The sequence below is a fragment of the Rattus rattus genome, chromosome 1 (assembly GCF_011064425.1).
Source record: "Rattus rattus isolate New Zealand chromosome 1, Rrattus_CSIRO_v1, whole genome shotgun sequence".
NCBI lineage: Eukaryota > Metazoa > Chordata > Mammalia > Rodentia > Muridae > Rattus > Rattus rattus.
This window is the reverse complement of record NC_046154.1, coordinates 126,800,385-126,872,473: the sequence shown is the minus strand read 5'-3', so window position 1 is coordinate 126,872,473 and position 72,089 is coordinate 126,800,385.

Genomic DNA, 72,089 nt, shown 5'->3' with positions numbered 1-72,089 from the left:
TGGAATTTTGATGGGGATTGCATAGACTCTGTAGATTGCTTTCGGCAAGACGGCCATTTTTACTATCCTGTCAATTTTTGATCATGGGAGATATTCCCATCTCCTGAGGCATTTTCTTAATTACAGATTGAACACAGATATACCAGACGACTGTAAACGCTTCCATCCCTGAGCTGGTGGTCCTGGATTCTACATGAAAACAGGCTGAGCAAACTGGGGAAGCAAGCCATAGCAATGACTCTCCATGGCCTCTGTATCTGCTCCAGATTTTAGTATTCTGACCCCTTTGAGTTACTGTCCTGATTTCTCTTAGTAATAGGGATGAATAAGCTAAAAGACTCTTTTCTCCAATTATTACCTCATGGTGTTTCATCCCAGCAGTAGTAACCCTAACTGTGAGAGTTGGCAATCAAGATTAGCCATCACAAAAGAGTTAATGATGCATCTATATATTATACAATTTGCTATATAACAAAGATGAATTGCTCACTATTCGGCTCCTCCAAGCTTCTTCTCTATGAGATTATGATCATGTGGGATATGCAGAAAGAGTATCAGAAGAAACATCAGTTAGGCTGTTTTTACAATAATCATGAAAGCATAATCTATATGGGGTAATTTGAAAAGGAATGGTTCTCACATAGTCCTAGATTTGAATGCTTGCTCACCTAGGAGTGGCACTATTATAGGCATGGCCTTGTTTGAGGAAGTATTTCACTTAGAGTAGGATTTGTGCTTTTAAATGTTTAAGCCAGGTACACTGTCCCCTTCTTGCTGCCTGCTGATTCAGATGTAGAATTTTCTCTCTATCTGTCTCTGTCTTAGGGTTTTACTGCTGTGAACAGACACCAAGACCAAAACGACACCTATAAAGAACAACATTTAATAGGGCTTGGTTTACAGGTTCAGAGGTTCAGCCAATTATCATAATGGTAAGAACACGGCAGTGTCCAGGCAGACGTAATGCTAAAGCAGCTGAGATTTCTCCATCTTTATCCAAAAACTGGCCTCCAGGCAGTTAGGAAAAGGGTATTAAAGACCAGACCATAGTGACGCATCTACTCCAACAAGGCCACACCTCCAAATAGTGCCAGTCTCTGGGCTAAGCATATTTGATCTATCACATTCTACTCCCTGTCTCCTATAGACTTGTTCAAACACATTAAGACCATGGGGCTATTCCTAGCCATAGCATAATGTAAAATACATTTAGTCCAATTTTCAAAGACCCCATAGTCTATGGAAGTCTCAAAAATTTTAAGAGTCCAAAGTTTAAATTCTCTTCTGATATTCATCCAATAACATAATTGTAATCCCCAAAGAAAGACAGGAAACCATCTGGGCAAACTCCAAACTCTGCATGACCATGTCTTATGTCAAAGCAGTATTCAGATTTCCATTGCTTTTTCATCTTTGTTGGCTGTTGAAGTTTTTTCTCCTGAGATGGTTCTACTCCCTATTAGCAGCTTTCCTCAGCAGGTAGCACGTGGCTCTGGCATCTCTGACATCTTGGGATATAAAAGGCAACTTCAGTTTTACAGCTTCTTGTTCCAATATCTGAGATCCATACAGGATCTTCTGAACTCCTCTAGAGGGCTTGGGTCACATTTTCTACTCTGCCCTCTGTCACTTCTAGACTCTGGTTGACTCTACTCCACCGCTACTACCATTCTTGGTTATCACCCTATGGTACTGGTATCTCCAATACACTGGGGTCTTGGCTTCACCAGTATCTTCTCACAGGCTCTCTTCATGTTCTTAAGCCTCAACTTCTTTGTATGACTGTTTCAATCCTGGGCCTTACCTGCAACTGAGGCTACACCTGCATCGAGTGTCTTCCAAGGCCTCTCACAATGACAAGTCTCAGCTTCCCTCCATGACCCCTTCTTTCCTTCAAAACCAGTACCAACTGAATGATTGTTATATATTGCTAAGTCCAGCAGAAGCACAAGATAAAACCCGGGCTCTCCAGAACAAAGCTTCCTTGTGCTCTCAGAAAACACTTCCCAGAAGATTTCACCTCAGTGATGCTAGTCTCTTCTTAATCACCACTTATTTCTTAGCTCCAGATAACAACCAGTATTAATTTTCCCAATAGCCCCTTTCATTCTTAACTCTGACGCCAAAGCCACATGGCTGAAGCTGTCATGTTCTGATGCTTCCTGGAGCTGAAAAATGGCTCCAACTTATTCTAGTACCAGCTTTCTTTTATCCAACTCTTACTGCCTAATCTTGGCTGTCCTGGAACTTGCTGTGTAAATTGATCTTCAACTCAGGGATCTGCATTGCTCTGTCTCCTGAATATTGGGATTAAAGGCATATATTACAACTCCTGGATTTAAACATTTTTCTACATGAAACTTGCCTCATCCAAGGCTGGCCTTGGATTTAGAGATCTGCTTGGCTTTATCTCTTGGGATTAAGATATGTACCACCATATCTGGGCCTAAGCTTTTCATGGACACTGTTCCTCAAAATCCAGATCAAAAGCTTGTGTCTTCCAGGCTCAGAATTTGTACCATAAATATGCCCTCCGTTTCTGGATTGTAGTTCATTCCAGATCGAAAAATCGAAACTATTCCTCATTCTGCTACAAACAAACAAGAAGCTTAGCTGGATGGGATCTAGTCCTGAGATCACTAAAATTTTAATTCAATTTAATATCCTTGAACACAGGACTCAGTTTCATTTCACTTTCTGGTGCCCTTTTTTTTACTTGAACCATATTTTTTTATATCTTTCCTTATTAAGTTTAGTATGCTTGTTTAAAACATTCTTCATGAGACTTAACCAGAGAACAAAACCTCTGCTGGGATTTTTTGAGACTTCCTTTGTCAATTCAATTAATTAATATAAATCTCTTTACCTTAGTCTCAGGTAGACTCTTCAGACAAGGGCAAAAAGAAGGCACATTTTTCACCAAATAGGACAAATACAGTCTCTGCACCACATATGTAAATTCTTCTCCACTGAAACCACATTAGCCAGGCCTCATTTTATTCACAGCAACAAAGTCTTCTGTATTCCTACTAGAATAGCTCATTAAGCCCCATTTAAAGCATTTCACTGCTTTCAAAGCCAAAGTCTCCAAATCCTGATTCTTCTAAACAAAAGTCAGGCCTATCACAGTAATTCCCCACTCCTGGTGCTAACTTCTGTTTTAGAGTTTTACTGCTGTGAACAGATACCATAACCAAAGCAACTCTTATGAAGAACATTTTATTGGGACTGGTTTATAGGATCAGAGGTTCAGTCCTTTATCATCAAGGCAGGAACATGGAAGTATCTAAGCAGATGGGGAACTGGAGAAGCTGAGAATTCTACATATTCATCCAAAGGCAGACAGGAGAAGATTGCCTTCCAGGCAGTTAGGACAAATGTATTAAAGTCCAAGGCCATAGTTACAAACCAACTCCAACAAAGCCACACATGATAATAATGCCAACCATATTCAAACATCACAGTCTCCCTATATGGATGTCAAGTATTTCATACTGTAGTCTTATTTGCTTTGTCCTCTGATGCTCATTTTAAGGGCCCTTAAAAGTAAACTCCGTTCAGCAATTACTGTAGAGCACTGTTGGCTAAATTTTTCCTATGGTGAAAATCTCAGCAATTTTCCATGAACACAGAGCTCATGCTGGCCCAATTCTAGCAGATTTTCAATTAATTATCCTGTTACTGCCCTAAGGCCTATTTCTGATTCCAGTTTGCTGACTCCAAGATTGAATTTTTCTTCCTAGTTTTCTTTTGGGTTAAACATTAGTACTTTTCCCCCTATGGTAGCTGAATTCTACACAGAGATTATTATTCTCATTTTTTCATCTGTTTTCAGTGTCACTCCCCCACTTGCTTTAAATGACCTATAAAAATGTTTAAATAATAATTTCTATAGATATACTTCACTGTTTTCAAACACTCCCGACAGCTTTCATATTAAGTGTATTGCCTTTCTATATGGTTTAAGTTCAAAGAAAGAGTTAGGATTTTGGCCCAGAAATCCCAGTAATTGTCCTAGAAATGTTGAATATTTATTCATATTTATCATACTATTGGTACTATTATTCCTAATGCAGATGAATTAGCACATTTTATTGAAATTGGATAGTGACCTTTTACTAGCCTTTCTTTTCCTTGCCATGACTTTTTAACATTATTTAAGTTCACAAATACAGGAGTACCCTAAATTACTTCAAGGTATGAATTTCTGAAGCATGAAGTTTAACACAGTCTTGTAATTTTGGTAGAATTAATTGGAAATAGAAAAATCTAAGCAAGAAGGTGAGATGATAGAGAAGAGGAATGAGAAAAAGGGAGGCATAACCAAAGCTTGTGATCAATGAAATAGCTGTAGGGAAACTACTTATTTTATAAGCATAATACAATATTATAGTTTTTAAAAAAAGTTTACTGGAGATACCTCCCATAAATGGATAACTCCTTTCAGATGACATAGGTCATTACCCATAGATCAATGAGTTACCCAGTTATCATCAGAGAGGATTCACCCAGCAGAAGATGGGAGTGGGTACAGAGACCATAGCCAGACATTAAGCAGAAAGAAAAAGAGACTCTTCATTGGGACTCTCCCCTAGACGCTCAGGGAACACCTACAATAACGAGAGGAGGATTATAGGAATCAGAGAGGACTGAGGAGGAGATCATGACCCATTGACTCAAGTAAGCAGAGTGCATATTGACTTACAGAGACTGAAGCAGCAACTCCAGGGCATATATGTAAATCTGCACCAGGTGCTCTGCATTTGTTATAGCTGATAGCTTGGTGTTTTGTGGTACTCCTAATAGTAGCAATGGGCATATCTCTGACTGCGCTTGGGAATCGTTTCCTCCTAGTTGGCTGGATTTTTCAGGCTGGATATGTGGGCTGTAACAGTATCTTATTCTATCTTGTTTTATTGTGCTTGGTTGTTATTTCCTGGAAGTCTGCTCCTTTCTGAAAGGAAACAAAGGACGTATAGGATGTATAGGAGAGGGAAAGTGGGGAGCAATTGGGAGGAGTGAATGTAGGGAAAACTGTTGTTTGAATGTATTGTATGGGAGAAGAATCTGTTTACAAGAAGAAAGAAAGAAAGAAAGACAGAAAGACAGAAAGAAAGAAAGAAAGAAAGAAAGAAAGAAAGAAAGAAAGAAAGAAAGAAAGAAAGAAAAAAGGAAGGAAGAAAGGAGGGAGGGAAGGAAGGAAGGAAGGAAGGAAAATTCCAGTCCTAGAGGTGGGATACATTCCTGTAAGTTGTTGGCCAAAGAGATCCGAACATTTCCTCCAAACAGTCCAGGTCATTGCCTTTTGCTTTTGATTTTCCAGAACTTGATAGTAATACCTTACAAATATTTTGATACCAAATCCAAAACAGCTGACAGTACTTAACTTAGAACTACTGGTATTTTTGTTTGTTTTCTAAGCTTCTCACCAGATTTCCTTAGAGCTCATCATTAAAACAGGTAAGGAGTATTTTTGGATTTACAAAATGTACTTGATATTCACAGAACATTACTGCACTAGGAGTAATTTAAAAAAACAGTACAGCAAGCCTGAATTTTCTCATATATGTAGTTAGGTACACTGCCCTTCCATTCCAATTAGTAGAATATATTTAATATACACTGTGGCATCAAATGTTAGAATTTATATCTAGAAAAGCCTTAGTTACTTCCAAGCATATTTCATATTTGTTCTAATATTGAAGTTCCTCCCATATATCGCATGAACTTAATGCTAGAAAACCATAATTATTCAAATAGAAGAGAGCTGACGAGTCTATTTTTAACCACTTTAGAATGTAAGTTATATATATATGAATGTGTTTTACACTTAGATCTATCTAGTTTGGGAAATTGCATACACTTTATAGATGACCTACTTCATGATTTTATTTTGTAAACTTTGAAAACTTGAAATTAGGGAAGTAATGGCTATTTTACTGAACAAGCTATGACTTACTATTCTTTTATGAAAAAGACATTTCATTAAAATTACCCCTCAAACAACATGAAATAGTATCCTGCATTCCAAAATACTGCCTTGCAGGCTGTTTGACAGGCTTTCACATGTATTGCCTCAGTTCATACTTTTCTTGACATTTATAGAATTCACATTTGTTCCATTTTCCAGAAAATGGGAATCTTCAGGCTGAAAACTGTGATTTTAGTAACAATCCCATCTGGCTAAGGAACACTTTTACCCTAACTAAACATTGGTAAAATTCAGCTCATGGATTTTTAGTAGCACTCGTGGCTCTCATCATCAACCAAATCCACCCTCTAAGAACATACACACACACACATTCACACACACACACACACACACACACACACACACACACACACACACACACACACACACACACACACACACATTTTCTCTTGGAACTCAGCCTGTTCAAAATTTCCTTTGTTTTTCAGTGTAGGCTCGACCATACTACAACTAAATATCCTATATCTAATATGGCATGCAAAATATTTTCTGATATTTTATAGTTTCTTTTTCTCTACTTTTTACCAGTGGATTCCACTAAATAGGTTTTGGTCAAATTTTATTAAATTTTTGTGGGAAAGCCAACTGCCCGACATCTCACTTCTGGTTTCTTTTATTATATAAGCCCTTTCATATACATTTTTGTATTTTTTGTTGCTAATGATGCTTTGATGGAAAGGTCAGCACACACATTAATTTCATGAAGGATTTCCTGACATTCTATTTGCTCACCTGCTAAATAATTCTCACTGAATACATAATTTCAGTAATTTACATATATTTTACACTTGTATGATTTATAGATTCTAAATCTTACAACAGGAGTGGAATTACTTGGAAGTAGAACTGCACTGATTGGTCCACAGTGAAACCCTAATGCAATATATTTGACTATTGCTTTAATATTAGAAACAAATGTTTCATACAATATACTACAATTAAGGTTTTCCCTCGCCACTGTCTTAAGTCCACATGCTTTTTATCTCTCTCATTAGAATATAAAATCACATCTAAAAACAATAAAATAAGACAAAATAAAAACAAAGAAACCTCAATACAATAATAAAAACAACAAAAAAAGGGTTGGGGGATTTAGCTCAGTGGTAGAGCGCTTGCCTAGAAGTGCAAGGCCCTGGGTTCAGTCCCCAGCTCCGAAAAAAAAGAACCAAAAAAAAAAAAAAAAAAAAAAAAAACCAAAAAAGCCAAAGAAAAACACAGAAACATAGATGCTGAGACACGCATGTTTTTGCATACATAAAACTAGTAAAACCCATAATATATAAGCAAATTATCTATAGATTTTCAAAGAATAATTAAACAAACAATAAGCTGCCCAAAATACAATTAACTTTATTTTGTTTTAGCCAGGCATTTGGCCTGCCCTTAAGTGGATTGTATACAAAACGCAACTCCACTGGAAAAAGCTATTTTTTTGTGAACTATACCTTCCAGATAGGGGTTGGAAACTTGTATCTATTACACTTCACAATACCAGGACCCCCCACTTAGTCTTATGTCAGTTGTATTGAGTGCCACAGGAAACATCATCCACATGTAAAACCTCTATATTTTTAACTTGAAACTACATATAATGAAAGAGAAGTAAACTTGAACTAAATCAGGACAATCATTTATGTAAATTTTTTGTCATGTTGGAGAGAGGGGAATGAAAGAAATCAGAATTGCGAAGGACAGTAAAGTACTGTGAAATACAGGTAGCAGCAAATAGAGACTACCAGAATAGTGAGGCTTAAATTTGAAAACGTGATGGACAGGGACAAAAAGTGGAGAAAGAAAGGACTAGAACTGTGGTTGTAAGTAGACAACTGTATGAAAACTATAGTCTAAAATGTAATTTAAAATACATTTTAACTGTAAGGCAAAGGACACTGTCATTAGGACAAAATGGCAACCAACAGATTGGAAAAGATCTTTACCAATCCTACATCCAATAGAGGGCTAATATCCAAAATATACAACGAACTCAAGAAGTTAGACTCCAGGGAGCCAAATAACCCTATTAAAAATGGGGTACAAAGCTAAACAAAGAATTCTCAGCTGAGGAATATCGAATGGCTGAGAAGCACCTAAAGAAATGGTCAACATCCTTAGTCATCAGGGAAATGCAAATCAAAACAATCCTGAGATTTCACCTCACACCAGTCTAAATGGCTAAGATTAAAACAAAACAAAACAAAAACTCAGGCAACAGCAGAGGATGTGGAGAAAGAGGAACACTCCTTCATTATTGGTTGGATTTCAAACTGGTACAACCACTCTGGAAATCAGTCTGGAACTTCCTCAGAAAATTGGACATTCCACTACCTGAGGACCCAGCTATACCTCTCCTGGGCATATACCCAAAAGAGGCTCCAACATACAACAAAGACACATGATTCACTATGTTCATAGCAGTCTTATTTATAGTAGCCGGAAGCTGAAAAGAACCCAGATGCAACTTCAACAGAGGAATGGATAAAGAAAACATGATACATCTATACAAATGGAGTATTACTCAGCTATCAAAAACGACAACTTCACGAAATTCATAGGCAAATGGAATGAATTAGAAAATATCATCCTGAGTGAGGTGAACCCAATCACAGAAAAACACACATTGTATGAACTCACTGATAAGTGGATATTAGCCCAAAAGCTCGAATTACCTAAGATGCAATCCACAGACCACAGGAAGCTCAAGAAGGATGACTGAAATGTGGATGCTTCACTCCATCTTAAAAGGGGGATCAAAAATATCCATTGGAGGAAATATGGAGGCAAAGTTTAGAGCAGTGACTGAAGGAATGGCCATTCAGGGCCTGCCCCACATGTGGCCCATATATATATAGAGAGCCACCAAAACTTGATAAGAATGATGAAGTTAAGAAGTGCATGCTGAAAGGGACTCTCTTGAGAGACATAGCCAGAATATGCCAAATACAGAGGCAAACACTAGCAGCAAATCACTGACCTGAGAACAGGATCTCCGTTGGAGGAATTAGAGAAAGGATTGAAAGAGTGTAAGCGGCTTGAAACACCGTAAGAATAACATTGCCAACCAACCAGAGCTTCCAGGGACTAAACCTCTACCCAAAGACTATACATGGACTGACCCATGGCTCCACCTCCATATATATCGGAGGATGACCTTGTTGGGTGGGCTCCAATGGAAGGAGCAGCCATTGGTCCTGCCAAGGTTGGATCCCCAGTGCAAGGGAATATATGGGGGAGGCGGTAAGGGGGTGAAAGGGGAGGGGAATACCCTTATAGAAGAAGGGAAGGGGGAGGGGATAAGGAGCTTATGGGCAGGAAACCAGGAAAGGGATAACATTTGTTATGTAAATAAAGAAATATTTAATAAAATCAATCAATCAATAAAATATGTTTTAAGATATCTGATATCTTGGTCATCCTGATAAGCCCTTAGAAATAGTGATTACAGGACTATGTTTATTGTCTTATTTGTTCATTGACTATTTGTGTTCATTGTTTTGCTCATTCCTTAACTGACCTCATTATTTACATGTAATTAAAATGGTATGAAAGCAGATTGGGAAAAATTAAATTCACCTCAGCCTCAGAACTAGTGGTGATTATGCTAAAAAAATAATAAGTTTTAAAACTTTGAATGAAGGTAACCTACCCAAGTGCATAATGCTAATATGAGAAGCCATGGATGAACAAATGAAAATTGTAATACCATATATGATATACTTCTCTGTATATTATAAGTGGAGAAAGCCACAGTCACCATCAATTAATGTCGACAAGATGTTAAACCCTACTGCTAAAGGCACTAACAACCTAGGTTTCCAGATACAAAGAAATTAAACTGAAAATTAGCTATAAATATCTTCCTTGCTTACTAGTGTATGTAATGTGAAAGGAGGCTGTTTGAGTTGCTAGAGGAGGAAAGGTAATAAGAGTCTTATGAACTATGAGCCCTACAAACTACAATGTTCAATTGGAAGAAAAAGCCATGTAGCACAGTAGTAGCCTTTCAAATATGAGAGTAACTTGTTAAACCACCAGTCTATGACTATATTTAAGGCTCGCTCCACACTGAGTGTAATACATGGTGTAACAAATTTTATCAAAAAGCAAATGGCTAGCGATAGAATAGTGTTCACAAGAAAACCTACCATTTTTTATTTTGCCAATTTGTTATGGTGTCAAAGTAATGTCTAACTAGGTTTATGCCTGTACTGAAATCCTTATCTACAACCTTGACTATAGAACCTTCTCTTTGCAACAAATAGTGGTAAACACATAAACTAATGGATGCACAAATAGTTGAGAAGAAGTGGCAATTGTGTGTCCAGCACTACACAGGACTTTTATACCATACCACTTAACTTCAAGGGAATTTGTAAAATGGTAGGAGGAAGAAATCAAGGAGCAGAGGAATAAGAAAAGATTCAAAATTCTATCTTATGCAATGGCACAGTCATGGTAATGATGAACTCATAGCAGATCCAGTTTACTGTACTGGACCTGCACGACATTACTACTGTCAACGTGTAGTCATAGTTTGGGAGGCATTGAAAGAAGCCCTAACCACACCTGGGAAACTACTGACTGTGGTTGTTAGAGAAATGGAAATCATTGTCTTCAGATTTGAACGAGTGGGTGTGCTCACCAAACTCTAATTATTAATTAAATAACTGTGGTCATGAAGATGGCCTTTGTTACAGTCCATGTGTTACAAAACAAGAGAAAATATTTAGACAACAATGTACTTGAACTTGTAAAGAGGAGGTGTACTGACAAAGGTGGGAAAGAAATAAGAAAAAAAAGGTAGGAATAATCATTGTGCCCTGTATACATGTGTGAATTTGTTAAAGAATAAATCTAATTAACAAGAATTAAAGAAACCCTATGAGAAATTAATGTTAGTGGAACAGATGTCCTTATCAAGCATGAAAGAATGTTTTCCGTGTCCTTAAATACGTCCTATCAATTATAGTCCCAAATGTATGTCATAATGAATGTCCTATTTTGCTTTCTCTTGCTATGATAAATTCAATGACAAAAAGCAATCTGAGGGAAGGAAAGTGCTGAGTCATAGCCCTTGAAGAAAATCAAAGCAAAAACTTAAAGGCAAACAAACAAACAAACCCTACAACCACCACCACCACAACAAAAAACACCTAGAGCCAAGAACTGAACAGAGGCCATTTTGTTCCTAGATTTGAGTCTGTTTGCTTGCTTAGATGAAAATTACCTGTGTAGGGATAGGCTTGTTCATATCAACTGTAAATCAAGAAAATGCTACAAAGTTGCCTACAGGTCGCCTCACAGGAATCTGTGAATGTGCAAGAGAAATTGTAATTCTTGAGGAGGGCTTGGTTTAAATTTTCAGCAACGCCATCATAGCTCACAATATCTGTAACTCCAGTTCCAGAGGATCTGAGGCCATCTTCTGTGAGCAATGCATGCCTACAGTACACAGGAGGCAAGACACAATCATACATAAAAAATAAGAAATAAATAGATGTTTGAAAGAGAAAAATATATCCTGATTGCCTATGAACTTTAGCGATTCTAAGGCTTTCTGGTTAAGCTGAAATTGCTGGTGGAAAACAGAGAAGGCAGAGTTGTGTATGTTTCAGTAGTCCAAGAATGAGCAAGATTGATTTTATCTATCTATCTATCTATCTATCTATCTATCTATCTATCTATCTATCTATCTATCTATCTGCCTACCTATTTATTTATCTATCTATCTATCTATCTATCTATCTATCTATCTATCTATTTATTTATTTATTTATTTATTTATTTATTTGATCCCCTATACAGGGAAAGACTATCAGTAAAGGTACAATCAACCAGTACACACTGGCCTCTGGGGTAGGGTTAGTATGACCATGATAGAAGGGACAAGGACAGCAGAAGTCAAAGCATGATGGAAGGAAGTGGTTGCTGACTAAGATATGACTTGGAAAAGAATGGATCCAGAAACTGCCAACTAATAGGAAAATAAACTTCCAACTAATGCTTATCTACACCATCCTAACATAGAATGTATTATAGAAGGTTGAAGTCATGAAGGTTACATTAGTGAGTTTTACTTTACTTTGGGGTGGAGGAGTTCAGTAAATTCAAGAGAGGTTAATAAAAATTTTTAAGCTACATTTGCATAGCTAGAAATAAGTAAAATAGAATTCAATAGTAAGAGCTGTTCTTTGTTAGTCAATTTCACAGGCTCTCGTCTCTGATGGTTTTCTGAAAGTGAATGCCTTTATGATATTTAAGTTAACGTGTGTTTACTTACAGGCCAGTCAGACTGCTATAACACAGTTCTACCATGTGGGCGACTTAATGATGAATAGCATAAATTCAATTTTCACAATTCCAGAACCGTAGAAGATCAAGATCAATGACCAAGAACCTTACCTTCAAATAACAAAACAATTTCAACATGTACCTAGGGCTTTAGGGCATAAACCATCACTTGCTGCCTACTTATATTAAATATGTACTTGAAATTAAGAAACAGAGTTTTAGATTGCCAGTTCTGAAACTTGGTGTATCCCTGTGGTACAAAATGCACAGATACAACTTTGTAGTATGCTTTCTAACCCTTTATTCATCATTCACTATACTGTTTTCTTTGGGAAGAAACCCAAAGTCTGTGTACTTCAACTCCTATTTTCCTGCTTCTAAGAACATTAAATCAGCTTTGAAACATGTTTGATTTTTATTTTGTACTACAAATATATATGTAAACTTATCTTAATACTCCAAAGAGAGCAACCTCACATTCTCATTGTTCCTTTCTCTATCTTTGCTTCTGCCACTTCCAGTCCATCTATTCCTGCTAATTTTGTGAAAACTGACTTGATCTTGAAGAGCGCTATTCTTTAGAATGTACCCAGAATGTCTAGGAGGAAATCTGAATTGGGTTTCAGATTAGAATTTCTGAAAGACCAAGTTTTTAAGAGTAAAACGTTTTTAATAATTCATCTTATTCTTGTTTTGTATATATATGCTAGTAAATAAAATATTAACTAGGGAGAAACTTGAAGATTGTGTTCAATGTGACTTTTTTTATGAGAAATTTTATAGTGAGGAGTTAGACAATAAAAAACTGATTTTTCACCACTCTTGATGTTGTTTCTTGTAGCTTATGTTAGTAATACGTAATCAAATAAAATAGTCAATGAGAATTGACTCACTCAAAAATCCAAAATGACGGCGTGCAGTGAAAATGGTAAGTACCAACTTAAAAGTATATATGCCAACAATAAATGCAAAGATGGGATCTATGGTAAGTATAAGACTTCTATTATTTCCCTGATTAAGTGATTTAGACTAGCATAGTTTTTAATTAAATTTCTAAGAAATGGTAATTTTAGGTGATTACAAGGCACTACCTGATAGCTCTCCATATTATGGTGCAATTATCATTTTTTAACTGTGAAGAAATGGTCCTATTTAGTTTCAAAGCAATTAATGAATTACAAACTATATATATATATATATATATATATATATATATATATATATATATACACAGAACTCAGTATTGATACATTACTATTAACATACACTTACTGTTAACCAGTTTTTATTTCTGTAGAATCCCAAATTTTATACATAGAGTTGAGTTGAGAATAGAAAAAACTACCAAACAAATATTTAGTAGTCAATAAGTTCAAGAATATTCTTCAAGACCTGATGTATATTGAGAAAACTCCATCATTTCTCCCCTTATTTTTCCTATGTACTTTTACAATTCTAATATACTTTATAAAAATTGGATATTTTAGGTATTTACATTTCAAATATTATGACCTTTCCACTCTCCCATCCCCACTTCCCCTTCCCCCTGCTTCTAGGAATATTTTTCCACTCCCACCCACCTACCCACTCCTACATCAACTCCCTGCCATGCCACTATACTGGGAAATAAGCCTTCACAGGACCAAGCGCTTCTTTTCCTATTGGTGCCAGACAACGCCATCTTCTGCTAAATATGTGGCTGGAGACATCAATACCTCAATGTGTAATCGTTGGTTGGTGGATTAGTCTTTGGGAGGTTTGGGGGGTGTCTGGTTGGTTGATATTGTTGTTCTATGAGGTGGCAAAACCCTTCACTCCTTCAGTCCTTTCTCTGACTCTTCCATAGGAGTCCCCATGCTCATTCCGAGAGTTAGATGCAACAATCCTCACCTGTATCATTAGGGCTCTGGCATAGTCTCTCAGGAGGCATCCATATCAGGGTCCATGCTTCAAGCACTTCTTGACATAAGCAATAGGGACTGGTTTTGTCGGCTGTATATGGGACAGATCCCCAGAAGGGGCAGTTTCTGGATGACCTTTTCTTCAGTCCCTGTTCCATTATTTGTCTCTGTATTTCCTCTATTGAGTATTTTGTGACCCAGTCTAAAAAGGATTGAAACATCCTCATTTTAACCTTTCTTCTTCTTGAGAATCATAAAAACTGTGAATTATTTCTTCAGTATTCCAAGCGTTTGAAGTAATATCCACTTTTCTTTTTTAAAAATTTTTTATTAGATATATTTCTTTACTTACATTTCAAATGTTATTGACCTTCCTGGTTTTCTGTCCATAAGCCCCAATTCCCTCCCCTCCCCCATACGGGTATTCCCCCTATACATCTCCCTTACTGCTCACTATCCATATTCCCCTGCACTGGGGGACCAACCTCAGCAGGACCAAAGGCTTCCCCTCCACGGGTGCCCCAAGAAGGCTATTCTCTGCTACATATGCACTTGGAGCCCTGGGTCAGTCCATGTATAGTCTTTCGGTAGTGGTTAAGAGCCAGGAAGCTCTGGTTGGTAGGCATTGTTGTTTTTATGGAGTTGCAAGACCCTTCAACTCTTTGAATACTTCTTCTAAATCCCCCCCAGGGGGACCTGTTCTTAGTACAGTGGTTTGGTGCTAGCATTGACCTCTTTATTGGACAAGTTCTCAATGTGTCTCTCAGGAGAGATCAATATATGGTCCCTTTCAGCATGCATATTTTAAATTCATCGATCTTATCTAGTTTTGGTGGCTGTATATATATATATATATATATATATATATATATATATATATATATATATATGCCACATGTGGGTCAGGCACTGAATGGCTGTTCCTTGAGCCGCTGCTCTAAACTTTGCTTCCATATCCCCTCCTATGGATATTTTTTCCCTTTTAAGAAGGAGTGGGAGCATCCACATTTTGTTGATCCTTCTTCTTGAACTTCCTGAGGTCTGTGGATCACATCTTGGGTAATTCGAGGTTTTTGGCTAATATCCACTTCTCAATGAGTGCATACCAAGTATGTTCTTTTGTGATTGAGCTACATCACTCAGGATGATTTTTTTCTGGTTCATTCCACTTGCCTATGAATTTCATGAAGTCATTGTTTCTGATAGCTGAGTAGTACTCCATTGTGTAGATGTACCACATTTTTTTAATACATTCCTCTGTTGAAGGACATCTGGGTTTTTTCCAGCTTCTGGCTATTATAAATAAGGCTGCTATGAACATAGTGGAGCATGTGTCTTTGTTGTATGTTGGAGCATCTTTTGGGTATATGCCCAGAAGAGGTAAAGCTGGGTCCTCAGGTAGTGGAATGTCCAATTTTCTGAGGAAATTCCAGAAAGATTTCCAGAGTGGTTGTACCAGTTTGCAATCCCACCAACAACAATGGAGGAGTGCTCCTCTTTCTCTACATCCTCGCCAGCATCTGCTGTCATGTGAGTTTTTTTTATCTTAGCCATTCAGACTGGTGTGAGGTGGAATCTCAGGGTTGTTTTGATTTGCATTTCCCTGATGTCTAAAGATGTTGAACATTTCTTTAGGTACTTTTTAGCCATTCAATAATCCTCAGCAGAGAATGTTTTGTTTAGCTCTATACCCCATTTTTATCAGGGTTATTTGGCTCTCTGGAGTCTAACTTCTTGAGTTTTTTATATATTTCAGATATTAGTCCTCTACCATATGTATAATAGAAAAGATCTTTACCCAATCTGTTGTTTGCCGTTTTGTCCTAATGACAGTGATTTTTGCCTTACAGAGCTTTGCAGTATTATGAGGTCCTATTTGTCAATTCTTGATCTTAGAGCATGAGCCATTGGTGTTTTGTTCAGGAAATTTTTCCCAGTGCCCATGTGTTTGAGACTCCTCCCCAATTTTTCTTCTATTATTTTGAGTGTATCTGGTTTGATGTGGAGGGCCATGATCCACTTGGACTTAAGCTTTGTACAGGGTGATAAGAATGGATAGATCTGCATTCTTCTACATTCTGATCTCCAGTTGAACCAACAGCATTTGCTGAAAATGCTATCTTTCTCCCATTGGGTGGATTTAGCTCCTTTGTCAAAGATCAAGTGACCATGGGTGTCTGGGTTCATTTCTGGGTCTTCAATTCTGTTCCATTGATCTATCTGCCTCTCCCTGTACCAATACCAAATTTTTATGATTATTGCTCTGTAATGCTGCATGAATTCAGGAAAAGTGATTCCCCCAAAAGTTTGTTTATTGTTGAGTATAGTTTACATTATCCTGGTTTTTTTGTTGTTCCAAATGAATTTGCAAATTGCTTTTTCTATCTCTGTAAAAAATTGAGTAGGAATTTTGGTGGGGATTGCACTGAAAATGTAGATTGCTTTTGGCAAAGTGGCAATCTTTACTATATTAATCCTGCCAATCAATGAGCACGGGAGATCTTTCCATCTTCTGAGATCTTCCTCAATATCTTTCTTCAGAGACTTGAAGTTCTTGTCCTACAGATATTTCACTTGCTTGGTTAAAGTCACACCAAGGTATTTTATATGATTTGGGACTATTGTGAAAGGTGTCATTTCCTTAATTTCTTTCTGAGCTTGTTTATCCTTTCAGTAGAGGAAGACTATTGACTTGTATGAGTTAATTTTATACCATGACACTTTACTGAAGTTGTTCATCAGGTTAAGCAGTTCTCTGGTGGAACTTTTGGGGTCACTTAAGTACACTATTGTATTATCTGCAAATAGTGATATTTGGATTTATTCCCTTCCAATTTGTATTCCTTTGACCTCCTTCCACTATCTGATTGCTCTGGCTATAACTTTGAGTACTACATTGAATAAGTAGGAAGAGTATAGGCAGCCTTGTCTAGTCCCTGATTTTATTGGGATTGCTTCAGTTTCTCTCCATTTAGTTTGATGTTAGCTACTGGTTTGCTGTATATTGCTTTTACTATGTTTAGATATGGGACTTGAATTCCTGATCTTCCCAGGACTTTTATTGTGAAGGGTGTTGAATTTTGCCAAATGCTTTCTCAGAATACAATAAAATGATCATGTGGTCCTTATCTTTTGAGTTTGTTTATATAGTGGATTATATTGATGGATTTTTGTATGTTAAACCATCCCTTCATCCCTGGGATGAAGCCTACTTGATCATGGTGGATGATTGTTTTGATGTGCTCTTGGATTCAGTTTGCCAGAATTTTATTGAGTATTTTTGTGTCTATATTCATAAGGGAAATTGGTCTGAAGTTCTCTTTCTTTATTGTGTCTTTGTGTGGTTAAGGTATAAGGTATAATTGTGGCTTCATAGACGGAATTTGGTAGTGCTCCATCTGTTTCAATTTTGTGGAATAGTTTGGATAGTATTGGTATGAGGTCTTCTATGAAGGTCTGATAGAATTCTGCACTGAACCCATCTGGACCTGGGCTTTTTTTGGTTGGGAGACCTTTAGTTACTGCTTCTATTTCCTTAGGAGTTATGTGGTTGTTTAAATGGTTTATTTGTTCCTGATTTAACTTTGGTACCTGTTATCTGTCTAGGAAATTGTCCATTTCCTGCAGATTTTCAAGTTATGTTGAATATAGGCTTTTTTAGTAGGATCTGATGATTTTTTTTAATTTCCTCTGATTCTGTAGCTATCTCTCCCTTTTCATTTCTGATTTTGTTAATTTGGACACACTTTCTGTGTCCTCTGGTTAGTCTGGCTAAGGGTTTATCTATCTTGTTGATTTTCTCAAAGAACCAGCTTTTGGTTCTGTTGATTCTTTGTATAGTCCTTTTTGTTTCTACTTGGTTGATTTCAGATCTGAGTTTGATTATTTCCTGCATTCTACTCCTCTTGGGTTTATTTATTTCTTTTTGTTCTAGATCTTTTAGATGTGCTGTCGGGCTGCTGACATATGCTCTCTCCTGTTTCATTTTGTAGGCACTCAGAGCTATGAGTTTTCCTCTTAGTGCCACTTTCATTGTGTCCCATAAGTTTGGGGATGTTGTATCTCCATTTTCATTAAATTCTAAGAAGTCTTTAATTTCATTCTTTACTTCTTCCTTGACAAATTTGTCATTGAGTAGATCATTCTTCAACTTCAATGTCCATGTGGGCTTTCTGTCATTTTTTTTTGTTATTGAAGACCTGTCTTGGTGATCAGATAGAATACACGGTATTATTTCTATCTTCCTGTATCTGTTGAGGCCAGTTTTGTGACCAATTATATGGTCTATTTTGAAGAAGGTTCCATTTGGATCCTAAGAAGGAGGTATAACCTTTTGATTTAATATGGAATGTTCTATAAATATTTGTTAAATCTATTGCGTTCATAACTTCTGTTAGTTTCTCTATGTCTCTGTTTAATTTCTGTTTCCATGATCTGTCCATTGATGAGAGTGGGACATTGAAATTTCCTACAATTATTGTGTGAGGTGCAATGTGTGCTTTGAGTTTAGTAAGGATTCTTTTATGTATGTAGGTACCCTTGTATTTGGAACATAGATATTTATGATTGAGAGTTCATCTTGGTGGATTTTTCTTTTATGAATATGGAGTGTCCTTTCTTATTTTTTAATGACTTTCAGTTGAAAGTCAATTTTTTTTATATTAGAATGGCAATGCCAGCTTGTTTCTTTGGGCCATTTGCTTGGAAAGTTGTTTTCTAGCCATTTACTCTGAGATAGTGTCTGTCTTTGTCTCTGAGGTGTGTTTCCTGCATGTAGCAAAATGCTGGGTCCTCTTTACATATCCAGTCTGTTAGTCTATGTCTTTTTGTTGGGGAATTGAGTCTGTTAATGCTGAGAAATATTAAGGAATAGTGATTTTTACTTCCTATTATATTTGTTGTTAGAGGTGGAATTAAGTTTGTCTCTCTTTTGGTTTCATTGCAAGGAAATTATATTCTTGTTTTCTGAACAACCTAGTTTCTCTCCTTGTGTTGGAGTTTTCCATCAATAATCCTTTGTATGGCTGGATATGAAGAAAGATATTAGTTAATTTCGTTTTGTCAAGGAATATCTTGTTTTCTCCATCTATGTTCTTTGGGAGTTTTGCTGGATACAGTAACTTGGGCTGACATTTGTGTTCTCTTAGGGTCTGTATAGCATCTGTCCAGGATCTTCTGGCTTTCATAATCTCTGGTGAGAAATCTGGTGTAATTCTTATAAGTCTGACTTTATATTTCACTTGACCTTTTTCCCTTACTGCTTTTAATATTCTTTCTTTGTTTTGTTCATTTGGTGTTTTAACTATTATGTGACAGGAGGAATTTCTCTTCTGGTCCAATCTACTTGGAGTTCTGTAGGCTGATTTTGTGATTATGGGCATCTCTTTCTTTAGGTTAGGAAAGTTTTCGTCTATAACTTTGTTTAATATATTTACTGACCCTTTAACTTGGGAGTCTCCACACTCTTCTATACCTATTATCCTTTGGTTTGATCTTCTCATTGTGTCCTGAATTTCCTGTATGTTTTTGGCTAGGAACTTTTTGTGTTTTACATTATCTTTGACAGTTGTGTCAATGTTTTCTATGGTATCTTCTGCCTCTGGATTCTGTCTTCTATCTCTTGTATTCTGTTGGTGATGCTTGTATCTATGGCTCCTTGTCTTTTCCTTAGGTTTTATATCCAGTGTTGTCTCCATTTGTGCTTTCTTTATTGTTTCTATTTCCACTTTCAATTCATTTACCTGTTTGGTTGCTGTTTCTTGTAATTCTTTCAGGGATTTTTGTGTTTCCTCTCTAAGGGCTTCTACTTGTTTACTTGTGTTTTCCTGCATTTCTTTAAGAGAGCTCTTTATGTCTTTCTTAAAGTCCTCCATCATTACCAAAAAATGTGATTTTAAATCTAAATCTTGCTTTTCTGGTGTGTTTGGATATCCTGTAATTTCTTTGGTGTGAGAAATGGGCTCTAATAATGCTAAGTAGTCTTGATTTCTGTTGTTTAGTTTCCTATGGTTGCCTCTAGCCATTGGGTTGTCTCTGGTGTTTGCTTGTCTTGCTGTTTCTGAGAGTTACTTGACCCTGCTGTAGGCCTCTGTGTCAGCACTCCTGTAGAACTGTTTTCCTGTTTTCTTTCAACCTTTCCTGAGAACAGGTGCTCTGATTTCAAGTGTGTTGGTGCTCCTGGAGACTCTCTTCCATCTCTAGGCTGGAAGCAAAGGGTCCTGTCCCTGATTGCTCACAGGTCCTTGCACACAGTAGGCACAGTTGGCACCATTTGATATCATCTTGGGTCTGGATTGTGGGCAGAGGGTAATCTCCTCTGACTTCTCAGGAATATCTACACTTCTGAAGATCCAGCTCTCTCCCCTACAGGATTTGGGTGCAGGGAGCTGTTTGACCAGCCCTGCACTCAGACTAGAACCGCGGGTACTGGTGGCTCTCTGTTTCTATATCCCTGTGTCCAGATGCACTGTACAGTTTTTCCTTGGACCAGGGATGTGGGCAGCGATGTCCAGAGGTATCAGTCTGTCCTGCAGTCTTAGGATATCTGCATTCCTGTGTGGTCAGCTCTCTTGGTGTAGCTAATATCCACTTTTCAAGGAGTGTATACTATGTGTGTTCTTTTGTGACTGTGTTACCTCACACAGGATGATAGTTTCTAGTTCCAACCATTTTCCTAAGAATTTCATGAAGTAATTACTTTCAATAGCTGAGAAGTACATCATTGTGTAAATGTACCATATTGTCTGTATCTATTCCTCTATTGAAGGACATCAGGCTTATTTCCAGCTTCTGTCTATTATAATTAAGTTGTTAAGAACATAGTGAAGCATGTGTCTTTGTTATATATTGAATCTTTTGAGTATATGCATAGGAGTGGTAGCTTGGTGCACAGATAATTCTATGTCCAATTTTCTGAGGAAGCACAAGACTGATTTCCAGAGTGTTTGTACCAGCTTACAGTCCCACCAACAATGGCAGAGTGTTTTTCTTTCTCCAGATTCTGACCACCATGTGCCGTCAACTTAGTTTTGAATGATCTTAGTCATTTTGACTTGTGTGAGGTGGATTCTTGGGGATGTTTTGATTTGAATTTCCCTGATGACTAAGGATGTTGAACACATGTCTTTAGATGCTTCTCAGCCATTTGTTATTCCTCGGCTGACAACACTTTGTTTAGCTCTGTACACCATTTTTTATTAGGATTATTCGATTCTTTGGAATTTAACTTCTTGAGTACCTTGTATATATTGCCTACAGCCTTCTGAAGGCTGTAGGTAAGGATCTTTTCTCAATGTGTTGGTTGCCATTTGTCCTATTGACAGTATCCTTTGCCTTACAGAAGCTTTGCAATTTTGTGGGGTCCTATTTGTTGATTTTTGATCTTAGAGCATAAGTCATTGGTGTTCGATTCAGGAAATTTCCCCCAGTGACTATGTGTTCCAGGCTCACCCCCAGTTTCTCTTCTATTAGTTTCCATGTACCTGTTTTTATGTGGAGGGTTTTGATCCACTTGGACTGGAATTTTGTACAAGGAGATAAAAATGACTCAGTTTGCATTCTTCCACATACTGACCTCTAGTTGAATCAGCACCATTTGTTGAAAATGCTGTCCTTTTACCATTGGATGGTTTTAGCTCCTTTGTCAAATATCAATACTGTCCAAATTATTCCACAAAATAGAAACAGAAAAAACTACTACATTTATTTCTATGAAACCACAATTACACTTATACTTGAATCCCACAGAGACTGAACCACAGAAGAGAAATTCAGACCAATTTCCCTTATGAATATCAATGCCAAAATACTCAATAAAAATTCTCCCAAATGAAATCCAAGAACACATCAAAATGATCAACCAACATGATCAAGTAGGCTCCATCATAGGGATGTAGAGATGGATCGATGTACAGAAGTCCATCAATGTAATCCATTATATAAACAAATTAAAGAAAAACTGACATGATTATCTCATTAGATGCTGAGAAAGCATTTGACAAAATTCAACACCCTTTCATGTTAAACATCTTGAAAACATCTGGAATTCCAGGCCCATACCTAAATGTAGTAAGAGCAATATACAGCAAACCAGTAGCCAACATCAAACTATATCAAGAGAAACAAAGAAATCCCACTAAAATCTGGGACTAGACAAGGTTGTCCACTCTCTCACTATCTATTCAATATAGTATTCAAAGTAGTAGCCAGAACAATCAGACAACAAAAGGAGGTCAAAAGGATACAATTTGGAAAGGAAAAAGTCAGAATATCATTATTTGCAGATAATATGATAGTATATATAAGTAAAACCAAAAATTCTAAGAGAAAACTCCTAAACCTGACAAACAACTTCAATGAAGTAGCTGGATATAAAATTAATTCCACAAATCAGTAGCCTTCCTCTACTGGATGAATAAACAGACTGAGAATGAAATTAGGGAAAAGATATCCTTCACAATAGTTACAATTAACATAAATAACTTGGTGTGGCTCTAACCAAGCGAGGGAAAGATCTGTATGAGAAGAACTTCAAGTCTATGAAGAAAGAAATTGAATAAGAGCTCAGAAGATGGAAAGATCTCCCATGTTCATGCATTGGTAGTATTAATATTGTAAAAAGGTCCATTTTACTAAAAGCAATTTACAGGTTCTATTCAATTGCCTTCAAAATTATAACTCAATTCTTCACAGAGTTAGAAAGAGCAATTTTCAATTCATCTGGGGTAACAAAATCCAAGAGTCACAAAAATTATGCTCAACAATAAAAGAACTTCTGGGGGAATCACCATCCCTGACCTCAAGAAGTATTACTGAGCAATAGTGATAAAACTCCTTGATATTGGTACAGAGACAGGCATGTAGATCAATGGACTAGAATTGAAGAACCAGAAATGAACCCACAGACCTATGGTCACTTGATGTTTGACCAATGAGCTAAAACCATCCAATGGAAAAAAGGCAGTGTTTTCAAAAAATAGTGCTGGCTCAACTAGAGGTCATGCATGTATAAGCATGCAAACTGTCCTTTCTTATTTCCTTGTACAATGCTCAAAGTGAATCAAAGACCTCCACATAAAACCAGATACACTGAAACTTATAGAAGAGAAAGTAGGAAGAACCTTGAACACATAGACACAGAGTGTATTTTCCTGAACATAACACCAATGGATTATGCTCTAAGATCAAGAATCAACAAATGGAACCTCATAAAATTTCAAAGTTTTTGTAGAGCAAAGGACACTCTCAATAGGACAAAATGGCAACCAACAGATTGGGAAAACATCTTTTATAATCCTACATCCAGTACAGGACTGATATCTAATATATACAAAGAAGTCAAGAAGTTAGGCTCCAGAGAACCAAATAATCCTATTTTTAAAAGAATTGGGTACAGCACGTAAAAAAGAATTCTCAACTGAGTATTATCGAATGGCTGAGAAGCCCCTAAACAAATGTTCAACATCCTAGTCATCAGAGAACTGCAAATCAAAAAGACCCTGAGATTCTACCCCTCACAGTCAGAATGGCTAAGATCAAAAACTCAGGTGACAGCAGATGCTGGCAAGGATATGGAGAGGAAGGAACACTCCTCCATCATTGGTAGGATTGTAAGCTGGTACAATCATTCTGGAAATCAGTCTGGTGGGTCCTCAGAAAATTTTACATAGCACTGCTTGAGGATCCTGGTCATATACCCATAAGATGTTCCAACATACAACAAGGACACATGCTCTACTATGTCTATGGCAGCCTTATTTATAATACCCAGAAGCTGTGAAGAACCCAGATGTCCCTTTCAGAAGAATGGATACAGAAAATGTAGCGTACAATGAAGTACTACCCAACTATTAAACAATGACTTCATGAAATTCTTAGGGAAATGCATGGAACTAGAAAATATCACCCAGAATGAGGTAACCCATTCACAAAAGAACATACATGTTATGCATACATTTACTGATAAGTGGCTATTACCCAAAAAGCTTAGAATACCCATCAAACAATTCACAGACCTTATGAAGCTCAAGAAGAAAGACCAAAATGTAGATGCTTCAGCCCTTCTTAGAAAGGGGAACAAAATACTTATGGGAAAAAATACAGGGATATTGAGTGGAGCAGGGACTGAAAGAAAGTTCATACAGAGACTGCCCCACCTGGGGATTCATCCCATATGCAGCCACCAAGAAGTGCATGCTGACAAGAGCTGTCTTCTGAGAGGTTGTGCCTTACTGGTACAAATGAGAATGCTTGAAGCTAACTACCAGACTGAGCTAAGGGATAATAATGGAGGATTTAGAGAAAGGACTGAAGGAGTTTTAGGGTTTTGCAACCTCCTATGAAGAACAACAATATCAATCAACCAGATCCCCGAGAGCTCTGGGGACTAAACCACCAACCAGCAGCATATTTATCAGAGGATGCCATTGACTGGCACCCAGAGGAAGGAGAAGCCCTTGGTCCTGTGAAGGCTCATTTTCCCTGTGTAGGGGAATGCCAGGCTGTTGAGGTGTGTCAGGATGGGTGTGAGTTGGAACATCTTCATAGAAGCAGGTGGATTGGGAGGAGGCATGGAAGAAGGGGGAAAGGGGATAACAGTTGAAATGTAAAATTCATAACATATCCAATAAAAGGGAAAAAAAACTTAAGATCTTGAAGAAAGAAATTGAAGATTATATTAAGAGATGAACAAAATTTCCTGTGCTCATGAATTGCAAAGATTAAGATATTAAAAATAGTCATGCATACAAGAGCCAGCTATATATTCAATGTAATTCCCATCAAAATCCCAGGATAATTCTTCACATGTCTTGAAAGAACAATTTCCATCTTCATAAAGAAACACACACACACACACACACACACACACACACACACACACACCAGCATCTATAATAATTCTGAATATCAAAATAACTTCAGGAAACATTGTATCACTGATTTCAAATTATACTAAGATTGTGGGTAATTAAAAAATTCAATATATTGCCAAAAAAATAGACACCTTGATCAATGGAATTTAAATCAATACCCAAAAATAAATCCAAATACTTTGAGCTCCTCACTTTTGGTACATGCTTGGAAAAAGAAAGACAGAATTTTCAACTTATAATGCTGGTCCAATGGGATGTGTGGATGGAGAAGAATGCTTATCACCAAGCACAAAACTACACTCTAAATGGATCAAAGACCTCTACATAAAATAAAATACACTATACCTGACAGAATAGAAAGGAGGAAGCCTTGAATTTCCTGGAAAATATTTTCAAACAAAACATTGTTAGCACCATGACCAATATCAACAATCAATATATGAGACTTCCTGAGGCTGATATGCAGGTTTTCCATGCAAAGAAAGTGACATTTGAATAAAAACAGGAGGCTTACAAAATAGGGAAAAATTTAGCAATTCAATTTTTAATAACTCAATAGAATGCTAATATCCAAAACATGGCTGAGAAACATTTAAAGAAATGCTCAATATCCTTAGGCATCGTGGAAATATCCATCAATGCTACATTGAAATTTTATCTTACACCTCTTTCAGAATGGATAGTATCTATAGAACACAAGACAGCTCATGATGGGAAGGTTGTAGAGGAAGATGTATATCGATTACAGGAATTTATACTCTTACAAACATTATGGAAATCAGTTTGGTAGTTTCTCACAAAGATCACAATCAATCTACAGCACAATCTAGCAACACCACTCAACCATATTCCCTAAGGATGTTTTATCTTACCACAGAAACACTTGCTCAAACCATATTCATTGCTGCTGTGCTATTCATAGTAGAGGAAACTAGATACCATCTAGATGTCTTGGAACAGACAAATGGATAATGAAAATGTGTAATATTTACAAAATGAAATATAAGTCATCTGTCAATAAACATGACATCATAAAATTTGCTGGCAAATATCTGGAGCTAGCAAAAATCATGTCGAATGAGTTACTGCAGTAGCAAAAAGATGAATATGGTAGGTGTTCACTTATATGTGATCATTAATAAACAACTGCAATCCATAGAATCAGAGTGTACAGATATAGAGAAAGGGACTAGAGGAAATACGATACAGAAGTTTCTCTTATGGAAAGGAAAATAAAATAGATAGTTATGAATAGATGGCAGAGAGACTAGGAGGCAAGGATCAAATCAAGAGGAAATGGTAGAGGGTACTGATAAATGGAGTGTGAGAAGAAACTGCTAAGATTAAAGGATGTTCAAGGGGTGGAATGGAAACCTAATACAGTAGAAACCTAAAATATATACATATATGAAATCAATCTAAACAAAATTGTTAAATGCTGGAGAAGACAGTCCAAACTAGCCGTCTCTTGTCACAAAATGAAGCTTACCATAAAAGAGTTGAGTTACCTCTAATTGAATTGTTGACCAAAGTGGCTCCAAATGAAACCCCAACAACCCAGGCTGTTGTCAAGTATAGGTTGTTCGAAATCAACAAGCAACAAGGTTCCAAGGCTGAATACAATACCTTCATAACTCATTGAACATGGAGATTTAAAGTTGTTCCCTATAAAAATCTTCAAACATCAGCTCTACTGTCTTTGGTACAGGAAAATATTCAGTATGGTACCAAAAAGAATGTAAACCCCAAGTCAGTCACAAAACTTTGATCTACAATGGTGTCCTGCTTACAAGACATGCTAGGGCAATAGTTGCATAAACCTTGAGGAAGTAATGTGTTGAGATCCTAACTGTTCCTTGAAATGTTTACCCAACTGTAATAAACAGCATCAAAGATACCTCAAATTTTCCTATTTTGTTGACAGTTTTAAAATGATTTTTTAATAATGTAGCTCTTATTAGTCCTAATATTCATGTGTCCCATGAGAGAATTAAGTATATTCATCTAACAAGGATAAGGAGGATTATATTCCACTATCTGAAGATTCTTCTTTTCTCCCTAAAACCTATGAATTACTGCTGGAGAGATAGATGGTCAGTGTAAAGGTGCTTTCTCCTCATTAGCTTTTTAGCCAAATTGTGCAGAGTTTACCTTAGTGTTAGTATTCAGAAAAACATGACCAGTAAAACATGTACATTAATGCCAGTAAGCATATATTAAATATTAACAGAGAAGCACTATCCCAGAACATTCTCAGGCCATACCAATTTAAACACAATTGCCTAGCACAAAAATACTATAGACTATATCTGGGAAAGCACAAAGGCTAGACAGAAGGCCATATCCAGATACAGGGTGCATTGGCGACTTAGGGTTCTACATCTTTGCTCTGATATCCAGCAGAAATAATCATGTCTTATAAATTAGCAGGTCTTATATATGTTTGTCACAGGAGGCACAAAAATCACATCCAACAATCTAGGGAACAAAATACATTTGAGATAAAGGCTCTCTGTCTTTTTTCCTAGAGCCTTTCTCTTGCATTTGCTCTTCGGGAGGAATTTTTTTGACAATGTTTCAACAGTAACTAACCAATAACTGATTTAACTTAAGTTCTACTCCAAGAGTGGGAACCCATACCTAAAGAACTAGATAGCCCAGGGAAGTAGGGTAAAACCAAAAAACACTGGTTTAATAAAAAGGTACATATATGAGTATGTATGTGTGTATAGACATACATATATATGTATGCATATGTCTATGTATATGTTTGTATGTACATGTACATCTATCACTATATATACATATCTACATACATACAAAAATATGTATATATGTAGATATGTATATATAGTGATATATGTACATTTACACGCAGATTTATATACATATAGACATGTATAGTGATAAAATAACTGCTAATGACATTCTGCTACAGTTATTTCAGTATGTTTCACATAAATCTTCAGAGAAATTTTTTCCTGCAGCAGATGAAATAAACAGATATCTACAGCCAAACATTATGCAAAGCTGAGAGATCTTGGAGCATTCTATCCCAAATGGTATGTTTCTATCAATTCCATTCCCTCCGATCTCAGATATCCCTACGCAAGACAAAAAAAAAAGTGTAAGAGTCAAAGGGGCTTGAGGACACAAGAAAACAAGGCCTTCTAAATCAATATGAGCAAAGCTCTTATGAACTCACGGTGAGAGAAACAACAGGCACAAAGCCTGTTGGGTTCAGTACCAGGTTTGCTGCTTTTATGGGGACTCTGAGTGAGCAAACAAGTGTGTTTTTGATTCTTTTCTTCCCCATCTTTATTAACTTGAGTATTTCTTATTTACATTTCGATTGTTATTCCCCTTCCTAGTTTCCGGGCCAACATCCCCCTCCCCTTCTTTATGGGTGTTCCCCTCCCCATCCTCCCCCCCCATTACCACCCTCCCCCAACAATCCCTGGGGGTCCAGCACTGGCAGGACCCAGGGCTTCCCCTTCCACTGGTGATCTTACTAGGCTATTCATTGCTACCTATGAGGTCAGAGTCCAGGGTCAGTCCATGTATAGTCTTTGGGTAGTGGCTTAGTCCTGGAAGCTCTGGTTGCTTGGCATTGTTGTTCATATGGAGTCTCAAGCCCCTTCAAGCTCTTTCAGTCCTTTCTCTGATTCCTTCAACGGGGGTCCTGTTCTCAGTTCAGTGGTTTGCTGCTGGCATTCGCCTCTGTATTTGCTGTATTCTGGCTGTGTCTCTCAGGAGAGATCTACATCCGGCTCCTGTCAGCCTGCACTTCTTTGCTTCATCCATCTTATCTAATTAGGTGGCTGTATATGTATGGGCCACATATGGGGCAGGCTCTGAATGGGTGTTCCTTCTGCCTCTGTTCTAAACTTTACCTCCCTATTCCCTCCAAAGGGTATTTGTGTTCCCCTTTTAAAGAAGGAGTGAATATTTAAGATTCTTGTACCTTCTTTTGGGCTCTTTTCCTACTCTTGGTTTGACTTGCTTTGTTTGCTTGTTTTTAGTGGAGTTATACCTAGAATACCAAAATCTCCAAACCAGGCCTCATGTTCTGGAGAAGTTGATCAACACAAAATGGACATCACAGCTTTGTGTGGGTGTGCTTTTTTGATTTCATTTTGGTGTTTGTTTTTATTGATTTTTTGGGGAGTGAGGGGGGTCTTGTTTTATTTTCTATTCTTGGGTAGTTTTGTTGTTGTATTGTATTTTGCTTTTGCTTTTTGAGAGAACTTAAATTTTTGTTGGTAGGCACAGGGACGAAATCTGGAATAATGTTGAGGAGCAGAATATGATCAAATATATTTAAATTTAAAAATCATTTTAAATATAATAATAATAATAATAATAATAATAATAATAAAGATAACCTCGCTTGATCCCTATATGCAATTCTACTAAACTGTAAATAAGGAAATACCTCTCTTAAAACAAAACAGGTACCATTTAGGAGATTAATTTTGAAATATGGCCAGAAGTGTAATATTATTGACATGTCAACTGTTTGGAAGAATGAGTGGCTTAAAGTACTAGGAAATTTCACATAGACATTGAGAACCGAGATGGACATAGGAAAATAAGGTTTTGTTGTTGTTGCTGCTGCTGTTGTTTTTGTTTTAAATTCAGATCATTTGGTCTATGTAATTGTCTTAGTTGGGGATTCTATTTCTGTAATAAAACACCATGGCCAAAAGCAATTTTGAAAGAAAAGATTTTATTTCATTTTGCAACTCTTGAGTTTGTACTCCATCACTGAAGAAAATAAGGATCTTGGTGTAGGAACTCGGAAGCAGGAGTTGGGGCAGGTTCATACAAATGTTCCTTTTACTGCCTTTCTTCCCAAGGAGTGCTCAGACTCTTTTTTTTCCTTTTTTTAAATAGATTTTAAAATTATTATATATTTTCTTTCCTTTATTGGGATAATCATTCTTTGCCTGTATACATGATATACTTTTACATACCAAACGCTTTATGAAGTGGTTTTATGTGTGAAAGTTAGCCAGCAGCCTTCTTTAAGGTTATCTGGAGGTTTCTTAATGAAAGGAGGGGGAATTCTTTGTGTTGTGTTGTGTTATTTTTTTGTGTGTGTGTGTGTATGTATGTTCTTCTGTGTGTGTGTGTGTGTGTGTGTTTCAATACTAGAACTAGTTTTATCAAAAGTAATAACAGCTTTTTTTCTTTAAATAACCTGTTTAAAAGTGTTAATGTTTGATCGACCATAATTCTAAGAAAGGAAGTATTAAGAAACATATTTCAAATAAGTATCATTTTACTTTTACATTTCTAAGTGAAGAGGACATTTACTATAGTCATCACAGAGGCAGAGTAGAAGCGAAATTCCCACCCAAACACCTACCCCCCTCTCCACCTCTCCCCCCTGACATTCCCCTACACTGGCGATTTGAGCCTTGGCAGAACCAAGGGCTTCTTCTCCCATTGTTGCCCAACAAGGCCATCCTCAGTTACATATGCAGCTGGAGCCATGGTTCTTTCCATGTATACTCTTTGGATGCTTGCTTAATTCCTTGGAGTTCTGGATGGCTGGTATTGTTGAAAACTGATATCTTAATGTATGTATTATATATGGTACAGATACCATCTTATAGGACTGAGGAAAAGAGTTAACATTCATATTTTTATGTTAGTCACAAAATTCTGTGATATTTAATAACTTGAAATAATTTTGAAAGATTAAAATTCAGTATTAAGAAATACTTTTATTAAGTGTTTTTAGAAATATGTGTGTATAAATATGGGAATATGTAAGACATAGACACACACTTAAAATCCCTGTGTCTGTTAGCTTTGTTTTTTCTCCTTCAGTACAAACTGCTATACATGTATGACTTTCCTTTCTGTTTTGTTTGTTTCACTCTCATATTTTAGATGTTTTTAGATGGGGTCTCACAGAGCCCTAGTGGACCTCAAATTCATTACTTAGGCAGAACTGCTGTTGTACTGTCTTATCTTTCTTCCTCCACTTCCAAGGTCTAGACTTAGAGGCATGTATCTCCATACCCAGTACATTTCCTGTTTATTCTTTTTCCTGTTTTTCTTTGTTTCTTCCTTCCTTCCTTCCTTCTTCTTTCTCCCTCTCCTTTCCCTTCCCTTTTATCTTCTCTCCATCCCTCTCCCTTCCTCTCTATTTCTACCCCTCTCTTTCTCTATCCCTCTATTTCTCTCCTCCCTCCTTCTCTCCTGTCCTTTCTTTATCAGGGCAGGAACCTGGAAGCAGTAGCTAAGCCAGTGGACACAGAAAAGTACTATTTACTGGCTTTCATGTCAAGGCACGCTTACTCCTTAACACCACCTACAATGTTCTGTGCCTTTCCCATCAATCACTAAGGAAATGTACCACAGGTGTGTTTTCTGGCCAAACTGGCAGAAGTTTCTCAATTGATTACCTCTTCCCAAATGTCTTTTCCATGTATCAAGTTGACATAAAGCAAGCCAGTGCAGTAAGAAATTTAGGTTTTAAGCTTAAAGGAAGTCAATATAATTATAGCAATTGTGCATTGGAAATGATTTGGAATAATTGTTGTGATTCCTATTTGGAAAGTAATTGGAGAAAAGTAAAAGAAATGCACTTAAGAGATTACTATTGATGTGAGGACAGAGATTATATCTGGGAGAGCCTGAGGGAAGATCTGACTAATGGGAGGGAAGGGAAAAGCAAACAGGGAGCAGAATTTCCAGATGTTTGGCGTGTATATTTTGGGATGTGGTACTCTATTAACTGGAAATAATAGAAGAAGGATGGAATAAGGGAAACAATGATCTGTGTCAAAATTCTAACCTTAAGACAGCCGTGTGAAAAACAAGAAAAATCTTCACAGAAACAGGAATATCCTCTGCCAATAAAGAGTAGAGGAAATAAATTATCTCACATGGATGACTGAAAAGTGGAGAAAAAAGAGACATGCTGTAAGGCTCTGAGGAGTTGTCTTATTCCTATAATATGTCAATCAGTTACACAATAAAGATCATGGACTAGCTATGATGCCAAGAATAATCAGGGAAGAGTTTCTGGACCTATGCTCTTGTTAGTAGAGTTTGAGGATAAGCAGAAGTTTTATCTTGTTTTTCTTATTTAGAAGGAAAAAGAATTATAACTTCAAGGAAGATAGATAATACTGCACTGTCACGTAAATAGAAGATAGAATGGTCAGAAATCTCTGCCTTCAGCATAGGTATAATTTCAAATGTATGATAGCAGAAAATATACACAGGTAGTTACTACATATAAATGGCTTTGTTAAGCAAGTAAGATGTTATCCTTCTGGAAATAATAGGAAGCTAATGATATATTCCTAGAATAGATGAGATTAAATTTGCATTTCAGGAAAAATGGCTAACATAAAACTTAAAGATAAATTCAAGCTGTATTTTTCTTAAACCAGGTTCGAAGAAACAGCAGAATAGTAAGAAGATAATAACTTTATATGTAATAAATAATCCCATGTACACATAAATTTAGAGAACGCTGACTAAGGGAAAGTACCTATATTTTAAAACATATCTGACACTGTGATATGTTTGATATTCAAGACAGAGATGCAAACTTGATAATTTCTCAAAGTAATTAAGACATAGAACAATTTTCTCCAGTAGAAAATTAACTTTCTGCAAAAACATATTTTAGGAGAATATTCCATATACTAAAATTTCTAGCATTTTATGTTTTGGTAGCACAGTTGCTTTCTCCACAAATTTCACAGGTTTACAATGAAACATTAAAAACTCCTAGGAATAGGAAGTATGAGGGGTAGAATAGAGGATGATAAGGTTACTGTAATACTGTCAACTCTTAGGTTTTCATTAAAGAGTCTGGCCGTGAATGGCACATTGTCAATATTTGAGATAAAATGGAATAGAGCTATGACCATAAATGCAATAATCATGAATATAAGTATGTTTATGTCAAGATATTTCTAGGATATGTTTGAGGTGCGTTAGAGCTTTTAATGAGAATAGGAGATTGTTGACAAGCTAAATATGACCTTTTAACATTGACCAAATAAAAGCATAAACAATCAGAGGAATTGGCAACCATTAGTATAAAGAAAGCCATGGACAAATAAAGCAAATAAGGAAAAATATTATTTTTATTAGGAACTGATGTGACTTTTATTTCCTGACAGGTAATGAATTATTTAATTTTCCTCAGGGATCTGCCTCTTCTTTCCATTCCCACTAGGGTTTTCCCCTTCAGTAAAAGCTCTGTGTTCCTTGCAAAATATTGCTCTGGTGTAGTCGTCTGGCAGTTTTCTTTTTTTTCGTATGCTTTTTTAGCCCTCATTGACCACTCAGATTTGCTTGATTTCTGACTGGAAGAAAATTTGGAAGGTTTCCACATATCAAACTTGGCCAGTTCTGAACAGTCCTAAGAGAAAATTTAGCTCTAATATCTCAGCTTTCTTAGGAGTAGAGCCAACTGGGCCATGTGACACATAATGGAAAATAACCACTAGTTTTAGCTTTGGAATTCACTGAAGCACTAAAGGGCTCTGAGGAAATTTCAGTTATGACTCTATTCACACCAAAATCCCTTCAATTATTATGAGTCACAAGTGACCTTTGTTACATTTCAATTCAACACTCATCCCAATTCAGTACAGCAGTCAATTGACTAATATTTAGAAAAAAAAAGGCATCTGTTCAATGCACAACAATCTGATCTCTGCTGTAGGGGAAATCTTTGAAAATACTCAGTTACATGATTATTCATGGATAAGTACTTCCAGGAATGATTTCACTTGAAGAAGTGAAACTTACTATGATAAAACAAATACTACTTAATACGTTTATGAAATATTCACTTAAGATTAAAATATACAAGACTCATCTCATGCTAAGACAATTGTAATTATTAGGGACACTATATGGAAGCATATATTATCCTATAATAGTACAGGGTAGAAAGAGAGTATTTCTTTCTTCAGAGACTTGAAGTTCTTGTCATACACATCTTTAGTTTGCTTGGTTAAAGTCAAACTGAGTTATTTTATATTATTTGTGACTGTTGTGTAGGGTGTCGTTCCCTAATTTCTTTCTCAGTCTGTTTATCCTTTGAGTAGAGAAAGGTTTGTTTCAGTGAACAAATTTTATATCTAGCCATTTGGTGAAGTGGTTTATCAGGTTTAGGAGTTCTCTGGTGGAACTTTTGGGGTCAATTAAGTATACTATCATATACAATTAGTAATATTTTGAGTTCTTCCTTTATAATTTGTATCCTTTTGGTCTCCTATTGTTGTCTAATTGCTCTGGCTAGGACTTTGAGTACAATATTGAATAGGTAGGGAAGGAGTGGGCAGCCTTGTCTAGTCCCTAATTTTAGTGGGATTGCCTCAAGTTTCTCTCCATTTACTTTGATGTTGCCTACTGGTTTGCTGTATAATGCTTTTACTATGTTTAGGAATTGCTGATCATTTGAAGACTTTTAACATATGAAGGGGTGTTGGATTTTGTCAAATGCTTTCTCAGCATCTAATGAGATAATTGTGTAGTTCTTTCCCCTTGAGTTTGTTTATATAGCGGATTACATTGATGATTTCCTTATATTGAACCATCCTTGCATCCCTGGGATAAAGCCTACTTGATCATGATGGATGATTGTTTTGATGTGTTCTTGTATTTGGTTTGCGACAATTTTATTGAGTATTTTTGCATTGATGTTCATAAGGCAACTTGGTCTGAAGTCCTCATTCTTTGTTGGGTCCTTGTGTGGTTTGGGTATAAGAGTAATTGTGGCTTCACAGAAGTAATTGGGTCGCATTCCTTCTGTTTCTATTTTGTGGAATAGTTTGGACATCATTGATATTAGGTCTTCTATGAAGATCTGATAGGATTCTGCACTAAACACATCTGTTCCTGAGATTTTTTTTGGTTGGGAGACTTATAATAACTCCTCCTATCTCTTTAGGACTTATGAAACTGTTTAGATGATCCTGATCTAAGTTTGGTACTTGTTATCTCTCTAGAAAATTGTCCATTTCATCAAGAGTTTCCAGTTTTGTTGAATATAAACTTTGTAGTAGAATCTAATATTTTGATTTTTCTCAGATTCTATTGTTATGCCTCCCTTTTCATTTCTGATTTTGTTAATTTGTACACACTCTCTGTGCCCTTTGGTTATTCTGACAAAGCATTTATCTATCTTCTTGATTTCCTCAAAGAACCATCTCTTGGTTTTCTTAATTCTTTGTATAGTTCTTTTTATTTCTACTTGGTTGATTTTGGCCCTGAGTTTGATTATTTCCAGCCATCTACTCCTTTTGGGTGTATTTCCTACTTTTTGTTCTAGAGATTTTAGGTGTGCTGTCAAGTTGCTAGTGTATGCTCTCTTCAGTTTCTTTTTGGAGGCACTCAGAGCTATGAGTTTTTCTCTTAGCACTGCTTTCTATGTATCCCATAATTTTGGGTATGTTGTACCTTAATTTTTATTAAATTCTAAAACATTTTTTAATTTCTTTCTTTATAACTTCCTTGACCAAATTATCATTGAGTAGAGCATTGCTCCATTTCCATGTGTATGTGTGCTTTCTGTCATTGTTGTTACTGAAAACCAGCCTTATTCTATGGCAATCTTCTTGTATCTGTGGAGACCTGTCTTGTGAGCAATTATATGTTCGATTTTGGAGAATGTATCATGAGGTGCTGAGAAGTTATATTCTTTTGTTTTAGGAGGATATCTGTTAAACCCATTAGGTTCATAGTTTCTGCTAGTTTCTCTCTGTTTCTGCTTAGTTTCTCTTTCCATGATCTGTCCATTGAGCGGCGTGGGCTGTTGAAGTCTCCTATTCTTATTGTGTGAGGTGCAATGTGTCCTTTGAACTTTAGTAAGGTTTCATTTGTGAATGTAGATGCCCTTGCATCTGGAGCACTGATATTCAAAATTGAGAATTCATCGTGGTTATTGTTTCCTTTGTTGTATATGAAGTGTCCTTCCTTATCTTTTTTTAATAACTTTGCTTGAATGTCTATTTCATTCAATATTATAATGGCTACTCCAGCTGATTTCTTAGGGCCATTTGCTTGGGAAATTGTTTTCTAGTCTTTTACTCTGAGGTAGTCTCTCTCTTTGTCACTGATGTGTGTTACCTGTGTGCAATAAAATGCTGGGTGCTCTTTCCGTATTCATTCTTTTAGTCAATGGTTTTTTATTGGGGAATTGAGATCCTTCATGTTAGGAGTTATTAAGGTATAGTGATTGTTGTTTCCTGGTTTGTTTTTGTTGTTGTTGTTGTTGTTGTTGTTGTTGTTGTTGCTGGTGTTAGAGTTTGAATTATGTTTGTATGACTATCTTCTTTTGTGTTTGCTGCAAGAAGATTATTTCTGTTTCTAGTGTGTAGTTTCACTCCTTGTGTTGGAGTTTTCCTTCTATTACCCTTTTTTCAGCTGGATTTGTAGAAAGATATTGTGTAAATTTGGTTTCATCATGGAATATCTTGCTTTCTCCATCTATGTTAATTGAGAGTTTTGCTGGATATAGTAGCCTGGGCTGGCATTTGTGTTGTCTTAGGGTCTTTAGGACATCTGCCCATGATCTTCTGGCTTTCATAATCTCTGGTATAAAATCTGGTGTAATTCTCATAGGTCTGCCTTCATATGTTACTTGACCTTTTTCCATTCCTGCTTTTCAAATTCTTTCTTTGTTTTGTGCATTTGGTGTTTTGACTATATGTGATGGGAGGAATTCCTTTTCTGGTTCAATCTATTTGGAGTTTTATAGGATTCTTATATGTTTATGGGCATCCTTTTAGGTTATGGATGTTTTCTTCTACAATTTTGTTCAAGATATTTACTGGCTCTTTAAGTTGGGAATCTTTGATCTCTTCTATACCTATTATCTTTAGGTTTGATCATCTCATTGTGTCCTGGATTTCCAGGATGTTTTGGGTTAGGTGCTCTTTGTGTTTTACATTTTCTTAATGGTTGTATAAATATTTTTATGGTATTATCTGCCCCTGAGATTCTCTCTTCTAGCTCTTGTATTTTGTTGGTAATGCTTGTGTCTCTGGCTCCTGATCTCTTTGCTAGGTTTTCTATCTTCAGGGTTGTCTCTGATTATTTTTTTATTGTTTCTATTTCCATTTTTATATCCTGGATGGTTTTGTTTAATTCCTTCACCTGTTTGGTTGTGTTTTCCTATAATTCTTTAAGGGATTTTATTTTTCCTCCTTGGGTCTTTGACTTGTATTTCTTTCTTTTCTTGTCTTTCCTTTTCTTTTCTCTCTCTCTCTCTCTCTCTCTCTCTCTCTCTCTTTTTTTTGAGACACACATAATCTTTTCCTCCCATTTTTTTTGGCTATTTTTCATTTACATTTCAAATGTTATTCTCATTCCTGCTTTCTCTTCCATGAGTCCCCTACCCCATACTTTATCCCCTTCTTCTATGTGTATGTTTCTCCTCCCCAAATACTCCCTTCCCATTCTGACATTCACCTATACTGAGGGGTCCTTTTCCTTTATTTCTTTAAGGGAGTTATTCATGTCCTTCTTAAAGCCTTCTATCATCATTATGAGATGTGTTTTTAGAATCTTGCTTTTCTGGTGTGTTTCAGTATTTGTTTTGGTGGGAGAACTGAGCTCTGATTATGCAAGTAGCCTTGGTTTCTGTTGCTTAGGTTCTTGCACTTGCCTCTCACCATCTGGTTTTCTCTGGTGTTAGTGGCTCTTGCTGTCTCTGACAGTGGCTTGACCCTCCTGTAAGCCTGTGTGTCAGCACTCCTGTAAACCTTTTTTCTTTCCCAGTGGGATCTGGGTACTGAGAGCTGTGTGAACCACTTTAGTTCCAGGCACAGACAGAAAGTGGAAGGGTCCTGTCCCAGACTGTTCCTGGGTCTGTGTGTCCTGAGTGCTCCACATGGGTCCCTAGGAGCAGTTGAGGGGTTCTTACCTCTGCTCTCAAGTGTATCAGCACTCCTGGTGACAGGCTTTCAGCTCTGGACACAGGCAGAGACTGGAAGGATCCTCTCTCTGACTGCTCCTAGGTTTCTGTGTCCTGAATTATCTAGAGGGTTCCTCTTGGGCCAGGAATGTGAGCAGAAGTGGTCGTCTACCCTGGGCTCTCAAGATTGTCCACACTTCTGAGAGTCCAGCTCTCTCCTCCATGGGATCTGTGTACTGAGATATGTGACCCGGTCAGCTTTGGTGGACTTTCTTAGTATATAAAACTATCCCCCTTGTAGGCTGAACTTACCCTTTGCATATATTTGAAGAATACGCAGAATGGCCTTATCGTAATTTTCTTTATCCAGTATCACTCATTAGGTAAAGGCTTTTCCTCTAGCTTTATATAGTGCCTGAGTGTTTCCTTGTCTAATTACTTTCAGGTTATTTCCCAGGTGGTAATAAGAGGCATTTTATGGTAATTGTATCCACTCTAAGGGCATATTCCTCCTTACATGAATTATGAACCATTTATCTCTCTTTCCAGCAACTATGCATCCAAATGTTGGGTAGAGAGGTTATTTTTAAACCTCTTGCAGAATGGGCTATATAACTGTGCTGTAGTAACAATATGTTTAGTAACAGAAATAAGTATAGAATTTTAAGAAAATAATTGAGAATAGAGTCTTCTCTTATACAATAGAGGCCAACCATGGGTTCCCATTTTTTTCCAGTCTTCCCTTATTCCTCACTTCCCTCACTTCCTCCCAAATCCACCACCCCTTTTTTCCCTTTAGATAGAAGCAGAACTCCAAGAGACATCAACCAAATACAACAAAGCAAGATATAATAAGACAAGGCAATAGCCCTCCCAGTCAGGCTGGACAAAGCAGCCACTAGGAAGAATAGAGTCCCAGAAGCAGGCAAAAGAATCAGAGATATACCCACCCACACTTTCAGAAGTCCCACAGACAAACCAAGTTAACAGTCATATCATACACAGTGAGCCTGGCACAGATACAGGCAGGTCTTGTGCTTACTGCTTCTACCTCTGTGAGTCCATATGTACCCCTCTTATTTGATTCAGTATTATGGTGTTTTCTATCCCTTCTGACTCCTATAATCTGACCTTTGTCCATGGGTTCCATCAACTCCTAGGGATGGGACTTAATAGAAATCTCCAATTTAGACTCTTCCTCTGTATAAGGTCTGGCTGTGAGTCTGCATCTGTTCCGATCTGCTGCCAGAGGAAGACTCACTGATGATGACTAGACAAGACACTGATCTGTGAGTATATCAGAATATCATTGGGAATTGTAAGAGTGCCCAGACCTTAGTAGGTCCAAGACCTTAGCACAACTGACTTGATGATATAAGTTGTTATCACCTGAGAAAAAATGAAAACAAACTAATTCATCAAAGGCCAAAGTTATGAGAAAGTCTCTAATGTACTAACCTTGCTTTTTGACTTCTAAAGTTCTTCTCAGAAACTATTCTTATTAACTGAAGCATGTCAAGCAATACATAGTCATGCCTAAAAGCTCATCCTGAGGCTTGGTGTTACACTGAGATCTCAAGCATCCAGTGTAGGCAATGACTGGATAATAAAGACTTTCTATTGGCTTAAACCATGTATAAGGATTCTTTTTTGGTTAATATCCCACCAAGATCTCAGAGACCAGGCCTTGAGACACCAGAGCTTTAGAGCCTTTGGAGCAACGAAATGTGTAAGAGTCAGGGAACTCCTAAGGGGTGTCTAACCTGAGATATTTCAGGATTCTATGGTTCCCTTTGATCAATCATTGTCTAATGTTTCACAAGAGTATGGCATCTCTACCACAAAGGGACACAGATTAGAAAGTTACCTGGTCTGTTACCTCTGGAGATAAGTCTGGGTAGGGTGCCTTCTATTTGGTCACATAAGAGAGGTTGAACAAATAATGAAGATCTAGTGTCTGAGAACCATGTAAGATGTCAATGGATCCCTTTTTTGGTTCACATGTATAAAAAATGTTGTGGCCACACCTAGTTATCTCTCTCTCTCTCTCTCTGTGTGTGTGTGTGTGTGTGTGTGTGTGTGTGTGTGTGTGTGTGTATGCTGTCTATATTTCTATGTGTTTCTATCAGTATTGTTTCTCTGTATTGACTAGTGACTTTCTCTGGTGTGAGACCCACCACCTGGTTTAAGACCTATGCCCCATGCCTCCTATTGGAAAAACAAATCTTTTTAGCTCTGCCAAATCACCCAGAGAAACACCCCCACCAAAACTAACAACAAAAAGCAAATTCAAAACAAAATAAAACCTTTCACCATTCTACTCAGGAACAGGAGCACTTGGTTGTTTCATTGCTTAAATCCTAAGGACAGTCTAGATTGGTCCCAGTCTGGAGGTTGGGATGGGCTTCGCCTCTCAGGGCCTCTCATCAAGGGCCCCCTGCCATCTAAGTGGAATTTACAAATGGAGGAGAAAATCATTTCTCCAGATGAGCATTCTTGATTTTCTGTGCCTGCTCCTCCAGAGAAGGAAAATTTCCCTGGGGCTGAAATCTAAGCCTTTTCTTTCATATTTTATATCACTTTTACAATCAGTGATCCCTAAAACCACCATTCTTTATAAAAAGTGAACAGAACTGATCAATTTCACCAAACATCTCAGATAGGGAAAAGAAATGTCAACCACTATGTACACATACAGTCAACATACTTTTATTACTGGGCATGTTCATGATATAATCTATAGAGAAAAGCTTCTCATCACTGGGGAAACAAAAAAATACAAAATAAAAACAAACAAACAAACAAACACCTTGGCCCTCCTAGAAACTATTTGGCTTTTTCTACAAATTACTATTTTCTTTTTTTTAATTATTTTTAATAACTTGAGTATTTCTTATTTACATTTCCCTCCCTCTCCCCTTCTTTATGGGTGTTCCCCTTCCCAGCCTCCCCCATTGCCGCCCCCCCCACAATCATGTTCACTGGCGGTTCAGTCTTAGCAGGACCCAGGGCTTCCCCTTCCACTGGTGTTCTTACTAGGATATTCATTGCTACCTATGAGGTCAGAGTCCAGGGTCAGTCCATGTATAGTCTTTAGGTAGTGGCTTAGTCCCTGGAAGCTCTAGTTGCTTGGCATTGTTGTTCATAAGGGGTCCCCTTCAAGCTCTTCCAGTTCTTTCTCTGATTCCTTCAACGGGGGTCCTATTCTCAGTTCAGTGGTTTGCTGCTGGCATTCGCCTCTGTATTTGCTGTATTCTGACTGTGCCTCTCAGAAGAGATCTACATCCCGTTCCTGTCAGCCTGCACTTCTTTGCTTCATCCATCTTGTCTAATTGGGTGGCTGTATATGTATGGGGAACATGTGGGGCAGGCTCTGAATGGGTGTTCCTTCTGTCTCTGTTTTAATCTTTGCCTCTCTATTCCCTGCCAAGGGTATTCTTGTTCCCCCTTTTAAAGAGGGAGTGAAGCCTTCACATTTTGATCATCCGTCTTGAGTTTCATGTGTTCTATGCATCTAGGGTAATTCAAGCATTTGGGCTAATAGCCACTTATCAATGAGTGCATACCATGTGTTTTTCTGTGATTGGGTTACCTCACTCAGGATGATATTTTCCAGTTCCAACCATTTGTCTATGAATTTCATAAAGGCATTGTTTTTGATAGCTGAGTAATATTCCATTGTGTCTTTCTATTTTCAATGGCAGACACTAATCTGTATGACAAGTGGCCTAAAGACCAGTGGAGCCCATTGATAATCTGATATTCTGATGACATATTTCACTCTGTGCTACCTGAAACACAATGCTAAAGTTTAAAAAAAAAAAAAAAAGAACAGCTCAACCTCACAGGTTAGTAGAGGACACCAAATGGCAAGATTATATTCATAGGATTCTTCACAGCCCTCACCAGGTAATCATCACAAGACTACTGTGGTTCATAACACTTCCCAAGTTGCTCGGACCTAGCTGTGTTATACCTAGACTCAAAAGCTAGAGCAAGACGTCTCAGCCAGATGTTAGGTTTGTGGTTAAATAAAGCAAAAACATAGATGAGTTACACCTGAAGGAGTCAGAATGAGAATCCAACACCCCAGAGAACTCTAAGAAAACTTTCTTCAACAAGAACCAACCAGCTTGGGAAGGATAAAAGTATTTGCAAGGTTTTATAGATACCTTTTCTGGGTGAGGAGAAACACTTTCCACTGAGACTGAAACTTCTCAGATAGAGAACTGCTGCCCTGGTTGCTCCCATTAACAAAGGGTCTGATAATGCCCCCACTGCCATAGCCAAAACCTTTCTATTAATAGCTAAAGCTTTCGACATAGATTGAAAACTTCACTGTGTCTCAGAATTCTGGCCAGATAAAAAGACTAAATGCCATTAAAACAATAGCAACAACAACAACAACAACAAAAACAACCAAATAAACAAAATTCTCATTAGGGTCCAATAAAGAATGGATAGGCTTCCTTCCTTTATTGTGCTTTAGCTCACTGTACTACGTATAGGAAAGAATGGACATACTATGTGAATATGGTCGAAAGATTGTTTCTCATGTTCACAGTCAGTTAGTGAGCAGAACTCTCTAAGCATTCCTTTCTCAAATCATCACAGTACCTCCAGTTTCCCATACAGGTTATTCATTAAACTATCTGAGAAACCCAGGCAATCTCTGAATCCACCACCAGTTTCTCCTTGTTCAGATCATTGATGCTGTCTGGGTCAATTCAATAGCCAAAAGGGCACTGAAGTTAATCTAGAAAGAAGCCTATGAAATAATTCTCTCCATTTCTACAACAGTGTAGACAACTGGCATTACACTATGTGTCCACCTCACCCAGGTCAAGAAATACTGCTGCCATAAATACTGCTGCCAAATGGACTGTCTCCAGACTATGGAACCACTGAAATTAAGAGTTCACTGGATGCAGAAGAAACGTCTCAGTGTCAAAGTATCACCTACCTGTCTAGAGATCCTGAGTCCAACCCTCAGCACATACATGGTGGCTCCTAGCCATCTATCATGAGTTCTTAGGCAACCTTCTAGCATGCAGATGTACATGCAGGTAGAGTGCTTATGTACATAGGATTCTATTGGTTCTAAAGCTCTTCCACTTCTTGCTCCTCTACCTCCTCCTGAGTCTTGTATTTTGCATGGTGCATATGAATACAGGGTTTTAGTCCAAGACCCATCACCTTCTATCCTGCACTGGAAACAGAGGAAGGCCCTGAAGGAATTAGCTAGTGTGACTAGAGACTAGCAACCAATATTCCTTTTTGACCTTTACATTCTGATGGCTATTTTACGTACTTTAAAATTCTATGTATATCCAGTGGCTTGGCCTCCTAGTTTCTAGAATCAAGGAAGTTTACAGTACAAAGGTTTGTTTTAGGAAAAGCATGGCTTCTTAGAATATTCTATAGAAAAGAACCTGGCTTTGAAAATACACTGGGAAGAATTCTTACCCAGAAATTATCCAGGATTGTTGATTATGCTTAGACACCTGATGTTTGTACTACATAGAGATAGGAACCAACCATACTGTCAGCCCATTGACTGACAGAACTCACTGTGACTGGGCAGTGTTAGAGGATTATAACTAGCTAAAACTTGTTTAGTGTTGAAAACACTTAACTTTGCACTTCCCTTTATTTGATGACTGCTATTTTGCCTTATGGGTTATGTTATGCGATAACAAAAATATCACAGAGGCCCTGAGATTTCTTTGTGGGCATGTACCAATATTTTAGCTAAATACCCTCTTCTGATACTTTCCAATCTAAACAGGCAGGTTAATGATGACCTAGAGTTATTTAAACAACTATTAGTCTCTTTTACAGAAAGGATCCTACAAAATGGAGAGGCTTAGGCTCACCTCTCAAGATTAAACTATGTATAGCTTTAGAAGAAACCTGTTGTTTTTATATTAATTGACCATTACTAATTAGAGAAAGTCTTGCCATGGTTGTGGACATAATTGGCATCAGTCTCTGTTCTTTTGGTACCCCCAGATAACTCCTCTACTAACAGAACTGAGCCTTCAATTACCAGTCTATTTGGATTAACAGCAGGGTCCTACATCTTAAACTAAAATGCTCAGTAGGTAATATATAAGGACCCCAGATCTTAAAACAACTGACTGCATGTGGATGTGCCATTTAGCCTGTACAACTTAGTATGTAGACAATACCACCTGTCAAAATGGAAACAAAGACCTAATTCATCAAAGTCCAGAGTTAGAGAAAGTTTCTATTTTTTGGTTTCTATTGTTTTTATTCTTGTTAACTAATTTTAACTGATATATGTCAATCCAGAACATGGTTGTTGTCCTTAAAAGCTTACCAGAGAAAGGCTCAGGGGTACAACAGCATACTATATTCACCAGCTGACTAATAAGGACTTTCTATTGGCATATGCCCATGCCTAAGCAGTCTTCTCTGGTACAAAACTCCACATGAACTACTGTTTTGCCAGTCCTATTTGGTCTGGGCTAACCAGGCTCTTGTTTCTGGCCATTTAGGCATTGTCAGGTATAGGCTCTCTCTTGTGATATGGATCTCAAATTAAACCACACATTGCTTTAATTAAGTTAGTTCTTTGACAATTTTATCCATATATAAATGATTTTTGGGGATGTATCACTAGCCAATAGTTGAGCATAGAGGGATATGTTCCTATAAGTTCTTCCTTATCCATAACTGACTGTTGGAAGCCCAATCACATGGAGGTTCATTTCAAGTAGGCACACACTTCTACTGTCAACTGATGACAATGCTCATTGTGCCATGCCTAGAAAATTTCACAGGCCTTCACAATATCTTCCAGTTCCAACATTCTTTTTGCCTACTCTTATACAATGTTCATTGAGACTTAGAGAAAATAGATAAATACCCCCTGTGGTGCTCAATCAGTAGTTGGTTAAAGTATAATGAACACCTATGGATCTCTGTATTTTCCACCTTTCATTGCAAAGAAATATTTTTCTGACTAAGGCCAAGAGCAGCATTTGTGTATGGGTGATAAACATTTAGGAGGGAAATATTTAGGAGGCAGATTAGCATTATGAAAACTTACATGAACAACAGTAGCAAATTCACCCTTTAGGACCTAGGAGCTCCTAATTCTTGGAGTTTTTGAAGAAATTTAGTACACCACAATCTTTGAAGAGCCAGAGGGGCCTCATTTTTATCAGTCAGTGAAAAAGTTACAAATTCAAATGAGCTTTCTTAAGTCTTCATTTCTCTTATTTTAAAAAATCAACATTTTCCACATTGTGTCTTTACATTTAAAAAGTGTTAACCCACAGTTAGAATATTTCCAGTGCTTGGCAAAATGAATATTAAATGCTTTTTCCTGGAAAATGTGTTTGCTCATTAAATTTGACAGTCATTGCTTATGTGGTAAATGTTATTAGTGCCAAGAACTATCTGGCATGGCTGCCAGCAACAGGTCCATTATTTTAATTGTCTTTAACCTATAATCAATATTTATTGCTTTCCGTGGAAAGAGACTGCATAGCTAAGCAGAATGAAAAGTGAGTTTACTGATCTTAGTTTCAGTTTCTCTATGTGAAAGATAATATGAAACACTTCTCCTTGGTAGTACTTTCTCATCAAAACTACTCTCTCCCATCTATTTTGTGAGATGTTCGCATCAGTCAAACCATGCCTTATTCAAATGAAACAGTTTAAACTTATGGCTAAATGAGACTCAAATTCTGCATCATCATGTACTTATCTATATTCGTTACCATTGGAAGAATTTGAATTTTAAAAGCATTTTCCAAGGAATGGATTTTTTCAAGCATAAGATATCGAGAATTTTCTGTGAGAATCTGAGGATGGGCTAAACCTGCAGGTTCAAACTGGAGTGAAGCTTTGGTATTTTAAACAAACAAATTGCAAAAGATTGACTGAAAATCATTAAACATGGGGCTAAGGAGATTGCTCAGTTGCTATCAGCACTTCTTGATATTCTGGTGTACCAAATTGAATGTCCATCAGCAATGGGTATATCTATAACACAACTACTATATCTAAGGCTCACAGAAAAACAAAGTATAAGGATCTGAAAGATTGTAGCAGTCAGAAGCCAGGTATCTATTGTGAGATCTTCTCCCTAGACATGACATGGAAGCTACACAAATGATATCTCAATACTATGGCTGCCTAAGGAAGAACAAAAACAATAACATCAATGATTATGCTAACAAGAAAGGAAAATAATCTCACGGTGCTCAGCTTTAGACAAAGAAATAAATGCAACCAAGGGATTCTGAGAATGGAAGGAATTGTCTTTTCTCTGGGAAGAGTCGAATAATTGGCTATCCAATGTCAAGTGTTCAACCCTAAGCGATATACCTACAAATAACATTGAAAGGACTGACCTGGTTGAATTTTATATTTATGCACTTATACACATATACAATAATAATAACTTTAAAAAAGAGGCCATGAATTTGAGAAGTACTGGAGTAGACACATGGAAGGGGTTTGAGTAAGGAAAAGGGGAGAGTTATTTAATTATATTTTATTTTTAAACAATGTTTAAATATTTATTTATATATACATACTTATATATGTCTAAATCATTTGAAATTTATTAAGAATCTGAAATAGACATATATATTTATATATTTACACATCATAAATATATAATAATATATAAATACATTATTTATATATTATATGTGTTTAAAAATTTAAACAATACTAAAATATTAAACTGGGAATTATATTATTAAGTAAGTTTGGTAAGATAGCTCTGGTTGTTATGTGTAGGGAACTTGTAGTAGTGCATTCAGGTCAGCAAGCTGGATTTAATAAACACTGGAGCAAATGAATCACAGCAATAGAGAATACCAGGAATATTAGAAGAGTATATATACTTCTTTGTGTGCATAGAATGAGACACATAAGTTCTCTTCATTATTTTGTCAGAATAATAAATATTTGGAAAGAATTGAAGGTACCAAAACCCAGGTATTAATGAAATTATTTCCCTACATGGCAGTCTTATGAGTCACATCATTTGGATTTCATGAATGGTAGTTACCAAAAGCAATGTTTGTAACTCAAGGCTGACAAAATAATGTTCATTGCACATTGATAAATAAAAAAGTATGTGCTTGAATTATTAGATATTATGTATATAAGCACATCTAGAAGACAATAATAAACATGAATTAGCTTGTTTTATATTTGTTTACTTTCCACATTCTTTAAATATTCACAAATAAATATTGTAGGTGCAATTTCTACAATTTTCCATATAATAAAATCCACAGCAAGGATGGAGTTATGGTATTTGAGAAAATATAGATTTTTGGAGAGTTAAAACTTTAGTTGAATAGCATTTTTATGACCCTCTTTTAGAATCTTAATAAATTTCAAATGATTGCCCAAAATATTACCACCAGAAAAGCCCCTTAATGTCATTTCTGAAGAACAACTTAATTTATAATTTTCTTTTAGAAAAAAGAATAATTAAAGAACCATGACAATATTAGAATTATTAAGTATGTAATATATTGTGTTTTCAACCATAAACAATAATAAAATCTTGTGTCTTATGATATTGCTCAATGACCTAATGTTCTCTGTGCATCATATATAAGGAACTATGTGAAATTCTAAATAACATCATAAAATTATAAAAATACTTCTTGTGATTACAAGAAGTAGGATAAACAGTTATAATTGGCTAACTGATAGACATCCTGGTATGTATAACAGAAAAAAGATACCTATCTGGATACCAGAACTTCTGCCTTAGATATTGAGAGGTAACTGGAAATATTTCAATATGCCATCATTTGAATGTTTGCTTTCTACAAAGATATTATGAAAATGTAATTATGATCACAGTAATATTGATAGCTGATACTTTTTAAGGTCATTAAACCATGAGAGTGGGGCAAACTCATTGTAATTAGAATAAGTTTGCCTCATTCCCTTGCCTTTCCATCTTGCATCACAGAATGATGCAGCAAGATGATTCTGGCTAGCTGCCAGCAACATGAGCCTGGACTTCCTAGTTCTCAGAACTCAGAGAAAATGAATCATCATAAATTATCCAGTCATGAATTCTTCTATAGTACTGTAAAGGTACCAAGGCAGAAAACATACTGAGAACTATATTATCCAAAGATGAAAAATGGATCACATTGCTGAACAAGACAAGAAATCATAACACCTATTATGCTATCATTAATTTATCATGTGCCTGCACACAAAGTAAAACCCACTTTACAGTATGACAGTTTTTCAGATCAACAAAATGGTGTAGAGAAAGGTTTACAGAACCTAGGGTAGTAGATTACATTCCCAAGGAAACTGTAGGTAATCGGAACCTGATAGCAATGTAGAGAGCTACCACATATCATCATGACATGACATGAGGTGACTGCTGTGGCAATAATGTGGATTTAATATTTATTTTCACTGGGATGTAAATACCAAGTTCTTATTTCAAATTTGAAGGTTTTTATGACCAAAATCAGACTGGTGGTGAGCTAAAAATACTGCTCTATTCAATAGATAGCAGTTATTGCATATAAGTCAGATTACAATGGTAACAAAAACTTTTTTTCTTTTCAAATTTTTCATAGTTACTTACTGATTCATACTCATGTGCTATTTTCAAACCATTGAAAATGTCCATTGTTTTGAATATCTTAAAATGCTTTATCATATTAAATTATTATAGGACCTCAAGGAGTACTTTTTCTGTTTTTAGCACCATGGTTTGAAAATGCCAGCTGTGCACATTTAAAGTCAGAGCATTTAAATACTTGGGGAAAGGTCATATGAGGAATGGAAGGAATGAGACAGGTAAGCAAAATAATATGGACACAACTAAAATTAAGGCTTATTTGAGAGGTTGTATGGAAGCCTAATAGAGTAGGTCCTTCTTAAAATATATACAGAAATGAAAGAAATATAAATGGAATAACCAATAACAGGAAACAGAGCCCACGTTGACATCTCTTGCCAGCAAATGAAATGTTGAGTTCCAGGGACTGGTTAAATCTAATTTTGGTTAAAGGGGCTACATGTAAATCCCTGAATAACTGAGACTATTACCAAGGTTATTGGTTGTGCTCCACAAACTGACAATAACTAAATGACTTATGGAACACAGAGAAATCAAGATGTTACCTTCCTAGAGTTTCACCCTTACTGACTAGTATTCATGCTCCTGGAAAGTGATCTGCATGTTACCAATGTAGAAATGAAAACACCAACCAAGCTACAAATCATTTGATCTATAATGGTGACTTGTCTACAAAACGTGCTAAAGCAATACTGGCACAAAACTTGTGGGAGTATCTAATTAATTTCTGATTGGATATAATGTCCACCCCATGTGATGAAACCTATGCACAATATTGCTCAGACAGCCAAGGAACCTGAGACTGCATAGGTCATGAAACTAAAGGAAAATCAAAGACTACTGGTCTCCTAAAGGAACATAACAATATAATAACACCACAATATTCTTCTGACTAATAGATTAGTTTCTTGTTCAGGCATCATCAGAGAAAGAACCTCTTGCTAGATATGGGAACAAATACAGAGAGCAACAACTTGACAAGATTCCCAATGAAAGTCTGGATTGCTTAGTCCTAAATAGGGTATCTCCAATAAATCCCTCATCTCCAGGTACAGAGAAATACGTGGAAGAGAAATAAGAGAGACTGGAAGCAATTGTAGGGATGGAGAACACAACTCAAACAAGACTTGTAGTCACAGCAGGCTTGGCACACACAGGAAATTACAGAGACAGGCAGCACACACAGTATCTGCTTTGTCTGGAAAAAAAATATATATAATACACACACACACACACACACACACACATTACAAGTGCTTTGCTTATTTATTACAGTTTCTGGTTCTCTGTATGAGTGTGGGCATCTCTGTCTCTGATAGTACATGTATGTCTTGTACTTTTTATGTTGATTGATTTTCTGTTCATGTATTTGCTTTGTCCTCTCCTGGTTTATTTGGTTTGATTTTATTTTATTATATTTTTCACATTTTTATTGGATTTTTATTTACATTTCAAATGTTAACCACTTTCCCACTTCCCTATCCATAACCTTCCTATCCCATTTCCCCCTACATCTATGAGGGTGTTCCTCAACCCATTCACCAACTCCTCCCTGCCTACCTACCCCAAAATTCCCCTTCACTTGGGCATCAAGTCTTGGCAGGACCAAGGGCTTCTACTCCCATTGGTACCCAACAAGGACATCCTCTGCTACATATGCAGCTGAAGCCATGGGTCTGTCCATGTGTACTCTTTAGATGGTTTAGTTCCTGGCATCACTTGTTGATTGGTGTTGTTGTTCTTATGGGGTTGAAAACCATATCAGTTCCTTCAATCCTTTCTCTAAATCCTCCAATGATACTCCATTCTCAGTTCAATGGTTGGCTGAGAACATCCACCTCTGTATTTGCCATGCTCTGGCAGAGCCTCTCAGGAGACAGTTATATCAGGCTCCTGTCAGCATGCACTTCTTGGCATTAGCAATATTGTCTTGGTTGGGTGGCTGTATGGTGGATCCAAAGTTAGGACAGTCTCTGGATGGTCTTTCCTTCAGTCTCTCCTCCAAATTTGCCTTCTTATTTCCTCCTATGTATATTCTGTTCTCTCATCTAAGAAGGACTAAAGCAATAGCAATTTGGTCATCTTTCTACATGAGCTTCATGTCGTCTGTGAATTATATCTTGGGTAATCTGTGTTTGGGCTAATATTCACTTATCAGTAAGTGCATACAATATGTGTTTTTTGTGTTTTGGTTACCTCACCCAGGATAATAATTTCAAGTTCCATCAATTTGCCTATGAATTTCATGAACTCATTGTTTTTAATAGCTGAGCTGCACTCCATTGTAGAAATGTACCACATTCGTCTGTTGTGGGACATCTGGGTTCTTTCCAGCTTCTGGCTAGTACATATAAGGCTGTTATGAACATAGTGGACCATGAGTGCTAGTGACATGTTGGAGCATCTTTTGGGTATATGTCCAGGAGTAGGATAGTTGGGCTGTCAGGTAGTACTATGTCTAATTTTCTAAGGAACCTCCAGACTGATTTCCAGAGTGGTTGTACCAGCTTTCAATCCAACCAAAAATGGAGGAGTTTTCCTCTTTCTCCATACCCTTGTGAGCATCTGTTGTTACCTGAGTTTTTTATCTTGGCCTTTCTGACACATGTGAAGTGGAATCTTAGGGTTATTTTGATTTGTATTTCCCTGATGACTAAGGATGTTGAACATTTCTTTAGGTGCTTCAGTCATATGATGTTCCTCAGTTGAGAATTCTTTGTTCAGCTCTTTTCCCCATTTTAATGGTATTATTTGATTTTCTTGAGTCTAACTTCTTGAGTTCTTTGTTTATATTAGATATTAGACTTCTATTGGACGTAGGATTTGTAAAGATCTTTTCCCAATCTGTTTGTTGCCATTTTTGTCCTATTGATAGTGTTGTTTGCCATATAGAAGCTTTGCAATATTATGACGTCCCAATTGTCGATTCATGAACTTAGAACATAAGACATTGGTGTTCTGTTCAGAAAGTTTTCCCCAGTGCTCATGCGTTTGAGGCTTTCCCCCACTTTTTCTTCTATCAGTTGGAATATATCTGGGTTTATGTGGAGTTCCTTCATTCACTTGGACTTTAGCTTTGGATAGGGTGATAAGAATGAATTGATATGCGTTCTTCTAAATGCAGACCTCCAGATGAACCAGCACCATTCACTGAAAATGCTATCTTTATTGCACTGTATGGTTTTAGCTCCTTTGTCAAAGATCAAGTGACCATAGGTGTGTGGGTTCATTTCTGGGTTTTCAGTTCTATTCCATTGATCTAACTGCTTGTCTCTGTACAATACCATACAGTTTTTAATCATTGATGTTCTGTAATATAGCTTGAGGTTAGAGATGGCGATTCCCCCAGAAGTTATTTTATTGTTGAGGATAGTTTTTACTACTCTAGGTTTTTGATTATTCCAAATAAATTTGCAAATTCCTCTTTCTAACTATATGAAGAATTGAGTTATAATTTTGATGGAGATTTCATTGAATGCATAGATGGCTTTTGGCAAGATTGCAAATTTTACAATATCTTTCGTGCCAATCGTTGAGCATGGAAGATCTTTCCATCTTCTGAGATCTTCTTCAATTTCTTTCTTCAGAGAATTGAAGCTCTTATCACACAGATCTTTCACTTGCTTGGTTAGAGTCACACCAAAATACTTTATATTATTTGTGACTATTGTTAAGGGTATCATTTCCATAATTCCTTTCTCTGCCTGTTTATCCTTTGAATAGAGGAACAAATGTGATTGAATTAATTTTATATCCAGCCACTTTGCTGAAGTTGTTTAACAGGTGTAGGAAATTTCGAGTGTAATTTTGGGGTCACTTAAGTATACTATCATATCGTATGCAATTAATATTTTGACTTCTTCCTTTCCAATTTTTATCCCTTTGACATTCTTTTACTGTTGTGTTGTTCTGGCTAGGATTTCAAGTACTATATTTAATAGGTATGGAGAGAGTGGGCAGCCTAGTCTAGTTCGTGATTGTAGTGAGTTTGCTTCAAGTTTCTCTCCACTTAGTTTGATGTTGGCTACCGGTGTGAAGTATTTTGCTTTCACTGTGTCTAGGTATGGGCTTTGAATTCCTGATCTTTCCTAGACTTTTAACATGAAAGGGTGCCGGGTTTTATGATATGTTTTCTCAGCATCTAATGAGAAATTTTGTGTGTGTATGTATTTATAAATTAAAGGATTTCCATTTATTGAACCATCCCTGCATCCCTAGGATGAAGCCTACTTGCTCATGATAGATGGTTGTTTTGATGTGTTCTTAGATTTGTTTTGTGAGAATTTTATTGAGTATTTTTGCATCAATTTTCATAAGGCAACTTGGTCTAAAGTCCTCTTTCTTTTTTGAGTATTTGTGAGGTTTAGTTATTAGCATAATTGTGACTTCATAGAAGGAATTGGGTAGTCTTCCTTCTGTTTCTATTTTGTGGAATAGCTCAGACTATATTGGTAGTAGGTCTTCTACAAAGGTCTGTCAGAATTCTGCACTAAACCCATCTGGTCCTCGGCAGTGTTTTGGTTGGGAGACTTTTAATGACTCTTTCTATTTCTTTAGGAGTTATGGGACAGTTTAGGTGGTTTATCTGATCCTGATTAACTTTGATACCTGGTTTCTGTTTAGAAAACTCTCCACTTCATCCGGATTTTCCAGTTTTGTTGAATATAAGCTTTTATAGAAATATTTGATGATATTTTAATTTCCTCAGCTTTTGTTGTTATGTCTCCCTTTTCCTTTCTGATTTTGTTAACTTGGATACTCTCCTTCTGCCCTCTGGTTAGTCTGGCTAAGGGTTTATCCATGTTGTTGATTTTCTCAAAGAATGAGCTCCTGGTTTGGTTGATTTTTCTATAGTTCTTTCTGTTTCTACAGGTTGATTTCAGCCCTGGGTTTGATTATTTCCTATTGTCTACTCCTCTGAGCTGAGTTTTTCTCTTACTGCTGCTTTCATTGTATCCCATAATTTTGGGTATGCTGTGCCTTCAATTTCATTAAATTCTAAAAAGTTGTTTATTACTTGTTTTATTTCTTCTCTGAACAAGTTATCATTGAGAAAAGTATTGTTCAACTTCCATGTGTATGCAGGCTTTCTGTGTTTTTGTTTTTGTTGTTTTGTTTTTGCTGTTGTTGTTGTTATTGAAGACCAGTCTTCATCCACAGTAATATGATAGGATGCATGGGATTATTTTTATTTTTCACTATCTGTTGAGGCCTGTTTTGTGACCGACTATATGGTCAATTTTGGAGAATGTACCATGAGGTGCTGTGAAGAAGGTATATTCTTTTGTTTTAGGATGAAATGTTCTACAAATATCTGTTAAATTCATTTGGTTTATAACTTCTGTTAGTTTAACTGTATCTCTGTTTCGTTGTATTTCCATGTAGGTCCACTGATAAGAGTAGGGTATTGAAGTTTCCTACTATTTTTGTATGAGGTGCAATATTTGCTTTGAGCTTTAGTAAGGTTTCTTTTACAAATGTAGGTGCACTTGCATTTGGAGCACTCACATTCAGGATTGAGGCTTCATCTTGGTGGAGTTTTCCTTAAGAATATAAAGTGACCTTTCTTATCTTTTTGATGCTTTCTATTTGAACATCAATTATTCGATATTAGTATTTCTACCCTAGCTTGTTTCTAGGGACTATTTGCTTGGAAAACTGTTTTTCAGCCTTTTACTCTGAGGGATTGTCTGTCTTTGTCACTGAAGTGTTTTTCCTGTACGAAACAAGATGCTGGATCCTCTTTATGTATCCAGTCTATTAGTCTATGTCTTTTTATTGGGGAATTCAGTCAATTGATGTTGAGAACTATTAGTGAACAATGATTATTGTTTCCTGTTATTTTTTTGTTAGAGGTGGAATTATGTTTGTGAGGCTATATTCTTTGGGTTGGTTGAAATTAAATTACTTTCCTGATTTTTCTAGGGTATAGTTTCCCTCCTTGTGCTGGAATTTTCCATATATTGTCCTTTGTAGGGCTGGCTTTGTGAAAAGATTGTGAAATTTAGTTTTGTCATGGAATATCTTCATTGCTACATCTATGTTAATTGAGAATTTTTCTGGATAGAGTAGCCTGAGCTGGCATTTGTGTTCTGGTAAAGTCTGTATGACATCTGTCCAGGATCTTCTGGCTTTCATAGTCTCTGGTGAGAAGTCTGGTGTAATTCTGATAGATCTGCTTTTATATGTTACTTGACCTTTTTCCCCTTATTGCTTTTAATATTCTTTCTTTCTTTCTTTCTTTCTTTCTTTCTTTCTTTCTTTCTTTCTTCCTTCCTTCCTTCCTTCCTTCCTTCCTTTCTTTCTTTCTTTCTTTCTTTCTTTTCCTTTCTTTTGTGCATTTGGTGTTTTGACTATTATGTAATGGGAGGAATTTTCTTCAGGTCCAATCTATTTGAAGTTCTATAGACTTGTATGTTTATGCGCATCTCTTTCTTTAGGTTAGGGAAGTTTTCTTCTATCATTTGTTGAAGATATTTACTGCCCCTTTAAGTTGGGAATTTTCATCCTCTTCTATACCTATTGTGCTTAGGCTTGATCTTCTCATTGTGTCTTGAATTTCCTGAAATTTTTCACCAGGTGCTTTTTGCATTTTACATTTTCTTTGACAGCTGTGTAAATATTTTCTATGGTATCTTCTGTTCCTGAGATTCTCTCTTCTATTTCTTGTATTCTGTTGGTGATGCTTGATCGACGACTCCTGATCTCTTTCCTAGATTTTTTTTATCTCCAGAGTTGTCTCCCTTTGTGATATTTTATTGTTTCTATTTCCAGTTTTACATCCTTTTTGTTTTTTTTTTTTAATTCCTTTACCTATTTGGTTGTGTTTTCATGTAATTCTTTAAGGAATTTTTGTGTTTCCTCTTTAAGAGCTTCTATTTTTTCCCTATATTTCTTTAAAGAAGTTATTTATGTCATTTTTAAAGACCTCAAACATCATTATGAGTTGTGATTTCAAATCAAAATCTTGCTTTTCCTGTGTTTAGTGGTATCCATGGCTTGCATTGGTGGGGGAATTGGATTCTGATGATTTCAAATGGCCTGGGTTTTTGTTGCTCAGTTTCTCGCCCTTGCCTATTGCCACCTGCTTATCTCTGGTGTTAGCTGGCCTTGCTGTCTCTGACAGTGGCTTGACCCTCCTGTAATCCTGTGTGTTAGTACTCCTGGAGAAGGGCTTTCTCCAGCGGGATCAGGGTACAGAAAACTGTGTCACAGGAACAGCTCTGGGCATAGGTGCCAACCGGACCAATCCTGTATCATACTGCTCCTTGGTTACTGTGTCTAGATGGCTCCAGGTGAATTCCTCTTGGGCCGGAAATATGACTAGAAGTGGTAGTCTACCCTGTGCTCTCAAGTTTGCCTGAATTTCTGAGAATCCAGTTCTCTCCCCATGGCGTCTGTGTAGAGAGAGCTTTGGTTCTAGGTCAGCTTTGGGCACTGGAACTGAAACTGGAAGGATTCTGTCCTAGACTGCTCCTTGGTTCCTGTGCCCTGAGGGCTCTGGGCAGGTCCCTTGGAGCAGAAGTAGTGGTCTTACCTGTGCTCTCAGGTGTGTTAGCACTCCTGGAGACTGGCTTTCTTCCAACAGGATCTGGATAACCATTATTTATTTTAAGAAACCCTCTTCATTTCTAATGATAGGCACCTAGAAAGGATGCCAATTTGGGTGAAAGAAAAGGTTGGAAAGATTTAGGAAGAGATGAGAAAGAGAAATCATAATCAGTGTATTGTATGAAAAACATCTATTTTCTCTAAAAATAGAAGAAAAATTAATAAATAGAAAAGATTTTTGTAAAATTGTTCAACAGTTAGATAAAATGAGAACAAAAATATCCTTTTTTATTTTGCACACTGTCCAAATTGTTCTGTTCGGAACAATAGTTATGTATGAAATAATCAATAAAATTAGATCAGATGCCTTTTTAGTTTACTAGAGAAAAAAGAAGTTAACTTTAAAAACACAAAATCTTCTACTCTGAAAAGAGAAAATACAAGTGAAAAGAGAAATGTATATATGTTGCAATTACTCCAAAAAGACACAGCCAAGCCACTAGCTTCCAGATGCACCACACTGCTCCCATTGCCTGGGACAGCTGACTGCACGCTTACACGAAGGAACCACAAGAACTGGGCAGGCAAGTTTTAGGCTTGTGAAATTCAAATAAATGCTAGATAAGATAGTGTGAGCAGGTGTTCATAGGGAAGGCATTGGAGAGAGAAGTATTGTATAGAAAAATGGAGTAGAGACTAGAGGATACCTAGTAGAGAAGTCTTGCTTGCCATTGCTGGGGTAAGTTATTTAAAGTTATGGGAATGTGGGGTGGGTGTACCTTTTATATTCTGATGATTCTTACAAAACCAAACTCATTTATAGGACCTTCTGCATGTCATAGAGTCTAAATCTTTGAAATTTCTGTTCCATTTAGGGCTGAAAACTCAACTTTTTTTTTCAATTCCAAATAGTTTTATTTTAGTTTTAATTTTAGAATAGTTAACACCAGGAAAGAAAACATGGAGTGCTTGCAAAGATGTGAGTATAAAAACAAAAACCTGTACATGAGTATGTGCATCCTACATGGTTTTAAGGAATAATCTAACTGAAGTGGTTGAGAATGAAGAAAGAATGTTAGTGAAGAAATGGCATAGAAAAGCTGGGTAATCTGTGTGCCCTCCAGTGTAGGTAATCAAGTACTACCAAAATCCCATCACTTTTTTTCATGTACAGCTCAAGAAGATGGGATTAGCTTTTCTGCTTTGGAACTCTCCATAGGGGAGCAGTCTCAGGTGCAGTTAATCATGAGGCAGAAGCTGCATTTGCTATCTGTTGTACACAATTGTTGATTGTTAGTAAACACTCATACTTGGACTACAGAAATATTTGCCTTTTCTCTGAACCTTACCCAGGGAGAACTTTTTCACTGTGTGGGTCTGTAGCATTGGAACTTGAAATGGCTTTGTGTACTCAACAACACATATTTCCTCAGGTTTTCATCTGCTACCCACAATTATTAACTAGTACACTAAAATAAATCAGTATGAATGATTCTTATAAAGCCAAAAAGAACTACTATATGACTCATCTACAACACTCTTGGGTATATGTCTTAATTATTCTAAATCTTACCACAGAGATATTTGAAGATCTATGTTCACCACAACCGTATTTGTATCAGCCAGAAAATGTCAAAATGTCTACCAAAAGATGAACAAAGAAAAACTGGTACATACAGAAAATAAAACTTTTGCTTTATAATATGAAAATATGATACTTGCAAAAATAGAATTGGAAATAAGTGTGTTCGACAGAGTAATGTAAATGCAAAATCACCAATTCCCCAGGTTCTCTGCTACAAGGAAAGCCCACATTTTAACTTGTATATGAGTAAATAAAACATGTTTGGATGTGAGTATAATTCATGAAACCTTGAAAAATGCAAGGAAACCACGAGCAATTCCACAGAACCCTTAAGGGACAGGTAGAAATGAAGATGGCAACAGCATATTATGGCATGAAAGTCATATAGAAAACATTGGAATGAAGAAGAATATAAACAGGAAGAGAAAGTTCAATAAAAACAACACATATAAGAAAACGCCATAATGAAATCCATTACTAATTTGCTAATTTAAAAAACCCAATAGATTAGCAAATTAAAAAGCATATTTATGGTTACTCACACATAACATAATATCTAAAAGTTGGTCCTCCATCACTCATATGATAGCCAGGTCTTGAGGTCGCTGTTACAACCCACAACCTTGTTTATTTTTCTATCCTATAACATAGGTTTATCAAGTTACCAGTTTCTAATGATGATTTTTTTTAAAATGTACAAATGATATATTTTTCCATGGTTTGGTTACAGAATGATTTTGGATTCATCTCTATAATTTGTTTTTGCCTTTCCATCTTTTGGCTCACCAGCTGCCATGCAATGAATAGGTTTGAATTGAAATTATAGAGGTTCATCTGAAATAAAACCAAGAATGCCAGAAATCATGTAAGTGAGCCGAAAGCCTGCCTCTGACCTGGTTGAGTCTAACATTACTGCATTCCCTCCATCACAAAGTAGGAGACAGATGAGGACTTCAACTCAGCTGCATCTGTTTTTTCCACCTGCTTAAACAGAAACTGTGAGACATTAATGTTTGTTATTTTTAGCGTCTGAGGTTTTAGATAATTTATTGCATATCAAAGAATAACTTAGAAGTCTCATAATTCTTCCACTATAAATTAAAACCATTGGAGGAAATTATTCATACATCATATCGACAAGGATTGAAGTTTAATGATGCCTATTTATGATAATGGAAGATGGTGATAAAGAGAGACTCCTGCTATTTCTTTTAATGTGTAAATTAGTTCAGCTTTAAAGAGAAGATAATTTATCAATGTATAATAAATTTATAAATGTTTATTTATACCTATTGACTAAACAACTTAATGTGCACATCACTAGAGCAATGATTGTATTAATTATGGTTTAGAGATGTAATGAAATATTCTGCTACTACCATAAAGAAAAGAAATATATCTAAATGTGTTAACATATAAATTTATCCAAGAAAAGTATTTGTTATTTTTGCAATAGTTACAATTTTATTTTATTTTTTTACATTTTTCAAATTTTTATTCCATGACCCTGGTGGAGTTTTGTACAATCTTTTCTCTATTGTTTACTGGGAGAGTTTGAAGGCTAAACTGTTGACACTTGAGGCAAACAGCATGGGTCTATCTCTCCGCTACTACTTCTGGAATATCATTAGGCAGATACACTGTGACTCAACTTCTTCCTAAGTCAGTTTCTGACTCAAACATATGTTGACAAATCCAATGAATTAATATAAGTCAAGATTAGAGAAGCGCATGGAGTGTATCACAAAGAACTTAATGTTGGTTTTTTTAAAAAATATTATTCACATTTGAGTGTGGGCAAGTTAACAAATCTCACGAATGCTCTTAAATTTAGGATGATGGAGAGCAGACAAGAGTTACTTGGATTAGTGATAGAATCCATTACTCGGTATTCAGATTGTATATTTACGGAAAGTTTCATTACTCTTGCAGGGGTACAAGTCCATAACTGTGCCTGTACGTGCACTTGCTTTGATACAGGAGAGGAAAAAAGTATAGGAGGCTCAAGTATTTTATTATGGACAATATTCCCACACAATATCCACACCTGTTTAGGTGCTAGATAAACATTTCTAGGTGTATGGGTTTGGTTTGTTACATCAAAACCATTAAAAAGAATCTATACAAATAGAAATTACCCATTTCCTTGAAACACATGGAAAGACATGAGAGATACATGGAAAATTATTCTTAGGCAAGACACTGGTAAAAACAACACTCAGTAAGATATTTCCACATTCACAAAGATTCCTCTAGTGTCATTTAAAAAAACTAATGATGACAAAAGTCACTAGGAAAACATAAGAGTTTAGCTCTGGGTTGGGGATTTAGCTCAGTGGTAGAGCACTTGCCTAGGAAGCGCAAGGCCCTGGGTTCGGTCCCCAGCTCCAAAAAAAGAACCAAAAAAGAAAAAAAAAAGAGTTTAACTCTAAATTAAATTAAAAATAACATTCTACTTTACTAATGTAAGTCTTGTATAAACTTTACACATAGCAAAATCAAAAGATTTGCTTAAAATTATCATTTTAAACATAGTACAATTCAGTAACTATTAACTTGTAAGAAAAGAAGTAAATTATTTCCAGATAGTTGAAATATGGATAAGACGGATGAGATGAAATGAAATATCAAATGACTTCTAGCACTTCTTTTTAGACTTAGAAAAATTCTACACATTCAAAGTCATTTTATGAAGGAAGCAGAAATGCATTATCGAAATTACATAGATTTGCTCAGGTAGCTCTGGAAATACTTGGCTTATTTTAACAGTCCAGCTGGTGTAATTGCATACAATGTTTGAGCACCTTGCTGTGACAAGTTCTTAAATCACATATCCACCATCCTCTTTTCATAAAAGGAAATATATTCACACAAAATGGATCACAATTTATAAACGTATGCACCTAAGACACTATGCTTATGTCACCCTGTGGTTAAACCAGAGAATGTCCAAAACAAGAAAGGTATCTGTAGCAACTTATTTCTATCCATAAAATTTATTAAAAACATTTTCAAATGTTACAAAGAAGGAAATTAATTGAAAAATACTAACCTACCTGACATTTAATTAATAACCACTAAATTATTACTGTATACATATTCTGCAGGATGATTCAATAAACAATATACTAAAGTGTTTAGTTTTATTTAGTATGGGTGTGCTTCACTGTGCCTTGTCAAGTACAACCTCAAGAATAATGCTTCTGGAGGAAATCTCTTCCTTTGTCATGGTGTGAAAAAAACAATGTAGAATGTCACCTTCTCAGCTTTTCCAGTCCAGATAGCAGCTTCTATCATGGAATAAGTATATAATGTAGTAGCCATTGAGGTTCTATTTAAATACCAATTATTGGTCAGGAAAAAAGAGATGTAGCAAAAATTGGAAAACTGCCTGTTTAAAATAATCATATGTGATAATAATTGAAAAATTTCCACAGCTCATCCTTAAAAATGATGCTTCTTAAAAAAGATGAGGTTAACTCTATGGTACTACAACATTATTTCATTGTATACTTTACTGATAGACTTACATTTAATTTTACAGTAGAATCTTGTTTACTTTTGACTTTTGACATTTAGGATCTTAGTTACTTATAAATGTGGTCCATGGCTGAGATCCAGACACCTTAGGTCATAGTCAAAATCTGTGGCTTCATTCTTTTCACATAAACATGTCAAAAGTAGATGCCATGATGAAAATCCAGACTTCAAAATTAATCCTCTTTTATGATTCTTTCCATTAACTTCCCTAGCCCCTGTGGCAGCCAGCTGGAACACCAGCTTATTCCAGTTTCTATAATGCTATTAAGGACTTGAAAAGAGGGCTGATCTTCAAGCAAACAGAAAAAAATTCATAGAGTTATAGACTTTTATAGAAGTTTAAAGATGATAAATATCAAATCTCTGATTTTTCATCTTAGTAAACTGAGGCATAAGAAGGTAAATTAATGCATAAGATCAGATATCAAGCATATTTCAGAGATGGTTGACATTGCTTCTAGACCTATGTGCTGTGTGAAAGAGGTACCTTCCTTACCCCAAAATTTTACTTGCTGTGTACTATAGTCTGTCTGCTCATCTGTCTGTCTGTCTATCTATCTATCTATCTATCTATCTATCTATCTATCTATCTATCTATCTATCATCTTTGTAACTGTGTAACCATGTATTTACCTGTTTATCTACCATCTATCATCTCTACATGTATGTATATATTTAACTATCTACCTATTAGTCTATTATCTAATCTAGCATTGTTATTATAGCTACATTTTCATAGAGAAATATTTTTTATTTTTGTATATCATTTTGATTTCTTTGTACTATGAAAATTACTACCTTAACTTAGTGAATGTCACTACATCAAAACATGAACCACATTTAAGCTACTGGCCATTATTTTCACAGATCTTATAAAAATAAAATGCAATATCACTGTCTTTATTACGGTAAAAAAAAACTAATTTCTCCCATGCAGTAGTACTTTTAGTATTGCTATGGCCAAGTTATATGAAAAAAAGTTTTTAGGGGAACAACTGTAGACTCATAGTTAACTCTTTAGTATCATGTACTTGTGAAGAACTTTATGTAAGTGGGGAGATGTTGCCTTCAGAGGAAGGTGACAGAAAACAGGGGAAAAAGGGGTAAATTCATACAGAAGCAGTATAGGAAGAGACTGAGGAGTGATGAAGCTTACAAAGACATGTTGCCAATGGCTTTCTGTCTCAATCATGTCCCTCTTCCCAATAGTACCAAATTTTTGCTTCATCAAGAGGAAAATCCATTAATTGGTTTAGAATCTCAAGATCCAATTGTCTAAAAAAAAAAAAAAAAAAAAAAAAAAAACAAAGAGAACACTTCCTGTTGTAGCCAAGGTTGTTTCTAATACTCTGACCACATAATCTAATAAAACTGACAAGGCTAACCATAACACTTTACTCTGCCTACAAATTATCTATTTAGTTCACCATTTGAGTTCCTTAGAAACACTATATAGCCAAACCTATGCCAACTAGGGAGCCTAAGAAATGACTCAATGAGCAAGAGCACTGGCTGTTCTTCTAGAAAACCCAAATACTTTCAGTCATATGTCAATATGTCAATAGTCATATGTCAGCTCTCAAATGTCTACAGATTTGTGGATATCCTCCATAGGTACTAGATACAAACATGGAGCATAGACATATATTGCTGCAAAACATACATACACATAAAATAATAAAAACAAAAATAATACATGTATGCCATTTTGTAAATGGTAACCAGAAATATCTTATACTATTTTCATAAATAGTCATAGATTTTTAGGGGTGACAAAATGCTTGTTATAAGAGGACAAAAATCTCATGTGAGTCATTTTGTATAACTAATATGTAAGTAGATTTGACTTTATCCTCACAGAATTAAAGAATTTCTCTTCATATATCATTATATTAATAGAAAAATTCAGGATTACTGAGGTCTAGTGTAATATATTCTTGAGCTTAAACATAACTTGGGTGAGTCTTACATGCTCAAGAAACTAAGTTACCTTACTTAACACTTTAAAATATGAATATTCACCAACTTTAACAATATTGTTTTGGGAGTACTGTAAACAAAAGTATTTAAACTAATGAATATTCTGGATTATCTCCTTCTTTACACTGTAATATTGCATAACTATTCTATTAGTTCACAGTTTTAACTAATAAAGGGAATAGCAATTTGTAAACAACATTCCCAATATCTCACTAAACTGAGTGTGCTCATTATAAAAATTGGACAGTTTTTATACCAAATGGTTCATTTTTAGGATGTGATCCTGTGACCATTTTTATGACTGCAATTCTCCTGATCAATCAATGTTAATTCCTTTCACTGATAATCAGTATATAAATTTAGAGGTAAGAGGAAATGATAACTGCTTCAGTACTCCAGGACTACATTAATAACGTTTCCTAAGATGTCACATTTGTTTAGCAAGCATGGTGTATAGGATTCTTTCTCTGTGGAATTCTTGTCCGGAATGAACTATTTGGACAACCTGCTGTTTAATTGCAAAATCCTCATTTCCCTAGGTGATGTAGTGTAATATTGATTCTAAGTGGACCCCAATAGTCTTATGACTGAAGCACAAAAGGCTTATCTTGCAAATGAGATGTTTATCTGCAAGCTGTCCTAAAGTGGTATCTTCCTAACTCTGAGTAAAAAATATTCTTGATACTTTCCCCTCAGATCAGCATTTGCATAATAGATAATAAACTTCTTCAGTCAAGGTTAAGTTGAAACATTGGTGCAGCAAAAAGAGATGTATATGAGGATAAGCTTGAAGAGAAGGAGGCAGACTAGAAATAAATTTGGTTCTGCTTGATAAGAACTATGGGGCTTTCATAGGCGAATAAATAAATTTTGTAAAAACGTTATTAACCTGGCCTTGAAATACTGAACCATTATCATCTCCTTTTGTCATTATGTATATAGATTATCCTTCATGTGCTGGTAGTAAAACGAAATAATGTTCATAGGATTAAAACTTCAAATTGTGTTACTTTGGATTTTTATGTGACATACATAAATATAGATGTGATATATATTAATAAACTTTGGATTGCTTCAGCTCCTTTGCTTATTCAAATCTTTATGCTCTATGGCCAAACACATGTAATACACGACTCTTTCCATGAATTTCATTCTATCTTAGAGTATCTTGCACTCACTGCCTATATTCAGTGAAAAGAGTATTGTCTAGTTATATGGAAACTGATTTCAAACTACTCTTGTTTCTTGGTGTTTCACAGTGATTGACTGTCTATGTATTTTTCTTTTGCAAGCTGTGAAATGCAGGCAAATGTATGATCCCACTTGAACAAAACCAAGCCTATTATTTTTGGACCCACAAATTCTATCACCATGTTTTAATTTTGTCCTTTAAAATTATAGAATATGGTATGTTGACATCCCACACTTTATGTAACTAAACATGACTTTGACATCCTGATTTGCGTCCTTACCTCTGAAGTGTTAGGATTACTATTGTGCACAGAAGTTCTCATTTTCTAGGATACCGGAAATTGAACCCAGGGCACACTAGGCAATGTACTCTACTAGCTGAATTATGTTGTTCATCCTTTAAAATGCCAAATCTAACTATCATTTAGATCTATGCAAACTTCTTCCCTGTCCTCACTTCACATATTTCTACACTTCCTTTCTATTCCTGTAATTATTTCAACAATGACTTAATAAAGGGTGCAAGCTTTCAAAAAGAACTGCTAATTACATTTTAAATAGAGTGGCAGATTTAATACATGTGGAGCCTGAATGTCAGGATTTTAAATCTTTACCTATGTAATACTGTTGTTCAGTGAAAAGTTATAAATGACGGTCATTTTCAATTCAAGCATACCCCACCAATATACTTCCTTAAGCAGTGTAATAAGGTGCATATCAGTTTCGTGAATTTGTAATTTTAAGTTGTTTTAGAGGGACAGTGAGACTCATAGGCCTCTGCATGAATGTTTATATATTTATGACCTTTTAGCAATACATGTAAAAATTATTACTGCATGTTCTCACAATAAAATACATAAATACAAAATTCACTTTAAAAATTAGTCACAAGAATATAAAACTTTTATAAACATGAAATTATGAAAACTAAAATTTATACCTGTAATTTTCAGTTTCCCTTCAATGAAATTAATCATTATTTACAAATTATTAAAGACCATTCATACATATATTTAAAAGGTACAATAAACAAGTACAAAGTCTTGTACTATGGCAAGTGAGTTGAGAGAAATATATGGTGTGTGTGGGTACAGAGAATGTATAAGGAGAGAACTTGAAAGTCAAGAAGGCATAACCACATATATCAAAAATCATGTAAAATACCTTGGGCCCTTGTTAGGATTCTGCCTTTTGATGAATGACATACAGAGCCTTTGAAAGAAATTGGATAGAGAAATGACTGTTCTGAATTATATATTTTTTTATTTATTATTTTTTTTATTAACTTGAGTATTTCTTATGTACATTTCAAGTGTTATTCCCTTTCCCGGTTTCCGGGCAAACATCCCCTTCCCTCCCCCCGTTCCTTATGGGTGTTCCCCTCCCCACCCTCCCCCCATTGCCGCCCTCCCCCCGACAGTCTAGTTAACTGGGGGTTCAGTTTTAGCAGGACCCAGGGCTTCCCCTTCCACTGGTGCTCTTACTAGGATATTCATTGCTACCTATGAGGTCAGAGTCCAGGGTCAGTCCATGTATAGTCTTTAGGTAGTGGCTTAGTCCCTGGAAGCTCTGGTTGCTTGGCATTGTTGTACATATGGGGTCTCAAGCCCTTCAAGCTCTTCCAGTTCTTTTCTCTGATTCCTTCAACGGGGGTCCCGTTCTCAGTTCAGTGGTTTGCTGCTGGCATTCGCCTCTGTATTTGCTGTATTCTGGCTGTGTCTCTCAGGATTGATCTACATCCTGCTCCTGTCGGTCTGCACTTCTTTGCTTCATCCATCTTGTCTAATTGGGTGGCTCTATATGTATGGGCCACATGTGGGGCAGGCTCTGAATGGGTGTTCCTTCTGTGTCTGTTTTAATCTTTGCCTCTCTTCCTGCCAAAGGGTATTCATGTTCCCCTTTTAAAGAAGGAGTGAAGCATTCACATTTTGATCATCCGTCTTGAGTTTCATTTGTTCTAGGCATCTAGGGTAATTCAAGCATTTGGGCTAATAGCCACTTATCAGTGAGTGCATACCATGTATGTCTTTCTGTGATTGGGTTAGCTCACTCAGGATGATATTTTCCAGTTGAACCATTTGCCTATTTAATTTCCCTAAAGTCGTGTTTTTTTGATGGCTGAGTAATATTCCATTGTGTAGATGTACCACATTTTCTGTATCCATTCCTCTGTTGAAGGGCATCTGGTTCTTTCCAGCTTCTGGCTATTATAAATAAGGCTGCGATGAACATAGTGGAGCATGTGTCTTTTTTATATGTTGGGGCATCTTTTGGGTATATGCCCAAGAGAGGTATAGCTGGATCCTCAGGCAGTTCAATGTCCAATTTTCTGAGAAACCTCCAGACTGATTTCCAGAATGGTTGTACCATTCTGCAACCCCACCAACAATGGAGGAGTGTTCCTCTTTCTCCGCATCCTCGCCAGCATTTGCTGTCACCTGAGTTTTTGATCTTAGCCATTCTCACTGGTGTGAGGTGAAATCTCAGGGTTGTTTTGATTTGCATTTCCCTGATGACTAAAGATGTTGAACATTTCTTTAGGTGTTTCTCAGCCATTCGGCATTCCTCAGCTGTGAATTCTTTGTTTAGCTCTGAACCCCATTTTTTAATAGGGTTATTTGTCTCCCTGCGGTCTAACTTTTTGAGTTCTTTGTATATTTTGGATATAAGGCCTCTATCTGTTGTAGGATGCCTGGTCCTAGAGGAATTCTGCCTCTGTTTGTCCCGATTCCACCAGGCAAGTCACTTGCAGCAGATAAGTTAGTCTTACCTGTGGTCCCGAGGCTCAAGCTCGCTCGCGGGGTGCTGCCCACGGGCTCTCCGCGGTGGCAGCAACCAAGAAGATCTGCCTGAATTATATTTTTAAAAGGTTAATTTGTCTGTGTAGAATGGAAACCTAGAACTGGTTTAATGGATGAAAGTAGTTAACAAATATAAAAACCTTCTAAGTATGCTTCCTACCTGAGCAATTCATTGAGCACTGTGAAAAGAGATACACCATTTTGTCACCTATCAATTCTCATGATTATTTATTAAGGTAATAAGTAATAGAAACTTTTCGATGTTTTCATAACACTGAGACATGAAAATGCTATTATTTACATAATAGCATCTGATTTGGTGACTACCAAATTACACAGTAAGTTAAATCTCCCTAGGATTTAGCATGTATTATGAGTGCTTAATAATGATATTCCTCCTGGGATAAAACAATAGGGACAGCAAGACAGTTGAATAGAAGAATGAGAGTGACATTGCTAATTGATGTGAGATTTGAGAGACCACTGCAGTGACTCGTGAGTTAAAGTGTAGCCATGCTGATCAAAAATCTGACATCAACAAGAAAAACACATGACCACTGAAAATATTTACCATAGAACCTTAGATTTGATAAATATAATCTTATTTATCTGTGGTAAAAGTTTTTGACTGTTTCCTTGAGTTCTAGGTCAATAAGGTATGTAATGTGCAAAGAAGTAAAAGAGAATATACAAACCATTGAAAAAATATGTGTTATGAAAGCAAACTGATGCATGCTGAGTGTTAAGTATTGTAGAAGCTGATCATAGAATAGAAATAATTCTTGAGATCTCTAGATAACTATGCGTCAGTAGGTGACACATCTAGGATGGTGGTCAATTTACTGTGTAATGAAGTTGAAAATGTTCGATTTCACAGCAATTTCTGAGCTATTGTATGATTGAATGATTGACCTATATTTTCTATGTCTGTATATGTGCACACTACATTGTCTGCATAATGACACAATTGCCTAATGATGCATTTCTCAGAATGTATTCCCATAATTAAGAGGTACACAAAAATTAAATTATTATAAGGGTAGAAAGACAGATGGACACAATAATTCCCCGGTAAATTAATCAAGACCAATAAAACATTGGTAATAAGAATAAGAACTTTTATAGGCATTGTCATGGATCAGTAACTTAATTCAAGTGTAAGTCTTATTATTTATTCATGATTTATGATTTACTGATACCTGAACACCTATTCCTTGTCTGTAGAAAAGGAAAAAAAACTCACCTCATGCGATTCAATCTAGATTTCTTCATAAATAGTTCTGAAAAGAAGAGATTCTGGGATATGGCAGGTTTTTAATGTATGTAGGCTTTTGGTGTATCTGAAGAAAAAGAATTTGAGACTAGGGAAGGATAAGAGTGTTTACAAATCCCTGGTGAAGGAAATAGGATGTAAACAAGATCACACAGATGGTCTACATATTGCTAATGGCTCCAGGTGTCTAAGTTGCTTGTTGAATAAACCTGTTTGCAATTTATCAATAATATTGTTTAGGTTCCCTCATCTAATTCTTTTCGCAAGTACCATTAGTCTAAATTATTGTGCAGTTCCAACTATTATAAATCAGGCATACTTGAACCAGGTAAACATAAATGTCCATCTGGCTGTGATTTTGAGCCAAGGCTGGAATTATACATGTGATAACTAGAGAGAGAAATACACATGGAGGCAAACACTGCCGAGGCAATTATTGTTCTCTATTTGCAACTTACTGAACAAGATAAAACAACACCCTAAAAGTCATGTTATCTATTCTGATTAGCATTAACTTGTGCCAAATGCCACCAATCGATGCTATGAATATGTTGACTTTAAAATTGTGTGCCAAATTACGAAAGTATTAACTTTATTTTTTTATAAAATTTTACAATAAATGCCACTCATGTATCATAAAATATAAGAAGAGTTGGTGTGCTTACTCCACTGAAAGACAGTCAGTAGCATTGTAATCATCAAATATGTTATGCGAAAATTGATTTCACTGCCAATTGCTATTTGAAACCAACTTAGTATTTCCCAGCTGGATCCCACAAAATACTAGCATGGTGGTACTTAGCTCTTTTGTTTCTGGTTTATCATCTTTATTTTTTCTGATACATGATGGAGTGCCTTTACCAGAGACCTGTCCCAGAGAAACCAGTTTATGATCAACCAATATGAAATAGGGAAAAGTTTAGAAGCAGCAAGAAAGTGAGTCATAAAGAGCCTGGGATGCCTGGGACCAAATTCCTTGTCTTTGTAGGCTTTGAGAGCCTGTGCCTCCTCTTAAAGTTCCAACTCTCCAGACAGGTCTACCATGCTTTTACATTTGATCTCCTGGCCGAGATTGTGGCTCCCATAATGCCAACATTCCTAGAGGTTACATCAGCTTTCTGGAATTGCTGATTTCTCCTTTATTTGGGGAATATCTTGTGGAGCTTAACAGTTTTTCTTTACATGCACAAAAGAATCTTTCAAATAAAACCCTGCCACTTGTGGGTTCTACTTTTATATAATTGCTTCTTGGCTTATAATAATCAAAAGATAGTATTTAAAATGTCATGTCAAATACCTTGATTAGTAAATATGTCAGAAAGAGACATCTGCAAAAGGGTCTTGTATACAGGAATTTCTAAAGTCTCCTGTATGCTAAAATATAGGGCATATGTGTGCAGTACTTATTAGGTCATTATTTCAATGACCTGTGTTCTTTGTGTGCTTTTCTTGTTATGCACAGAATATCTATAGATACGTTTGGAAAGTGATGTTATACAAAACATATTGTTTGAAATGCTGATCAGAGTATACAACTCTGAAAATTCTGTGGATATAACACAAGAGATACTTGTTTTATGCTTTGCAGCTATGGTTGTTTGATGCATTTCTAACTGTGACACTAGAAACAAACGTGAAAAATTAAGGTAAAAGTGTAATTGGCACAGGATGTGGACATAATCTCCCTCACTTGAAGCCCTTTGCAATATCATAGTGGACAACTACAAGTTATTTCTGAAACACCTACAAGTTTGGTAATTGAATCCAGTTGTGGAGTTTGCACCCTGGAAATGCCACTGCATTTCATTTATACTCAAACCAACTTGGTTTGAAATGATTAAATGCTCCATATTGGGGTGGGGGAGTCCAAATGGATTTGTACAGCAATGTTATTAACTTGGAAATGGTTCAGTGGTCACTTGGCATTTTCACACTGGTGGGTTTAATTTGCAGAGTGAGAAGAGTGAGCCGAAGAGACACAGAGCTCAGTATTTTTGCCACTTTAACATTTATGTTTGGCGTTTATGAACCTGAGCTGAGAATTAATTAAATTTCTGCATTGTAGTTCTCAAGTTTTATAACATATAGAAACTTTTCTGAATTCAAATACTTCTTTTGTACAATATCAGTTTTAAATATAGTCCCTGCTTATGAGTATTTTTCTTATGTAAGAATAAGAAAAAATAAGAGCGGTAAAGATATGGCCATATAAGATATTAAACACAACGTTCCACACTTAAGTGTTCTAAAAGTGGTGTCTAAGGTACATCTTTCACATGCAAGAAAGTGCACGTGTAAGATAAAGCAGCCATTTTTAGTAACGATGTGGAGTAAAACAAAAGAAAGCAGAAGTTTGGAAATAAAGAATTGGGCAGGTTGCTCTATAAAGATGTGAGAAGCTAAGGAAATTAAGTGAACAAATGTTTCCAAACTTTATATAGACAATAACCTAATATGTGAATTCCCTTCAGTAAGTATAAAAATGAATCATGGAAAGCAGATCTCCAGTGTGAATTCTCAGCTTGAATTGTGTGATAGAAGTCAAAACATTTAAAAGAAATTAGGAAATTTGACTAGAGAAATGAGAATTTTATCCACAGCAGGTATATTGATTGATTACTCACTTCTCCCCATTTGTTCATGAGTTCCATAAATATTTATTCTTCCTGTAGTATTTAGTTTTCATACAGCTATGGGGGAAAGAATCACAAAAGGTTGATTTTGCAAGTAAGGGGTAAGGAAGACACAGAATACGTGAAAATAAACAGGGAAGTCATAATCAAACCAGTTAATGAAATAGTCACTGTTAGATGTTCTGCTGGTGAGTAACTGTAAGACAGCAGAGTGAAAGTAAAGAAGTGAGCGTGTACTTTGCAAGTTCCCAACTACAGTAGTTAGCTAGATCATAATGAGCAAAGGAAAGTGGGGAGGAAAAAACTCTTTTAAAATTTTTTATTTAATCTTTTTTTTTAAAGATCCACCCTCCTGATCCACCCTCCAATGGTTCCACATTCCCCACCCTGTCTCCCTGTCTTCACAAGGATGTCCACACCTTCCAACCCCCCACCCACCAGACCTCTAAACTCCCTGCGTCCTCCAGTCTCTTATGGCATCTTCTCTGACTGATTCCAGACCCAGGAGTCCTCTGTTCTATATGTGTTAGGGTCCTCATATCAGCTGGTGTATGCTGCCTGGTTGGTGGTCCAGTGTCTGAGAGATCTCAGGGGCCTAGGTTAATTGTGGTTACTGGTCCTCCTACAGAGTTCCCCTCCTCCTCAGCTTCCTCCAGCTTTTCCCTAATTCAACCACAGGGGCCAGCAGTTTCTGTCCTCTCTGGAAATCAATCTGCAAGTTCTTCATAAAATTGGAAATAGATTTACCTGAAGACCCAGTAATAACACTCTTAAGAATATACTCAAAATATGCCTCAGCATGCCACAGGGGCACATTTCATTATATTCACCACAGTCTTGTTTGTGAATAGCCAGAACCTGGAAACAATCCACATGTCCCATAACAGAAAAATGGATACAGAAAATGTGGATCATTTATACATGGGAAACTACTCAGCTATTAAGAATGAGGACATCCTAATCT